A 70979-nucleotide genomic window follows, 5' to 3' on the forward strand; every position below is an offset into this window, starting at 1 on the left:
TAAAAGCTTCAATCAGACTTAGAACTTTGCAACTAATATTGACAGATTTACTATAAATCATTCTTCCTGTTACTACACAGGTTATTAAGAATTTATATTAGCGTTAGGGACCCCTGAATTGTGGTCGGCCGTGCAGTTGGCTCAGGGGCTTACAACAATTTTGGCCAAAAATGTTAAACTAAAAGACCATTTTACGCGATATTTATACATATATATTCAGGCACTGTACCGTGTATGAGTTTCACTGGATGTGCTAAAAACTGAGCTCTGTCTGTGTTTTATGTTCTGTCTCTGATTTTAAATTGTGTTATGATTGTCACATTTATTACTGCTGTGAAGTGCTATGTACATTAATGGCGCTATATGAATAAAGACATACATACATAGCAGATAGCTGTAATATCTAGTTTGAAAATGGTTTGTCATGACTGTATAAACACTAAATATCAGGTAATAGGGTTGCCAGGTGTCCAATACTCAACTGAACTGGCCTGTATTTGAAAACTGCCCAGTCTCAAATAAATTAGAGGTAATACTGGACATGTGCCCAGTATTACCAATCTGGACTTAGTGACCTGACCAGGGTGGGGGTGGGGGGGGGATTTCCCTGAGCAGGTCTGTTGCTAGGGGTCTGGGAAGCTTCCTCCATCCAGGAGGCGGTGTCAGGAGTCTGGGGGTCAAGAAGAGGGGGGTCAAGAAGAAAAGGGCCAAGGAGAGGAGGAAGCAGCATGGAGCGGAGAGGTGAGAGTGTGTATGTGTGTGTCTCGAGCACGTCGCACCTTTCACCATTGTGTCCAGTATTTTCGGAGAAGCCTCCTGGCAACACTAGGTACATACAATCCTTTGGGTTATGCTTGGTCTTTCTTGCTGATTGAAACTCCTGCTCCCCCTTCACCATTATAACTAAACACACTCGATAGATATGCAGCTTGCACAAAGTTGCACTAGTAACATTATTTGTGATGAACTAGGACAGGGGGAGTTCAACTCAAGTCCTCAAGCCCCCCAACAGGTCAAGTTTTCAGTATATCCCAGCTTCAGCACAGGTGGCTCAATCAGAGGCTCAGTCAAAGACTGAGCCTCTGATTGAGCCACCTGTGCTGAAGCAGATATCCTGAAAAACTGACCTGTTTGGGGGCTTGAGGACTGGAGCTGAGCACCCCTGCACTAGAACACGCTGAAAACCATTTAACGTGCTATTAGTATCAAATTTGCCAGATTACCATCTTTTCTGCCAACTCTAACATGGTGATTTATTTAGTCAACGGAAAACCCAGATTATTATGCAGATCCCTTGATAAATTGTTGTACCGACACGGTGATGCATTGTAGACTCATTGCAGGTTGTGACTCCTAAAGATAACCAACAAGGGAGTCCTTCACGGGTGATATACTGTATGGAGCTTTCGAAACCTCGTAGTTCTCTTCTTTGATATTAAGGTTCCTTCTCCCTTAAAAAAGAACCTAGGGAAAGAAGATGAGTAACAGTTTCATGTGTATGTTTGTTGAGAGCGATGCCAGAGAGACACACGGGGAATATGAACATAGAATAATATAGATTTAGTCTCAAACAAGTAAACAGGACTCAGGTTTTGTAAGTATCCAGAGAGACAAAGGAATGCAAAGTACTCTAATACAATATTCAGCTCGATTTGTTTTATCATTTCCCCTTAGAACAAACACAAATCACAAACACTATTTCCCCTGGAGGACACATTATAACGATGTATATTACTATAGACTGTAGCATTGTAATAAAGAACTTCAAAATCACTGTATTAAATTGCAACATGATTGATCTGTGGCGTGCTTTTGTTAAAAAACCGTAAACCGAAATCCCGAATTATAACAATTGTTTTCCCTCCATGTTTGCGCCAACACATTCTACAGTATATTGATGCGAACCTTGAGACAGGTTACATCTGTGTAACGCCTCTCAGAGGTGTTTCATGCATGTTATTTAACGTCAATGTGAAGGTGACGGCTATGTAATATGGGCACTGCAAAGTCTTACCTAATTTCTCAGCAGCCTCTACACACACACTTGGGTACATGCCTTCCCGGTAAGTGGCGAGCAGGATATATCTCTGTGTTTTAACTAATACAACTCCCTCCTCGCCCTGGGTAAAAGAAACAGTACCAGATTAAGAGATCCTCCAGCAGTGCACACCGTATAACATCTTCTCAAACTCTCTGAGCCAAGTGTCCAAGTTATTGGTACTATTTGGGCCAGCTAAACCCAGGCAACCTGAACTCCAGCACTCATTTCATTCTGTACTAGGAAATTATACGGACCAAAAGGAAAGCACTTAAAGGTTCAACCCTAGACTAAAGAAAACCAATGGCAGGGATTTGTTTGAGAGGTTCAAATTATGGGTGGTTGAGGTCCCATTAAAAAAAACAACAAGTATATCAATGTATTTGTAAATATTCGTTAAAATTAGTTTGTAAACATGGTAAGCTGAAATGTGGATATATCCAAAAGAGCCCCTCATGAGTTCATCTGCATGTCTTCCACTGACCTTACAAACCCGCTTCATTCATCACACTGCCACATATCATATAGTGAGTGAGGACAAGGATTGTGGCTAGTGACATGGAACTTTTAGCTTCCCATCAATTTTTACATGGATTCCCTGGAGCTCCTGATTATCTCTTCTAGCTTTTCTCTGTGGTAGGATGTCACTGCGCGTTGAGTAAGACCTTGCACGGATATGGTGCCCGGACCCCACTTCACGTTCTCCTGATTGATCCTCTCACTGAAGTCCACAAAACACTCGCTATGATATGACTGCCTCCCCAATTCAGAGTCCCCACTGAAAAGAAAACACTTCCATTTCCAAAGAAGAATAGCTGCTTGAAGGCTGATTACATTTGCTTGCGAAAGTCAAAATATATTGTGAGCTTGTTTACAAATAGTTTTCTTAGTGAGCTTAGTGGTGTCGTTCCATTGCACAGCTTCATCTCTGGGCTTGTCCCTTTCAAGGAGTTTATCATCTTGGCGTACATGTGAGCTCTATGGTTTGCACTGTGTTGGTGCAGATGGGCCAAATAATATTACTGTAAGTCTCAGACCACGTGAAAATGCTGATGTCACGTAAAGTAATCCTAAGGCACATACAGAAGGTGAGAACGAAGAAAGACTAGCGCAGAAACTAGAAAACCAGCCCAATACAAAGTCTCATGTTCTTTTCATTCCCAGCCTTGATCCGTGAAATCAAGTCCAGAAAATCTCACTCAACCAAGTCTTGACACTTGACAGCCCTGAGTAACTGCTCTCTGGCACACAGTGTCTCTCAAGCACACAAGTGCCAGAACGGCTGTTGACTGGATGAATGGATAGCCACCAGGGCAGCAGAGGAAGTGGGATAATGTAGGGCTTGGAAAGCGTGACTGGATGCATTAGACTGCAGCACAACCTTGGCATTAGCCCAAAGAGAGTGATGCGTTGCCTCAGAGGGGCAGGAAAGAGCGAGGGCATGCAAACCCTGAGGCAAACGGGAAGCCAAAGGTACAACACAAGGGAGAACATAAGAACATCTGCATTTGACACCCAATCTATGCAGATGTGCAGAAATGACATCACAGGCAAAATAAGACCTGTAATACATAAGCTACCCTACTGTCCAACACAGGCGTGTTTCCATTTATCCTCTCGCTGCTGAAAGATCTTACTATGAGCTCCACCTTTCCACAGCAAGGGTTAATAAAACGGTACCACCCGAGGCTGGAAATAGGGTTATAGGAAATACTGGCAACTTACACATTTAGCATAAATGGAGTTTTCATCAGCACGGACGCATTTGTAATTCTTTCCCCGGAAATGGAGTCCATCTCTTCTTATTACAGGTGTATTCTCAAAGGCATCTATTATAACCTCAGGTAGCGGAAGCTGCATCTGCAGAGTGTACAGGACATTGCTGTAATAAAACTAATCAATAGAAAACCCAGTGTGTTGTAAATATTCAGTCACGTAACCGATTTGCTGCGTGAGTAGCCTGCAACCCACCGCGGGACTTGGTGTGGCATCGTTTTTTTAATACAGTTTATAAAAATACAAGTCTGAAAATAGAAAATCCTGTTACGATTTACTTTGTAACTTTTGTAGCATACAAGAATATGGGCCATATTTAGTTCCATAACCCCCCAAACTCTACCTATTTAGCAGGTACTGTACACAACTTGTTTTTGGATCATGTAAGAACAGCTGCACCTATTAAAACAGACATTGCTTTGTATGATAAGCTGCATACAGTAGGTTAGGGCAGGAGTGCTCAACTCCATTACTCAAGCCTCTCCTCCCCCCCTGCCAACAGGTCAGGTTTTCAGGATATCCCTGCTTCAGCATAGTTGGATCAATCAGAGGCTCAGTCAAAGATGGAGCCTCTGATTGAGCCACCTGTGCTGAAGCAGGGACTTATTGAGCCACCTGTGCTGAAGCTGGTAGATCTTGGAAACCTGACCTGTTGGGTCTTGAGGACTGGAGTTGAGCCCCCCTGCCTTAACAGACCAAGGCATCTAACTGCTGTATGACAGATGCCTTTGCAGAGACCCGCCATGACCCCTGTGTGCTCCTTACGTGAAAGCGTGGAGGCGATGTGAACACAATGCCCTGCTTGATTTTGATGAGAGATGCACTCTCCACGTGTTGTGTCCTTATCAGGCAATCGTACAGAAACGTCTGTATCTGGTTCATCGCTCCTCAGTCCTGCTGAATAAAAAGGAAAGGCGCAGGTTTTAGTAGGACATAACATATTTAACTAGGCTACATGCATTTATTGTTAAATTCTGAAATAGGCAAGCAGGTCATTTGAAAATTGTACCAAATACAGAAGAATGTACAATGCATCTGACCTCAGACACGCTATTAGAGAGGGTTGGGGTTCCTTACAATGCATCTGATCACAGATGCGCTATTAGAGAGGGTTGGGGTTCCTTACAATGCATCTGATCACAGATGCGCTATTAGAGAGGGTTGGGGTTCCTTACAATGCATCTGATCACAGATGCGCTATTAGAGAGGGTTGGGGTTCCTTACAATGCATCTGATCTCAGACGCGCTATTAGAGAGGGTTGGGGTTCCTTACAATGCATCTGATCTCAGACGCGCTATTAGAGAGGGTTGGGGTTCCTTACAATGCATCTGATCACAGATGCGCTATTAGAGAGGGTTGGGGTTCCTTACAATACATCTGACCTCAGACACGCTATTAGAGAGGGTTGGGGTTCCTTACAATGCATCTGATCACAGACGCGCTATTAGAGAGGGTTGGGGTTCCTTACAATACATCTGATCTCAGACGCGCTATTAGAGAGGGTTGGGGTTCCTTACAATGCATCTGATCTCAGATGCGCTATTAGAGAGGGTTGGGGTTCCTTACAATGCATCTGATCTCAGACACGCTATTAGAGAGGGTTGGGGTTCCTTACAATGCATCTGATCTCAGACGCGCTATTAGAGAGGGTTGGGGTTCCTTACAATGCATCTGATTTCAGACGCGCTATTAGAGAGGGTTGGGGTTCCTTACAATGCATCTGATTTCAGACGCGCTATTAGAGAGGGTTGGGGTTACCTTACAATGCATCTGATCTCAGACGCGCTATTAGAGAGGGTTGGGGTTACCTTACAATGCATCTGATCTCAGACGCGCTATTAGAGGGGGTTGGGATTCCGCAGAATTTTACAATATAATTATAGGATTTCTTTAAAAAAAAAAAAAAAAAAAGGTTAAAAAACACTGACCTACAGTATAAGGCAAGAACAAGCACAAACACTATACTTATAATTAGAGAATACTGATGGTGATGCAAGCCTGCTAAAATAAAAAGTTCTCAGCTACTATACAAAATATATATATGACATGTTTTACATATAGTTATCCCAATGTATGAATAATGATATGTAGGGATGTGGTAGGAACCTCTTATGTGCGCTCGGTGGGAGTGTGGCAGGTTCCGCGGCGGCACGTTAGTACAGGGCGCCGCCATGTTGTTGCGCAACCTTGCAGAGGGCACTGAGAGTGGGAAGGTCGCGCATGCGCAGATGGAAGCGCGCGAACGACGGGCCTGTAAGAGAAAGGCTCCGTTGAGGAATTACAACTCCCATGAGCTCTAGAGTGGTCACATGATGTGATGAGCCAATGAGAAGGCCAGGATTACGAGAGGAGGAAAGGAAAGCGTGGGGGAGAGACCACGCTAGTCAGAGGGGATCCGGAAGGTAAAGGGGGAGGGTGTATGAGTGCAGGGGTTCCGTGACCTGCCTGCATAGGCTAGCTTTACCCCGCAGGCCTTTAGGAGAACCCCTGAGTTACAGTAGGTTGCTGTGCTGCGGGGACGCCCTCAGTGGTAGCGATCAGTCACCTTACTGTGTAGACAGTTAGGGACAAGCGTGCGGAGCAGGTTTGCTGGTGAGCTGCTTGGGACCAGACAGCTGCACTGCAGACATCAAAGACAAGCAAGGATTCGTCTGACCCTTTGCGAAGTTGTTACCGGTCACCGCCGTGTGCACCAACACCGGTCAACAGGCGCTGATCCTGCCTTAGGCGTAACTCTTTGGGGACACTAGTGAGTGGCCAAAGGCCCAATACACGGAGCACTCCTTTCTATTAGTGTAAGGACACGGTGTGTGGGGCACGCGGTGACGGGACAAGGACATACTCATTAAGAGCGTAGCTGAGCCACTACTGTACAGGACAATACTCATTAAGAGCGTGGCCGAGCCACTCACGTTATAAGGACATTATCATTTAACTGAGTTAAGGTTATTGCGTTATAGGTTATGTGTTGGGTTATATGCTGGGTGTGAGTTAATATGATAAAGTGTTAAGGTACTGTTGCGTTACAGTAAAGTTGGTTGCATCACATGTGTGTGTATATGTTTCTTGCCCAGGGGAATCTCACATCATGGGGATCCTGGGTAAGTGGAGGCGCTGCGCTAATAAGTGTTACCCCAGGCTCCCAGCTAGCGGAGGCTCAGACCTCCTGGAGCCGCAGGTGCGTACAGTTACCCGTAGTCTCTTTAGAGTGTCAGAAAAAGGGCTACAGAGATATAGATATATATATATAGCGCACGTAGCACTTTCCAAAACTACAAAATACGGTAAATGCCTTAAAAACAATTGGAATAAGGCAAAAGGAGAGCTTGCCCCAAAGAGGTTTTGGTATGTGGTATGTTGGGAGTCTTACAGAGTTGGAGTAAATGTGCATTATTTAAAGAGCACTCAGCGAGGCCAATCAAATCCAGTCCTCAAGACTCCCCAACAGGTCAGGTTTTTAGGATATCCCAGCTTCAGCACAGGTGGCTCAATCAGTGGCTGAGTCAAAGACTGAGCCGCTGATTGAACAAACTGTGCTGAACTAGGGATATCCTTAAACCTGATCTGTTGAGGGGTCTTGAGGACTGGAGTTGAGCATCACTATGTAATGTGCTCTGTAGATTGTTACATCAATATTCATACAAACAGACAATTAGTACATACATATGTAACGGGTTTTCTGGCCTGGCCTGACCCACCCAATCTCATATTGGCCCCTGTGGTCTAACCAGCCCCCATTACTGTGTAGTGTCTGGTGGTGCACCTGTTGGCAACAGGACTCCTGAGTCTCCCGCATGATGGTGTGTGGGGATTGCCAACCCAGACAGGCAGCTGAGGTAGTGTGCATGAGTCCTACCTATATCCAGTGCAGCGCCTCCACCTCATCAGGATCCCAGCGTCCGCTTGTGGATGGTCCTGGTGAGGAACTCCTCTGTGGTGCACTCCTCTGTGTTATCACTCCACACTTACACACGAGGGTATGGTTTAACAGGATCATCTTTATTGACTTGCGGCGGGCCAGCTGCCCCTCACAGTGGGTGTACTTAGCCTCTCATGTTCACCGCACTTCCCTTTGAAAGGTGTCCTTTCCCCAAATTGGTGGATTCCCTATCTCCCCTTAGGGAGATAGTCCCTGTGCCAGGTCCCTGGTCACAGTCTTATAAGCTGTCTCCTCCCAAGCCTGCACTCAGACTTGCTCCTTGTCTCATAACCTCTTACATAACCTTCCAACAGCTTAGCAACAACTAACTTTTGAGCAGTGCTGTGCCTTATGTATCCTCTGGGGGCTGGCACAACTCTGACATCACTAATCATGGATTCAGAGCATGTGACCACTCCCATCCATACATAGGGCACCTCACCAGGGTGTGAGGGCAAACCTCCATAATTACTGCTGGCATGCCCATAACTTACCAGGCCTTACTGTCAGCAGGAGAGATGACTGTAGCCATTTTACAGCATGGTTACATTCTCCCCCTGGTGAATCCCACCGTCCCCGGCTGGGACCTAAATTAGAAGTACCTTTCTTCAGGAAGCACTGTAAAATGAATGACACACATAATTAGCCACAACATTGACAGATTTCACAATATTTTGCGCCAAGCAAGCCCTGACCAGCAGCCACTAGCTTACGCAACAGCAATCCTGTTCCCCCCTAATAATAGTGGCGAGGATCAGGTTTCTTGACTTCCCTACCCCCCATGTCCAGGACGGTTACACTATAATCGCGTGGCAACCCCCTTTCAGGTCGATACACCACTTTGTGTTTATAGACATTCCTGCCTATACTCCACACCCGCATAAGGTGCGCTATCCTCTCCTCAGCTCTGCTGCCCTTAATGGCACCTCCCTTATTGACCATATATTCCTCTATGGTCTCTCGCAACCATCTGTCCCTATTGTCCTCAATCTCCTGCATGAGGGGTTCTGGAACGTAGGGATATTCCAAGCCATGGGAATATTTGTATTTGGCGGTAATAGCCCTCTCAGCCCGGCTACACCTTGTTAAGTTTGCATTCCCTGCCTTCCCTGGCAACACCCATGATAGGGGCTCGTCTGGGTCTACGGGGTCTGTCAGTATACTGGGACCCTTGGGCTTGATACTGCCATAGCAGATTTGGAACCACCGCTCCTGCATCTCCTTTTGGTGTTTCTCCGGTGTAAATTCCCCTTTAGCCCACCAGTAGTCTACTACATCCTCCCTTTGTAGAAGGAACCGGGTGCGGTCCATCCACCCCACATAACCCTCGAATAATGGGGCCCACCACCGGGTCTCCCTAACCTTCTCGGGCTCTGATTCTAAGGAATCTCCCTCCTCCGTGTCCCCTCAGGAAGACACTCCTGATGTCCCAGTAGATCGGGACTTAGGCCACCCCACTCGCCTGGGCCTTTCCTCTAACTTTACTATAGCCACCCTAGGGCTCCAACTGGACGTAGATGCCTCCCCCGAGTAGCCTCCTCCCACCGACCCATCGTCGGACGTATAACTCGCCAGTCTCTCCCCAATCCGTTCCTCACAGGTTCCCTGGGACCCTCCCGACATCCCCAAGCTGGACGTGGACCCACGGGAAAAGATGAACGGGACAGGGGCTTTATCTAGGGCATGGGTTTGGGCATAAGGACGGGCAAATGGTATCCGCGGGGTTCCGACCTGCTCTCTACCCTTGGATTGTCCCGGATCACTGCGAGGACTCTCCGCTGGCTGAGCCTCACTCTTCTCGGCTCTCCTCGCAGCCTGCCAGCTCTTTGTTGTCACAGGTGATCGGGAAGCACTGCCCGATCGCCGAGGCGTTGTGGTCCTCTCTCCGGTCATTCCGCTACCTCCGCCGGAAGTGACGTCATCACCGGAACCGGATACTCCGCCATCTTGCGATGGATCCCCATGCGGGATCTCTTCCTCCACGACAACGTCCGGAAGTTCCGCTGCCTTCCCCAGCGCTGCCTGGGCCTGACACCGCCTCTCCTCCACGGATGCCGTCACCGGATCCTGGTAAGTACAAGGGCTGCTCTTACCGCTCCGCAGGGTGGGCGTGGATCGCCCGTCACCGCTGGACCCGCCGGTCCCAGGAATGGAAGGGCTTCGTCTCTCTGTTTTCCGCTCCACTGGCGACACCCGACTCTTCTCACCGACACTCCCGGTAAGTGGCAACCTCCTCCCGTTTTCTCCACAGGATACTGCCACAGGCCGGATCACTGCACTGGACGGCACTCTGGGTTCCTCATCGGAGGAATCCGCCTCCATTCTGCTCGGGGTCACCATTCGTGGCGACCGCCTTTTTGCCTCTCGGTCGGTACGCTGACCGATCACTCCTTTCTCCTCGGGCTCGGCCTTAACAACCGGCCCCGATCCCCATTCTCCGGGCTCTGCACCTTCTTTCCACAGTGCACCGGGGGACCCGGCAGACAGCCTAGCCGTATCCCCCGCGGGTTCGATAGTCGGAATGGGCACAAATGTAGGCATAGGCCACAGGTACTGGGTGCCACATTGCGGACAGCGCGCCGCCGTACCCACGGTACCACCGGGTAGCCTGCATTGTAGGCAGAGGCCCACCACAGTCTCGGTGCCCGCCACCCTAATCACCAGTACGCCTCCTGGTATTGAATAGGGTTGAGTGGATACCATGGCAGTCGCTTCTTGTGGACAGGCCATTGTCTTTGTAGGAGTCACTTGCAGCAACGGTCTGTCCTGTAAGCTGGCTCCGCGCGACTGACAAGCAGGGGTTGAGTTGCCGGCCACTCCCTTGACCAGCTCCACCCTCATCTGACACAGCTGGAAACCACCCCCACTAGTAGCAATTATGGGCGGGTCCCACAGCTCGATAGAATGTCCTTTAATTGAGGCCGCACCTTTCACAATCCTGGAGGGCGCGGCTACAGCTTTCGCGCCCTTATCCCCAACAGGGTGGGGTTCTTTCTTTGGCGCCAATCCCGGCCAACTGTCTGCAACTTTTGCAACTGCAGAATTCTCTGCAGCTAGCCCACGCGGTCTCCCTGGGAAGCGGGAGCCGCCATCTTGGTTTGCATGTCCAATCACTTCAGCTACCGAGGTAGCTCTTTGTATAGCGCTCACCGGCTGGCAAGCAGATCCTTCTTTTTCACCACACATTACAACAATGTCTTCAACACTGTCCTCCAGGGTAGAACCCTGCGGTCCTAGGCAGGACCAAAACGGTGCGGCTACAGCCTTAGCACCACTCCACAGCAGGCTCGTGAAAGTCATTTCCTTAGCATGCTCTTCACCCGCACACACATCATGTGCGCTCTCTTTTTTATCCTCCGTCCGCCATCTTGGACCTTCCGCACCGCGCGGATCCTCCATTCTTGCGGTCGCCATTCTTTCACTGTACTTAGAATTATTGTACATGGAGCTCCTCTCTGCGGGGCAGCTACCACACCAGTACAATAAATATTACCTTGATGCACCACCTTGTGTACCTAATGTAGGCTGGACTCGTGTTTGCACTACCTCAGGCTAGACTCACTCTATCTGTGTCTGCTGTATCTCCTTCCTCCCAGTCTGTGCTCCCTTCGGTAAGTGGTCTGGAATGGGCTAGAGTACTCTGGCTCTTCCATGCAGTACTTGGGCGTCTACCTACTGTTGGCTAGCCTAGCGCAGACCCTCTCCAGAATTCCTTACCACGTTAACAGGCTATCCCTTTAGGCATCCTACCAACTAGCACTGCCTCAAGGTGACTAGGACAGCTATAGCACGGCTCCAAACCCCCAACTCTTTTCAGGCCCCTAGGTCGTCCCTGCGAACTGACAAACTCCATCAGCCCCCTGACTACCCCTAAGTCCGTCCCAACGCAGCACAAAGTGGCAGCAGACACTCTCCCTGTTTCCAAGTGAACTAGCAAAAGCCTGTCCTGTTGACAGGTTTATCTCAGCAGCGCCTCCAAATGTAACGGGTTTTCTGGCCTGGCCTGACCCACCCAATCTCATATTGGCCCCTGTGGTTTAACCAGCCCCCATTACTGTGTAGTGTCTGGTGGTGCACCTGTTGGCAACAGGACTCCTGAGTCTCCCGCATGATGGTGTGTGGGGATTGCCAACCCAGACAGGCAGCTGAGGTAGTGTGCATGAGTCCTACCTATATCCAGTGCAGCGCCTCCACCTCATCAGGATCCCAGCGTCCGCTTGTGGATGGTCCTGGTGAGGAACTCCTCTGTGGTGCACTCCTCTGTGTAATCACTCCACACTTACACACGAGGGTATGGTTTAACAGGATCATCTTTATTGACTTGCGGCGGGCCAGCTGCCCCTCACAGTGGGTGTACTTAGCCTCTCATGTTTACCGCACTTCCCTTTGAAAGGTGTCCTTTCCCCAAATTGGTGGATTCCCTATCTCCCCTTAGGGAGATAGTCCCTGTGCCAGGTCCCTGGTCACAGTCTTATAAGCTGTCTCCTCCCAAGCCTGCACTCAGACTTGCTCCTTGTCTCATAACCTCTTACATAACCTTCCAACAGCTTAGCAACAACTAACTTTTGAGCAGTGCTGTGCCTTATGTATCCTCTGGGGGCTGGCACAACTCTGACATCACTAATCATGGATTCAGAGCATGTGACCACTCCCATCCATACATAGGGCACCTCACCAGGGTGTGAGGGCAAACCTCCATAATTACTGCTGGCATGCCCATAACTTACCAGGCCTTACTGTCAGCAGGAGAGATGACTGTAGCCATTTTACAGCATGGTTACACACACACACACACACATATATATATATATATATATATATATATATATATATATATATACACACACATTCCCCCCCCCCCCCATCACAGATAGGGACCATGTGGGGAAATCTACATATGTTACCAGGTGTGGTGCAATACCGGATAGGCTCACAGGAGGCCTGAACCTCCGCCACTGGAAGCCTGGGGTGTATTCTGGAATGTACTGCTTACAGCGCCTCCACCTGTGCAGGGATTCGTGTGTAGAATAACCCCTTACACAGGAACCACATACAGTAAGTACTTACACCAGAGTATGGATAAAACAGTTTACTATATGCACAATAACCTTATAACAATAACCATATAACATTAATAGCATCACAATATGTCACCCTGTAACCGGCCTCACGGGGCCTCAACCCAACCACCATCCACCCAAGTGTCTCAAAAGTCCCACAACCCCACCCAAGTGGGGAACAGCGCTGCCCACTAATAGTGTGTCCTTGGCTGATGGATCCGAAAGCGTGATCCACGATGCTTCCGCTCTTAATGCGTAGGGTGGCGTCCCGCCAGAGAATCCCTCCAGGAAGATAGTCTCTATCTTGAGTGATGTCTGCGTCCAGACACAATTGTCATGGGCTCGCAGCACTGCAGCTGTGTCCCTGAACTTAACAAATAACTAAAGGGGCAGAGCACCTACGTAGGGTCTGTCCCTGTCGCAACCACAATCTATGGTATGGCTCAAGGCCTGTCTGGGGCCTAGGGGGGTAACCTGGCCTAGTATGCAGGGGCTACTGCTCCCTACACACACCCTTCTTCAACCTGCTCCCAGCTCTCACTGATTCTTCCTGTCTGCACACAACAATGTATCCAATTCCCTGCTGCAGAGAATCTGTAAGTCTTAGGCCGAGTCCATAGAAGGACAGGCCGTGCTGAGGCGTGCGGACGCTCCGCGCTGAGCCCCTGCATCCTCAATGAGGATGCCTTGAGAGGGGGCTCACGCGAGTGTCCGCAGGCGTGCTGACGAGATGGAGGTTTCAGCCGAGCGCCAAGCTGTTTTTCAGCGCGCTGTCGGCTGAAAACCTCCAATCACAGCACAGCAGTGTCGACGTCACGGCGCCGTGACGTCGACGTCAGTGCGTCGCGGGCGATTGGCCCAGCGACGTCACTGCCCCGCCTCCAACCACCTCCCCCCGGCTCCGATCACGCCTGCTGGCTCGCCTGTATGGGCATGAAATCGCCCAGATTTCAGCAGGCGAGCCTCAGCGTGGTTCGGATCGCCTCACCCCTCTATGGCCCGGGCCTTAGGCCTCGTTCAGGGTGCCGGAGGGAGGGCGTTCGGGAGGGAGGGAGGCAGGCAGTCTGCTGGGCGATGTGTGTTCATCCCCAGCAGACGTTTTCAGGAGTTGAGGAGGCGGGGAGGGGGCGGGGCTACAGACGGCAGCTTAGGGATCCAAGTTGCAGTCATGAAATCATTCTCAAGAATGATTTCATTGGCTGCCGAGGTCCCAGTGACGCTGCTGCAGCTTCAAAAAACGATTTTTTCGTTTATTGAAACTGTAGCCAGCGTCAACTCCTGGCTTCGGAGACAGTGCAGCTGCTACCCTGACAACCAGTATTCAATATGAATACTTTGTGTCCCACGGCAGCTCGCACGTCAGCACGCCCTCCCTCCGAAGCCTGCACCCTGAACGAGGCCTTAGTGGCTGGAATGCAGCATGTGATCTGGGTGAAAGTGCAGTCCCCAGAGGCTGCTGGGAATTGTAGTCCACCCAGGACCTCTTTAACATTGGGGCCGCGTGCTCTATCTGCGCCTGTGTGAACCTGTAATGGCCGTCGCTCTCTATGGCACTCATGCGCAAAGCCCTTTCTTGGCTGCCTGCCTTCTGCGCATGCACACCTTAAAATGGCGGCCCCCGCTAACCGGATGCGCCGCGGAGCCTCCCGAACATCGGAGCGCTCTCTGCTCTGGCCCCCACCATTGCGGACAGCCAGCGGGTCTGTCGCTGACTTCGGCGGCACCCGCGACCAAGGCAAGGAGGGGGGGTCTCTGGGAGCCCAAGGGGACCGGGGCTACATATAGATATATATCATTTGTTGATATATATATATATATATATATATATATATATATATATATATATATATGTGTAGCCCCGAGGTATATTTTCACTTTCTGGCCCCCCTCCGCGAGTGCCGTGCGGTAGCGGGTGCCGCCGGAGGCTGCGACGGACCCGCCGGCACTTCGCGAGGGTGGGGGCCAGAGCAGGGAGCAGCGCGGGGCATGGCGGTGCGGGCTGGTTGCCGGGGACGCGATCGGGCTGTCGCTGGGGCCGCGGTCGCGTTGCCACCGGCTGGGCGGCTTGCAGAGAGTGCGCCGCCATTGCGCGTTAGCTCGCGCATGCGCAGTAGGGCGGAAGCGCGCGATAGGACTCCAGGGATAGGGAGAGGTCGCGCGAGAGTAGGGAAGTGTGGAGGGAGAGTGAGGCGGCCATTAGGGGTTCGCGCATGCGCAAGGGAAGCGCGCACGCGGCCCCAATGCATTAGGCAGCCCCTGGGAACTACAATTCCCAGGAGGCTTAGGGAGGCAGAGGTCAGGTGCTCCCTAGTGGCCAATAGGGCTGAAGGAAGCTCAGCCCGGGAAAAGAGATACATTTCCCGGGCTTTGCAACAGACAGTCAGGCAGAGCAGAGGAAGGAGTAGGAAGGGTGCAGGGAGCGCGTGGCTCCTGCATCAGGTAAGGGTTCTCCCTAGATCCCCAGGCAGGCCCCAATTCCCGGGAAGGGCAGGGGGTAACTGAAGAGGGACGGCCATAGCTAGGGAGGTGACCCTTACGTGTGGAAGGTGCAGTTTGGCAGTGCCACAGTGGATAGTGCTGTGGGCACTGTCAAAGAGGCACAGTGTGCTAGCAGTGGGATTGCTGCGGGATCCAGGTGGCTGTGTGTGATTGCAGCTGTCTGGGTGTGTGTCGCTGCATGTGCTGTGCGCAGTGCGTGCAGCGTGCGTGCACGGTGTGAATCCCTGCAGGCTGACAGTGTAAGCTGAATGTTGGCTGCAGGTGTGTTAGGCTGCTAGGATTAGCAGTTACAGTTGAGACTGGGTAGCTAGGGGAAGGGGGGGCGGTTATTGTCCACAGGCCCTAGGAGTTTTCCCCAAGCCATCCCAGGTTGCGGGTTCTTCAGGGACAGGCCCTAGGTTAGGGTTGCTGTCACTCTAGTTGTAGGTATTGATAGGAAGGCGGTTGCTGTTCCCACGCGGTTGGTGTTGCCGTGATCCGGTTGCAGTTCCCGTGGAGCGGTGGGACCCTCGTTGGGGTCCCCCGGCAGAGTACCTGGAATAAGGATCAGACGGACGTCTGACCCTTTGAGAAGTGGTTGCGGTCCCGAGCATCGGAGTGCTCGGAAGGTATCTCTGAAGTAATATATGTGCACCAACTGGGCCCTAGCTTAATATAGTGACTGCGCAGTCACCCACGACCTCCGTAGGAGTTACGAGACATTGGGTGTGGGGTGATCACAGGACACTGGGTGGGGAACACCAGACCTTGGGTTGAGGAGATGCGGGTAGAGCATCTGGTATGTTATGTTATGTAATGTGTGATATGTGTTCTTAAGTAAAGTGTTAGTATTGTTTTATCTACGTGTGTTATGGTATTTCTTACTCAGGGCTATCTTTCCTAACGGGGGATCCTGGGTAAGTGGAGGCGCTGCACCAAGTAAGGGTAAGGGTTTTTCCCCAGGCTCCCAGCTAGCGGAGGCTCAGATCTCCTGGAGCCACACAGGTTATGCAGTACCAGTAGTCCCTTAGAGCAGGTGTGTCGCAGGGGAAGGGACCGGTTAGACCACGAGGGGCCAATGTGAGATTGGGTGGGTCGGCCGGTTCACAAAAAGGGCTACATTTGGAGGCGCTGCTGAGATCTATCAGACCTGGGGTGCCCTGTACATGTTTTTCTAAATTTGTGTCCTATTTTTGTTCCGCCATGGGGAAGCCCTCAAGGCGGAGGAAGCCACGTGCTAAGGTCCCGGCCGCGCGGGAAAATGTTGCCAACAGTCATCCAGGACTGGCGGGAAAACCCGAGCCCCGCCCCCACACTGTGAGTGACTCAGTACAGAGCTCGCACCACTCCCTGAAAGAGAGTACTGGACACAGAGAAAATTGCTCGCCGTCGTATGGATCCTGGCAGACCAGGGCTGGGAGCGTATCCTTTTTGTTGTGTCCATGTACGATACAATTCTTGAGCATCTGGGGTAGTATGGACCTTAAAACTTTGGCGTACATGGTAAAAATGCGATTGGAAGACGTGAACGAGGAGGGGTACCTAGACTGTTTTTGTAACCAAGGTGACTGCTCGTCTTGTAAGTTGGCTTGGGGGCGTATATGTGGCTACTGCAGGGTACCAACCCTGCAACCCAAACTGCCGCAGCCTACCGAACGGCCAGTGGGAGGGGACACTGTTGTAGAAATGGAGTGTCCTTCCCCTGAGGAAGAAATAGACTGCCAGGGGTTACACCGCAATGTGTATGTGTCCTGGCGAGCGCCAGGAATAGATGAAGTTGTGCTAGCGTGTCCCTGCCTGCAAAAAGCCTGTGCCTCGGGAGCAGCCCTGTCGCAGTTACCGCTCGACTTCAAGAACATCGAGTTGGATGGAGAACTGAGCATCCAGTGTTTTATGACAAATTGTGACTGTCCTAGGGAGGCACTGGAGTGGGGGCCTCCATGTGATTGTTGCGGGGCAGGGTTCCTACAGCCTATCCTGCCCCAGGCGGCGGAACCAGCCGATGAAGAAGAGGAGGAGCCGGACCTCGCTCCTGAAGTAATTGATACTTGTCCTCAGTTTGTTTTGATTCCAGAGGCCTCCGGGGACCCGTGTGTCCAGACCACTGTTGCAGACCCTCTCAAAGAGGACGTGCCAATGGAAGAGCCAGAACCTCTGATGGCGGAACCTGCGGAGAAAGCGGCGCCTGATGGTGCTACCGAGGTGGGTGAAGCCGCTACTGATTTGTCCACTTCAGCGATGGAGGTGGTGGAGGGGCCGTGTGCCCCAATGGACTTTCTAGATGCTGAGCCGGAGCCGCTGAAGGCGGAGCTCCAGATGTCGGAACCCCAGATGTCGGTTCCAGACCCGGTTCCCGAGCAGGAACCACCGAGACCAGAACCACAGATTCCGGAAGGCCAGGGTAAGGTGTTTATACCCCCGCCCTTGTGTGATGAGTCCAGCGACCAACCGAGCGTGGTGATGCGCCTGCCGGCGGACCACTCCAGTGAGGTCACCGAGGCAACCACCTCCACTGATCCAGACCATGATGTGGGCCCGTGTGCCCTGCAACTGCCAGTCCGGCCTACCACCGAGGTACCAGCAGTCCCAGGCGTGGGATCAGTACCTGCCAATATCGACCGGGGTAAGTTGACTGCCCCAGGGGTGTCGGGTGTGAGCTCCCCGGTGATCGTGGAGCCTGGTGACTCCAGAGGTAGAGTCACCCGGGCGATGGGCTCACCCCGTCATCGCGTCCTGGTGGAGGTGTCTCCCCCAGAAGATCTCTGCAGATCGTGGAATGAACTCGACCTCATCAAGGTATCCGGTGTAGCGGACCGGAGCGACACATACTCCTGTGAGAGGAGTCTCCAAACGGGCCTACCCGAAGAAGTGGTGCCGTCCGCGGACGAAGTCACCGTTAAAGGGATTGTTGGAGCGGACAAAGACTCTGTTGAGACCGCTCTGGTAGTTGTGGCCTCTCCCAGGTGCGCGATGGAGCGCTATGTTCGCCATGTGGTGGATCGAGGCAAGAGACTGAGCCTCTCTGTCTCCCGTGAGACGAGACCGGAGGGTCCGGAAAGGGTCAACACCCAGGACCCCGTACATTTATTTCTACGAGAGGGAGAAGGTGGGTTTTTGCAAGGGGCAGGTCTAGAGTTCCAAAAGACTCACAGGAGTCAAGGAGGGATACCCTCACCCAATCTGTAAGGGGCACTCCACTCTGAGACTCAGCTGGCCTCGGGTATCCATATGAGTATTGATGATGAAATGCATGCTACATGTGATGTGAATTATGCCATGTATTTTTCATTATATAAATCTCTGTGTGGTTGCTACCCAAGCGAGGGCGTTGGGATTCTGCGACGGGGAGAATGTAGCCCCGAGGTATATTTTCACTTTCTGGCCCCCCTCCGCGAGTGCCGTGCGGTAGCGGGTGCCGCCGGAGGCTGCGACGGACCCGCCGGCACTTCGCGAGGGTGGGGGCCAGAGCAGGGAGCAGCGCGGGGCATGGCGGTGCGGGCTGGTTGCCGGGGACGCGATCGGGCTGTCGCTGGGGCCGCGGTCGCGTTGCCACCGGCTGGGCGGCTTGCAGAGAGTGCGCCGCCATTGCGCGTTAGCTCGCGCATGCGCAGTAGGGCGGAAGCGCGCGATAGGACTCCAGGGATAGGGAGAGGTCGCGCGAGAGTAGGGAAGTGTGGAGGGAGAGTGAGGCGGCCATTAGGGGTTCGCGCATGCGCAAGGGAAGCGCGCACGCGGCCCCAATGCATTAGGCAGCCCCTGGGAACTACAATTCCCAGGAGGCTTAGGGAGGCAGAGGTCAGGTGCTCCCTAGTGGCCAATAGGGCTGAAGGAAGCTCAGCCCGGGAAAAGAGATACATTTCCCGGGCTTTGCAACAGACAGTCAGGCAGAGCAGAGGAAGGAGTAGGAAGGGTGCAGGGAGCGCGTGGCTCCTGCATCAGGTAAGGGTTCTCCCTAGATCCCCAGGCAGGCCCCAATTCCCGGGAAGGGCAGGGGGTAACTGAAGAGGGACGGCCATAGCTAGGGAGGTGACCCTTACGTGTGGAAGGTGCAGTTTGGCAGTGCCACAGTGGATAGTGCTGTGGGCACTGTCAAAGAGGCACAGTGTGCTAGCAGTGGGATTGCTGCGGGATCCAGGTGGCTGTGTGTGATTGCAGCTGTCTGGGTGTGTGTCGCTGCATGTGCTGTGCGCAGTGCGTGCAGCGTGCGTGCACGGTGTGAATCCCTGCAGGCTGACAGTGTAAGCTGAATGTTGGCTGCAGGTGTGTTAGGCTGCTAGGATTAGCAGTTACAGTTGAGACTGGGTAGCTAGGGGAAGGGGGGGCGGTTATTGTCCACAGGCCCTAGGAGTTTTCCCCAAGCCATCCCAGGTTGCGGGTTCTTCAGGGACAGGCCCTAGGTTAGGGTTGCTGTCACTCTAGTAGTAGGTATTGATAGGAAGGCGGTTGCTGTTCCCACGCGGTTGGTGTTGCCGTGATCCGGTTGCAGTTCCCGTGGAGCGGTGGGACCCTCGTTGGGGTCCCCCGGCAGAGTACCTGGAATAAGGATCAGACGGACGTCTGACCCTTTGAGAAGTGGTTGCGGTCCCGAGCATCGGAGTGCTCGGAAGGTATCTCTGAAGTAATATATGTGCACCAACTGGGCCCTAGCTTAATATAGTGACTGCGCAGTCACCCACGACCTCCGTAGGAGTTACGAGACATTGGGTGTGGGGTGATCACAGGACACTGGGTGGGGAACACCAGACCTTGGGTTGAGGAGATGCGGGTAGAGCATCTGGTATGTTATGTTATGTAATGTGTGATATGTGTTCTTAAGTAAAGTGTTAGTATTGTTTTATCTACGTGTGTTATGGTATTTCTTACTCAGGGCTATCTTTCCTAACGGGGGATCCTGGGTAAGTGGAGGCGCTGCACCAAGTAAGGGTAAGGGTTTTTCCCCAGGCTCCCAGCTAGCGGAGGCTCAGATCTCCTGGAGCCACACAGGTTATGCAGTACCAGTAGTCCCTTAGAGCAGGTGTGTCGCAGGGGAAGGGACCGGTTAGACCACGAGGGGCCAATGTGAGATTGGGTGGGTCGGCCGGTTCACAAAAAGGGCTACATTTGGAGGCGCTGCTGAGATCTATCAGACCTGGGGTGCCCTGTACATGTTTTTCTAAATTTGTGTCCTATTTTTGTTCCGCCATGGGGAAGCCCTCAAGGCGGAGGAAGCCACGTGCTAAGGTCCCGGCCGCGCGGGAAAATGTTGCCAACAGTCATCCAGGACTGGCGGGAAAACCCGAGCCCCGCCCCCACACTGTGAGTGACTCAGTACAGAGCTCGCACCACTCCCTGAAAGAGAGTACTGGACACAGAGAAAATTGCTCGCCGTCGTATGGATCCTGGCAGACCAGGGCTGGGAGCGTATCCTTTTTGTTGTGTCCATGTACGATACAATTCTTGAGCATCTGGGGTAGTATGGACCTTAAAACTTTGGCGTACATGGTAAAAATGCGATTGGAAGACGTGAACGAGGAGGGGTACCTAGACTGTTTTTGTAACCAAGGTGACTGCTCGTCTTGTAAGTTGGCTTGGGGGCGTATATGTGGCTACTGCAGGGTACCAACCCTGCAACCCAAACTGCCGCAGCCTACCGAACGGCCAGTGGGAGGGGACACTGTTGTAGAAATGGAGTGTCCTTCCCCTGAGGAAGAAATAGACTGCCAGGGGTTACACCGCAATGTGTATGTGTCCTGGCGAGCGCCAGGAATAGATGAAGTTGTGCTAGCGTGTCCCTGCCTGCAAAAAGCCTGTGCCTCGGGAGCAGCCCTGTCGCAGTTACCGCTCGACTTCAAGAACATCGAGTTGGATGGAGAACTGAGCATCCAGTGTTTTATGACAAATTGTGACTGTCCTAGGGAGGCACTGGAGTGGGGGCCTCCATGTGATTGTTGCGGGGCAGGGTTCCTACAGCCTATCCTGCCCCAGGCGGCGGAACCAGCCGATGAAGAAGAGGAGGAGCCGGACCTCGCTCCTGAAGTAATTGATACTTGTCCTCAGTTTGTTTTGATTCCAGAGGCCTCCGGGGACCCGTGTGTCCAGACCACTGTTGCAGACCCTCTCAAAGAGGACGTGCCAATGGAAGAGCCAGAACCTCTGATGGCGGAACCTGCGGAGAAAGCGGCGCCTGATGGTGCTACCGAGGTGGGTGAAGCCGCTACTGATTTGTCCACTTCAGCGATGGAGGTGGTGGAGGGGCCGTGTGCCCCAATGGACTTTCTAGATGCTGAGCCGGAGCCGCTGAAGGCGGAGCTCCAGATGTCGGAACCCCAGATGTCGGTTCCAGACCCGGTTCCCGAGCAGGAACCACCGAGACCAGAACCACAGATTCCGGAAGGCCAGGGTAAGGTGTTTATACCCCCGCCCTTGTGTGATGAGTCCAGCGACCAACCGAGCGTGGTGATGCGCCTGCCGGCGGACCACTCCAGTGAGGTCACCGAGGCAACCACCTCCACTGATCCAGACCATGATGTGGGCCCGTGTGCCCTGCAACTGCCAGTCCGGCCTACCACCGAGGTACCAGCGGTCCCAGGCGTGGGATCAGTACCTGCCAATATCGACCGGGGTAAGTTGACTGCCCCAGGGGTGTCGGGTGTGAGCTCCCCGGTGATCGTGGAGCCTGGTGACTCCAGAGGTAGAGTCACCCGGGCGATGGGCTCACCCCGTCATCGCGTCCTGGTGGAGGTGTCTCCCCCAGAAGATCTCTGCAGATCGTGGAATGAACTCGACCTCATCAAGGTATCCGGTGTAGCGGACCGGAGCGACACATACTCCTGTGAGAGGAGTCTCCAAACGGGCCTACCCGAAGAAGTGGTGCCGTCCGCGGACGAAGTCACCGTTAAAGGGATTGTTGGAGCGGACAAAGACTCTGTTGAGACCGCTCTGGTAGTTGTGGCCTCTCCCAGGTGCGCGATGGAGCGCTATGTTCGCCATGTGGTGGATCGAGGCAAGAGACTGAGCCTCTCTGTCTCCCGTGAGACGAGACCGGAGGGTCCGGAAAGGGTCAACACCCAGGACCCCGTACATTTATTTCTACGAGAGGGAGAAGGTGGGTTTTTGCAAGGGGCAGGTCTAGAGTTCCAAAAGACTCACAGGAGTCAAGGAGGGATACCCTCACCCAATCTGTTAGGGGCACTCCACTCTGAGACTCAGCTGGCCTCGGGTATCCATATGAGTATTGATGATGAAATGCATGCTACATGTGATGTGAATTATGCCATGTATTTTTCATTATATAAATCTCTGTGTGGTTGCTACCCAAGCGAGGGCGTTGGGATTCTGCGACGGGGAGAATGTAGCCCCGAGGTATATTTTCACTTTCTGGCCCCCCTCCGCGAGTGCCGTGCGGTAGCGGGTGCCGCCGGAGGCTGCGACGGACCCGCCGGCACTTCGCGAGGGTGGGGGCCAGAGCAGGGAGCAGCGCGGGGCATGGCGGTGCGGGCTGGTTGCCGGGGACGCGATCGGGCTGTCGCTGGGGCCGCGGTCGCGTTGCCACCGGCTGGGCGGCTTGCAGAGAGTGCGCCGCCATTGCGCGTTAGCTCGCGCATGCGCAGTAGGGCGGAAGCGCGCGATAGGACTCCAGGGATAGGGAGAGGTCGCGCGAGAGTAGGGAAGTGTGGAGGGAGAGTGAGGCGGCCATTAGGGGTTCGCGCATGCGCAAGGGAAGCGCGCACGCGGCCCCAATGCATTAGGCAGCCCCTGGGAACTACAATTCCCAGGAGGCTTAGGGAGGCAGAGGTCAGGTGCTCCCTAGTGGCCAATAGGGCTGAAGGAAGCTCAGCCCGGGAAAAGAGATACATTTCCCGGGCTTTGCAACAGACAGTCAGGCAGAGCAGAGGAAGGAGTAGGAAGGGTGCAGGGAGCGCGTGGCTCCTGCATCAGGTAAGGGTTCTCCCTAGATCCCCAGGCAGGCCCCAATTCCCGGGAAGGGCAGGGGGTAACTGAAGAGGGACGGCCATAGCTAGGGAGGTGACCCTTACGTGTGGAAGGTGCAGTTTGGCAGTGCCACAGTGGATAGTGCTGTGGGCACTGTCAAAGAGGCACAGTGTGCTAGCAGTGGGATTGCTGCGGGATCCAGGTGGCTGTGTGTGATTGCAGCTGTCTGGGTGTGTGTCGCTGCATGTGCTGTGCGCAGTGCGTGCAGCGTGCGTGCACGGTGTGAATCCCTGCAGGCTGACAGTGTAAGCTGAATGTTGGCTGCAGGTGTGTTAGGCTGCTAGGATTAGCAGTTACAGTTGAGACTGGGTAGCTAGGGGAAGGGGGGGCGGTTATTGTCCACAGGCCCTAGGAGTTTTCCCCAAGCCATCCCAGGTTGCGGGTTCTTCAGGGACAGGCCCTAGGTTAGGGTTGCTGTCACTCTAGTAGTAGGTATTGATAGGAAGGCGGTTGCTGTTCCCACGCGGTTGGTGTTGCCGTGATCCGGTTGCAGTTCCCGTGGAGCGGTGGGACCCTCGTTGGGGTCCCCCGGCAGAGTACCTGGAATAAGGATCAGACGGACGTCTGACCCTTTGAGAAGTGGTTGCGGTCCCGAGCATCGGAGTGCTCGGAAGGTATCTCTGAAGTAATATATGTGCACCAACTGGGCCCTAGCTTAATATAGTGACTGCGCAGTCACCCACGACCTCCGTAGGAGTTACGAGACATTGGGTGTGGGGTGATCACAGGACACTGGGTGGGGAACACCAGACCTTGGGTTGAGGAGATGCGGGTAGAGCATCTGGTATGTTATGTTATGTAATGTGTGATATGTGTTCTTAAGTAAAGTGTTAGTATTGTTTTATCTACGTGTGTTATGGTATTTCTTACTCAGGGCTATCTTTCCTAACGGGGGATCCTGGGTAAGTGGAGGCGCTGCACCAAGTAAGGGTAAGGGTTTTTCCCCAGGCTCCCAGCTAGCGGAGGCTCAGATCTCCTGGAGCCACACAGGTTATGCAGTACCAGTAGTCCCTTAGAGCAGGTGTGTCGCAGGGGAAGGGACCGGTTAGACCACGAGGGGCCAATGTGAGATTGGGTGGGTCGGCCGGTTCACAAAAAGGGCTACATTTGGAGGCGCTGCTGAGATCTATCAGACCTGGGGTGCCCTGTACATGTTTTTCTAAATTTGTGTCCTATTTTTGTTCCGCCATGGGGAAGCCCTCAAGGCGGAGGAAGCCACGTGCTAAGGTCCCGGCCGCGCGGGAAAATGTTGCCAACAGTCATCCAGGACTGGCGGGAAAACCCGAGCCCCGCCCCCACACTGTGAGTGACTCAGTACAGAGCTCGCACCACTCCCTGAAAGAGAGTACTGGACACAGAGAAAATTGCTCGCCGTCGTATGGATCCTGGCAGACCAGGGCTGGGAGCGTATCCTTTTTGTTGTGTCCATGTACGATACAATTCTTGAGCATCTGGGGTAGTATGGACCTTAAAACTTTGGCGTGCATGGTAAAAATGCGATTGGAAGACGTGAACGAGGAGGGGTACCTAGACTGTTTTTGTAACCAAGGTGACTGCTCGTCTTGTAAGTTGGCTTGGGGGCGTATATGTGGCTACTGCAGGGTACCAACCCTGCAACCCAAACTGCCGCAGCCTACCGAACGGCCAGTGGGAGGGGACACTGTTGTAGAAATGGAGTGTCCTTCCCCTGAGGAAGAAATAGACTGCCAGGGGTTACACCGCAATGTGTATGTGTCCTGGCGAGCGCCAGGAATAGATGAAGTTGTGCTAGCGTGTCCCTGCCTGCAAAAAGCCTGTGCCTCGGGAGCAGCCCTGTCGCAGTTACCGCTCGACTTCAAGAACATCGAGTTGGATGGAGAACTGAGCATCCAGTGTTTTATGACAAATTGTGACTGTCCTAGGGAGGCACTGGAGTGGGGGCCTCCATGTGATTGTTGCGGGGCAGGGTTCCTACAGCCTATCCTGCCCCAGGCGGCGGAACCAGCCGATGAAGAAGAGGAGGAGCCGGACCTCGCTCCTGAAGTAATTGATACTTGTCCTCAGTTTGTTTTGATTCCAGAGGCCTCCGGGGACCCGTGTGTCCAGACCACTGTTGCAGACCCTCTCAAAGAGGACGTGCCAATGGAAGAGCCAGAACCTCTGATGGCGGAACCTGCGGAGAAAGCGGCGCCTGATGGTGCTACCGAGGTGGGTGAAGCCGCTACTGATTTGTCCACTTCAGCGATGGAGGTGGTGGAGGGGCCGTGTGCCCCAATGGACTTTCTAGATGCTGAGCCGGAGCCGCTGAAGGCGGAGCTCCAGATGTCGGAACCCCAGATGTCGGTTCCAGACCCGGTTCCCGAGCAGGAACCACCGAGACCAGAACCACAGATTCCGGAAGGCCAGGGTAAGGTGTTTATACCCCCGCCCTTGTGTGATGAGTCCAGCGACCAACCGAGCGTGGTGATGCGCCTGCCGGCGGACCACTCCAGTGAGGTCACCGAGGCAACCACCTCCACTGATCCAGACCATGATGTGGGCCCGTGTGCCCTGCAACTGCCAGTCCGGCCTACCACCGAGGTACCAGCGGTCCCAGGCGTGGGATCAGTACCTGCCAATATCGACCGGGGTAAGTTGACTGCCCCAGGGGTGTCGGGTGTGAGCTCCCCGGTGATCGTGGAGCCTGGTGACTCCAGAGGTAGAGTCACCCGGGCGATGGGCTCACCCCGTCATCGCGTCCTGGTGGAGGTGTCTCCCCCAGAAGATCTCTGCAGATCGTGGAATGAACTCGACCTCATCAAGGTATCCGGTGTAGCGGACCGGAGCGACACATACTCCTGTGAGAGGAGTCTCCAAACGGGCCTACCCGAAGAAGTGGTGCCGTCCGCGGACGAAGTCACCGTTAAAGGGATTGTTGGAGCGGACAAAGACTCTGTTGAGACCGCTCTGGTAGTTGTGGCCTCTCCCAGGTGCGCGATGGAGCGCTATGTTCGCCATGTGGTGGATCGAGGCAAGAGACTGAGCCTCTCTGTCTCCCGTGAGACGAGACCGGAGGGTCCGGAAAGGGTCAACACCCAGGACCCCGTACATTTATTTCTACGAGAGGGAGAAGGTGGGTTTTTGCAAGGGGCAGGTCTAGAGTTCCAAAAGACTCACAGGAGTCAAGGAGGGATACCCTCACCCAATCTGTTAGGGGCACTCCACTCTGAGACTCAGCTGGCCTCGGGTATCCATATGAGTATTGATGATGAAATGCATGCTACATGTGATGTGAATTATGCCATGTATTTTTCATTATATAAATCTCTGTGTGGTTGCTACCCAAGCGAGGGCGTTGGGATTCTGCGACGGGGAGAATGTAGCCCCGAGGTATATTTTCACTTTCTGGCCCCCCTCCGCGAGTGCCGTGCGGTAGCGGGTGCCGCCGGAGGCTGCGACGGACCCGCCGGCACTTCGCGAGGGTGGGGGCCAGAGCAGGGAGCAGCGCGGGGCATGGCGGTGCGGGCTGGTTGCCGGGGACGCGATCGGGCTGTCGCTGGGGCCGCGGTCGCGTTGCCACCGGCTGGGCGGCTTGCAGAGAGTGCGCCGCCATTGCGCGTTAGCTCGCGCATGCGCAGTAGGGCGGAAGCGCGCGATAGGACTCCAGGGATAGGGAGAGGTCGCGCGAGAGTAGGGAAGTGTGGAGGGAGAGTGAGGCGGCCATTAGGGGTTCGCGCATGCGCAAGGGAAGCGCGCACGCGGCCCCAATGCATTAGGCAGCCCCTGGGAACTACAATTCCCAGGAGGCTTAGGGAGGCAGAGGTCAGGTGCTCCCTAGTGGCCAATAGGGCTGAAGGAAGCTCAGCCCGGGAAAAGAGATACATTTCCCGGGCTTTGCAACAGACAGTCAGGCAGAGCAGAGGAAGGAGTAGGAAGGGTGCAGGGAGCGCGTGGCTCCTGCATCAGGTAAGGGTTCTCCCTAGATCCCCAGGCAGGCCCCAATTCCCGGGAAGGGCAGGGGGTAACTGAAGAGGGACGGCCATAGCTAGGGAGGTGACCCTTACGTGTGGAAGGTGCAGTTTGGCAGTGCCACAGTGGATAGTGCTGTGGGCACTGTCAAAGAGGCACAGTGTGCTAGCAGTGGGATTGCTGCGGGATCCAGGTGGCTGTGTGTGATTGCAGCTGTCTGGGTGTGTGTCGCTGCATGTGCTGTGCGCAGTGCGTGCAGCGTGCGTGCACGGTGTGAATCCCTGCAGGCTGACAGTGTAAGCTGAATGTTGGCTGCAGGTGTGTTAGGCTGCTAGGATTAGCAGTTACAGTTGAGACTGGGTAGCTAGGGGAAGGGGGGGCGGTTATTGTCCACAGGCCCTAGGAGTTTTCCCCAAGCCATCCCAGGTTGCGGGTTCTTCAGGGACAGGCCCTAGGTTAGGGTTGCTGTCACTCTAGTAGTAGGTATTGATAGGAAGGCGGTTGCTGTTCCCACGCGGTTGGTGTTGCCGTGATCCGGTTGCAGTTCCCGTGGAGCGGTGGGACCCTCGTTGGGGTCCCCCGGCAGAGTACCTGGAATAAGGATCAGACGGACGTCTGACCCTTTGAGAAGTGGTTGCGGTCCCGAGCATCGGAGTGCTCGGAAGGTATCTCTGAAGTAATATATGTGCACCAACTGGGCCCTAGCTTAATATAGTGACTGCGCAGTCACCCACGACCTCCGTAGGAGTTACGAGACATTGGGTGTGGGGTGATCACAGGACACTGGGTGGGGAACACCAGACCTTGGGTTGAGGAGATGCGGGTAGAGCATCTGGTATGTTATGTTATGTAATGTGTGATATGTGTTCTTAAGTAAAGTGTTAGTATTGTTTTATCTACGTGTGTTATGGTATTTCTTACTCAGGGCTATCTTTCCTAACGGGGGATCCTGGGTAAGTGGAGGCGCTGCACCAAGTAAGGGTAAGGGTTTTTCCCCAGGCTCCCAGCTAGCGGAGGCTCAGATCTCCTGGAGCCACACAGGTTATGCAGTACCAGTAGTCCCTTAGAGCAGGTGTGTCGCAGGGGAAGGGACCGGTTAGACCACGAGGGGCCAATGTGAGATTGGGTGGGTCGGCCGGTTCACAAAAAGGGCTACATTTGGAGGCGCTGCTGAGATCTATCAGACCTGGGGTGCCCTGTACATGTTTTTCTAAATTTGTGTCCTATTTTTGTTCCGCCATGGGGAAGCCCTCAAGGCGGAGGAAGCCACGTGCTAAGGTCCCGGCCGCGCGGGAAAATGTTGCCAACAGTCATCCAGGACTGGCGGGAAAACCCGAGCCCCGCCCCCACACTGTGAGTGACTCAGTACAGAGCTCGCACCACTCCCTGAAAGAGAGTACTGGACACAGAGAAAATTGCTCGCCGTCGTATGGATCCTGGCAGACCAGGGCTGGGAGCGTATCCTTTTTGTTGTGTCCATGTACGATACAATTCTTGAGCATCTGGGGTAGTATGGACCTTAAAACTTTGGCGTGCATGGTAAAAATGCGATTGGAAGACGTGAACGAGGAGGGGTACCTAGACTGTTTTTGTAACCAAGGTGACTGCTCGTCTTGTAAGTTGGCTTGGGGGCGTATATGTGGCTACTGCAGGGTACCAACCCTGCAACCCAAACTGCCGCAGCCTACCGAACGGCCAGTGGGAGGGGACACTGTTGTAGAAATGGAGTGTCCTTCCCCTGAGGAAGAAATAGACTGCCAGGGGTTACACCGCAATGTGTATGTGTCCTGGCGAGCGCCAGGAATAGATGAAGTTGTGCTAGCGTGTCCCTGCCTGCAAAAAGCCTGTGCCTCGGGAGCAGCCCTGTCGCAGTTACCGCTCGACTTCAAGAACATCGAGTTGGATGGAGAACTGAGCATCCAGTGTTTTATGACAAATTGTGACTGTCCTAGGGAGGCACTGGAGTGGGGGCCTCCATGTGATTGTTGCGGGGCAGGGTTCCTACAGCCTATCCTGCCCCAGGCGGCGGAACCAGCCGATGAAGAAGAGGAGGAGCCGGACCTCGCTCCTGAAGTAATTGATACTTGTCCTCAGTTTGTTTTGATTCCAGAGGCCTCCGGGGACCCGTGTGTCCAGACCACTGTTGCAGACCCTCTCAAAGAGGACGTGCCAATGGAAGAGCCAGAACCTCTGATGGCGGAACCTGCGGAGAAAGCGGCGCCTGATGGTGCTACCGAGGTGGGTGAAGCCGCTACTGATTTGTCCACTTCAGCGATGGAGGTGGTGGAGGGGCCGTGTGCCCCAATGGACTTTCTAGATGCTGAGCCGGAGCCGCTGAAGGCGGAGCTCCAGATGTCGGAACCCCAGATGTCGGTTCCAGACCCGGTTCCCGAGCAGGAACCACCGAGACCAGAACCACAGATTCCGGAAGGCCAGGGTAAGGTGTTTATACCCCCGCCCTTGTGTGATGAGTCCAGCGACCAACCGAGCGTGGTGATGCGCCTGCCGGCGGACCACTCCAGTGAGGTCACCGAGGCAACCACCTCCACTGATCCAGACCATGATGTGGGCCCGTGTGCCCTGCAACTGCCAGTCCGGCCTACCACCGAGGTACCAGCAGTCCCAGGCGTGGGATCAGTACCTGCCAATATCGACCGGGGTAAGTTGACTGCCCCAGGGGTGTCGGGTGTGAGCTCCCCGGTGATCGTGGAGCCTGGTGACTCCAGAGGTAGAGTCACCCGGGCGATGGGCTCACCCCGTCATCGCGTCCTGGTGGAGGTGTCTCCCCCAGAAGATCTCTGCAGATCGTGGAATGAACTCGACCTCATCAAGGTATCCGGTGTAGCGGACCGGAGCGACACATACTCCTGTGAGAGGAGTCTCCAAACGGGCCTACCCGAAGAAGTGGTGCCGTCCGCGGACGAAGTCACCGTTAAAGGGATTGTTGGAGCGGACAAAGACTCTGTTGAGACCGCTCTGGTAGTTGTGGCCTCTCCCAGGTGCGCGATGGAGCGCTATGTTCGCCATGTGGTGGATCGAGGCAAGAGACTGAGCCTCTCTGTCTCCCGTGAGACGAGACCGGAGGGTCCGGAAAGGGTCAACACCCAGGACCCCGTACATTTATTTCTACGAGAGGGAGAAGGTGGGTTTTTGCAAGGGGCAGGTCTAGAGTTCCAAAAGACTCACAGGAGTCAAGGAGGGATACCCTCACCCAATCTGTTAGGGGCACTCCACTCTGAGACTCAGCTGGCCTCGGGTATCCATATGAGTATTGATGATGAAATGCATGCTACATGTGATGTGAATTATGCCATGTATTTTTCATTATATAAATCTCTGTGTGGTTGCTACCCAAGCGAGGGCGTTGGGATTCTGCGACGGGGAGAATGTAGCCCCGAGGTATATTTTCACTTTCTGGCCCCCCTCCGCGAGTGCCGTGCGGTAGCGGGTGCCGCCGGAGGCTGCGACGGACCCGCCGGCACTTCGCGAGGGTGGGGGCCAGAGCAGGGAGCAGCGCGGGGCATGGCGGTGCGGGCTGGTTGCCGGGGACGCGATCGGGCTGTCGCTGGGGCCGCGGTCGCGTTGCCACCGGCTGGGCGGCTTGCAGAGAGTGCGCCGCCATTGCGCGTTAGCTCGCGCATGCGCAGTAGGGCGGAAGCGCGCGATAGGACTCCAGGGATAGGGAGAGGTCGCGCGAGAGTAGGGAAGTGTGGAGGGAGAGTGAGGCGGCCATTAGGGGTTCGCGCATGCGCAAGGGAAGCGCGCACGCGGCCCCAATGCATTAGGCAGCCCCTGGGAACTACAATTCCCAGGAGGCTTAGGGAGGCAGAGGTCAGGTGCTCCCTAGTGGCCAATAGGGCTGAAGGAAGCTCAGCCCGGGAAAAGAGATACATTTCCCGGGCTTTGCAACAGACAGTCAGGCAGAGCAGAGGAAGGAGTAGGAAGGGTGCAGGGAGCGCGTGGCTCCTGCATCAGGTAAGGGTTCTCCCTAGATCCCCAGGCAGGCCCCAATTCCCGGGAAGGGCAGGGGGTAACTGAAGAGGGACGGCCATAGCTAGGGAGGTGACCCTTACGTGTGGAAGGTGCAGTTTGGCAGTGCCACAGTGGATAGTGCTGTGGGCACTGTCAAAGAGGCACAGTGTGCTAGCAGTGGGATTGCTGCGGGATCCAGGTGGCTGTGTGTGATTGCAGCTGTCTGGGTGTGTGTCGCTGCATGTGCTGTGCGCAGTGCGTGCAGCGTGCGTGCACGGTGTGAATCCCTGCAGGCTGACAGTGTAAGCTGAATGTTGGCTGCAGGTGTGTTAGGCTGCTAGGATTAGCAGTTACAGTTGAGACTGGGTAGCTAGGGGAAGGGGGGGCGGTTATTGTCCACAGGCCCTAGGAGTTTTCCCCAAGCCATCCCAGGTTGCGGGTTCTTCAGGGACAGGCCCTAGGTTAGGGTTGCTGTCACTCTAGTAGTAGGTATTGATAGGAAGGCGGTTGCTGTTCCCACGCGGTTGGTGTTGCCGTGATCCGGTTGCAGTTCCCGTGGAGCGGTGGGACCCTCGTTGGGGTCCCCCGGCAGAGTACCTGGAATAAGGATCAGACGGACGTCTGACCCTTTGAGAAGTGGTTGCGGTCCCGAGCATCGGAGTGCTCGGAAGGTATCTCTGAAGTAATATATGTGCACCAACTGGGCCCTAGCTTAATATAGTGACTGCGCAGTCACCCACGACCTCCGTAGGAGTTACGAGACATTGGGTGTGGGGTGATCACAGGACACTGGGTGGGGAACACCAGACCTTGGGTTGAGGAGATGCGGGTAGAGCATCTGGTATGTTATGTTATGTAATGTGTGATATGTGTTCTTAAGTAAAGTGTTAGTATTGTTTTATCTACGTGTGTTATGGTATTTCTTACTCAGGGCTATCTTTCCTAACGGGGGATCCTGGGTAAGTGGAGGCGCTGCACCAAGTAAGGGTAAGGGTTTTTCCCCAGGCTCCCAGCTAGCGGAGGCTCAGATCTCCTGGAGCCACACAGGTTATGCAGTACCAGTAGTCCCTTAGAGCAGGTGTGTCGCAGGGGAAGGGACCGGTTAGACCACGAGGGGCCAATGTGAGATTGGGTGGGTCGGCCGGTTCACAAAAAGGGCTACATATGCATAAGGGCATTATTTGACAGCACTAAAGGGATCAGCCAGGAATTTGTTAAACAATACAAGGGTTTGTGCTATGGACAAGTGGAATTTCTTTGCTCCACTTTTGCACGAGAGAGAGAGACAGACAGAGAGACAGACAGAGACAGACAGAGAGAGACAGAGAGAGACAGAGAGAGACAGAGAGAGACAGACAGAGACAGACAGAGACAGACAGAGACAGACAGACAGAGACACAGACAGAGACACAGACAGAGAGAGAGATCATATACTTACACACCAATCTGCATGACTATTTTTAAATATAGTGTGAGCTATTATTGAGTGATGCTTAAATGCCTCCCAGCTGCAAAAACTGGAACACAGTATTTATCAAAGAAATAACGATCATATTGCTTCCAGTTGGGAGTATTTAATTAGCTGTGATGGAATTGACTTTTTTTCCCCCAGAACAGATGGGTTTTTTTACAACAATATTAACAAAGGTAATTTACATTCTAATCACCAACCCAATGTTACATGTAGAAATGTATCAAGTGATAGTTGCATGATGTTGAACAGCTAACAAACCTTTTGCATTGGTTCATATATACAGCAGGTGAACGTTAGAGGATCACAGTTATAGCCTCACCTCTCCTTCCCCTGCTCTGTGCATCAATGGCCCATACAGCCACATGCACAGTGGTGAGCAGCAGGGAAGGGGCGGGGCTATTCCATTTCATCATCCTATTGGCTGTCCAGCCTCCCTGATCCAAGCCCCCTTCCTGATTTCTGCGCGTTTGATTGGTTAGCTGCCGCCGTCCGTCAACCAGCCTCCACTACGGCAGCATGTCAACACTAAACAATGCATTGCCGTGGTAACAACATGTCGCTTCACCTAGGGCGGCGGAGGGATACGCAGGGATACTCCCCCACTGATTAATAATGAGCTTGTCAAGCAGCAGCAGCAGCAGTTAGTGATCTCCCAGTGATGTGAGGCACCCAGGGAGTTGGGTTGTTATATTAATATCTTCCTGAGGGGGTCATGTAGCGCCTCAAGATTATATTACCTGATGGTAACCCAACTCCTGAGGGCTTACTGTATAAGAAGCTATTGTAGCTGTTATGTATAGATCATAATCACACCCATCACAGCACTGTGACCCCATTTACCTTTGGGATACAACCAGAAAACCATCATAAGTCCTGTTTATATGAGCTGGTGCTATTATATATATGACACCAATGCATGCTGGTGGAAAGGTAACCCAACCCCTACAGGTGCATTGCAACTTTCTTTTGTGCGGTTGCTTGCAACCGTGCAGCAAACAGAATAGGGAATCAAGGGATCAATGCGATGGTCACCCAGCTCCTGCAGTGCCGTGTTTGTCTAATACTACAGTATCACGGGGAAGGCTAAAGGGTTGTAAAAGGTCGGGGGGGCTTATAGTATGTAAGATGGCGAGCCTGATGAATGCAGTGGGGCAACTGATGTTTGATAAAGAGTTATATTCTGGCTTTTACTAAGAGTAAGGCCAAGCTTATAGTGACGTCACCCGTCGCCGCTAGCAAAAGTTGTAATTTGCTTTCCGGCGACCAGGTCTTTGATTGATTGGTTCAGAGGCTGTCACATGTGGTGACAGCCCCTGAAAAATCAAATTTGACCGGCTTCAAAAATTCGTGCCGCTCCTACTATAAGTGCTTGCGACGGCGACAATGCATTTGTTTTCGAGCGACGTCGCTTCAAAACAAATGTATTGACGCCGTCGCCTGCGCTTATAGTAGGAGCGGCGTGACGGAGCGATGAATTGGCAGCGATCGCTGGAAGTCACTTCAATTTGATTTTTCCAGCGACCGTAGCCTGACGTCAGCGTCGCTGTCGCCGGCACTATAACCGCAGCCTAACGTGGGTGTGCTCTGCAATGCGTTACTGTCCCCTCTGGCAGCGATAGGGTTAAGCAGGTGCTTGTTGGCTTTGTAAGAGGTCCAATCCTTTTAATTCAATGGAGGGGGGGGGGGAATAATCTTTGCAGGACGTGCGAGTGACCCCATGGAGATCTATGCGGGCATTTGATTAGATTATAATTTTACGACAATGGAAAGTAACCCCCCGCTCGGGAGGTAGAGTTGGGGGTGTCCTGCACTTCTTCCACATGGGACATGTAACAGAGTGTATTCTCTGGATCAGACTCGGCAGGAAAAGGGAGTTAAAGCTGCCGTTTAAAAAATATATATATTTCCCATTCACTATGTGCATCAATACAATCTGCACACTGACAGGTGATTAGCTGAGCTGCAGATCGATCCGTTCTCCTGTAATCGATCGCTGAGTAGGGGGTTATTTAATTCAGTTCTTGCACAGCATTCTGGGCAATGAAGCCCTGGAATATGAGTGACTGGGCAGTTACTCGATACAGTTGGTGCACTGCTAGAGAGAGGCCGGGGCTCAAGAGCCAGAGCCTATCAGAAGGGGAGGGGGGCTGTCACTTTGGAAATGCTTCCTACATTAGAAACATTAAAAATGTCTTTAAAACATTCTTTCTTTTTTTTTTTTATGCTACAAGTATTTCTCATAGTACAGAACTGATCTATTAAACATAACACACACACTGAGGATATTGCTTGAACTGCTGCTTTAATAAGTCATAGGGGCAGCAGGAGAGAGCAGCACAACCGGCGGAAGGACACACAGACAGGGTGCTGCTGCATTCAGAAAAGGGAGTGATGAGACTGACAGGAACTATTTTTTTTTTCTCTCTCTCCCTGCTGTAGGGAGGAGGCAGAAAACCTGCTGTCTGCAAAGGTATGCAAGTATAATTTTATTTATATATATATTGGTATATAGCATCAACAATGTACGCAGCGCTTTACCACAAAGTAAATGCATTGCAAACAATGGGGATAAGTGCAACAGCTAAATGACAAGATAAAGAGAACCGGCCCCCAAGAGCTTACACTCTAAGTATGATTCAAAAGAAGAGAACAGGGACATATGTAAAGAGATAAAGATATTATTTTCACTCACTCAGCAGCAGGAGCCCATGAGAATAATGGGATTTATTCTGACACTGTTTTCTTTGCAGGGAGTCAGTAGGATCAGCTGTAAGGTTTCTATTTGAATCCATATTCATGAATGTATAAGAGGAGCGGTTTTAAATAGTAGAGTAGTGAGTGGACTTGAGAATGTACTAAAATCGTTAACTTTTGTGGGTGCGTCAATTTCGACGTTAAAATGTAATACAAACATTCATAAAGTGTGTGTGTGTATCTTTACAAAAGATACAGTACAAGGAATTATAATACAATAAGTGCAATAAAGCAAATATCTGCCCCATAGAGCTTACAATCTATGTTCGCTATGTGACTTTCATAGATATAACACATTTTTGTTGCTTGAAATAACGCATTGCGTCATGTTCAATACCTGATTGATACCCTATTCTGATTTAATTTAAATTGTATTTTTTTTTATTTATATCTAGTATTAGTAAATATCAGTTATCGGTGTAATATGTATAATAGCCTTGCTGTGAAAATAACACATTTTGTATTGTATTGTATTGTATGTCTTTATTTATATAGCGCCATTAATGTACATAGCGCTTCACAGCAGTAATACATGTGGTAATCCAATAAATAACAGATAATATAAATAACAGATCGTGGGAATAAGTGCTTTAGACATTAAGGAAGAGGAGTCCCTGCTCCGAGGAGCTTACAGTCTAATTGGTAGGTAGGGAGAACGTACAGAGACAGTAGGAGGGAGTTCTGGTAAGTGCATCTGCAGGGGGCCAAGCTTTATGTGCCATGTGTTCAGAATAGCCACAGTCCTATTCATATGCTTCTTTAAGCAAGTGTGTCTTAAGGTGGGTCTTAAAGGTGGATAGAGAGGGTGCTAGTCGGGTACTGAGGGGAAGGGCATTCCAGAGGTGAGGGGCAGTCAATGAAAAAGGTTTAAGGCGGGAGAGGGCTTTAGATACAAAGGGGGTAGAAAGAAGACATCCTTGAGAAGAACGCAAGAGTCTGGATGGTGCATAACGAGAAATTAGGGCTGAGATGTAAGGAGGGGCAGAAGAGTGTAAAGCTTTAAAAGTGAGGAGAAGAATGGAGTGTGAGATGCGGGATTTGATCGGAAGCCAGGAGAGGGATTTCATGAGGGGAGATGCTGAGACAGATCTAGGAAAGAGTAGAGTGATTCTGGCAGCAGCGTTAAGGATAGATTGTAGGGGAGACAGGTGAGAGGCAGGAAGGCCGGACAGCAGGAGGTTACAGTAATCAAGACGGGAGAGAATGAGGGCCTGAGTCAGAGTTTTAGCAGTCGAGCAACAGAGGAAAGGGCGTATCTTTGTTATATTGCGGAGGAAAAAGCGACAGGTTTTAGAAATGTTTTGAATGTGAGGGGCAAATGTGAGAGAGGAGTCGAGTGTGACCCCAAGGCAGCGTGCTTGGGCTACTGGGTGAATGATCGTAGTTCCAACAGTAATGTGGAAGGAGGTAGTAGGGCCAGATTTGGGAGGAAGTATGAGGAGCTCTGTTTTAGCCATGTTGAGTTTAAGGCGGCGGAGGGCCATCCAGGATGATATAGCAGAGAGACATTCAGAAACTTTGGTTTGTACAGTAGGTGTAAGGTCGGGTGTTGAGAAATATATTTGTGTGTCGTCAGCATAGAGGTGATAATTAAACCCAAAAGATGTTATTAGGTCACCTAGAGAGAGTGTATACAGAGAAAAGAGAAGAGGTCCCAGGACAGAGCCCTGGGGTACCCCCACAGAGAGATCAATAGAGGAGGAGGAGGTATTAGCAGAAGAGACACTGAAAGTACGATGGGAGAGGTAGGATGAGATCCAGGATAGAGCTTTGTTCCGAATGCCAAGAGTATGGAGAATGTGAAGGAGAAGAGGGTGGTCCACGGTGTCAAATGCTGCAGAGAGGTCGAGTAATATGAGCAGAGTGTAATGACCTCTGTCTTTGGCAGCATGGAGGTCGTCAGTTATTTTAGTGAGGGCTGTTTCCGTGGAGTGAGCAGTACGGAAGCCAGATTGTAGAGGGTCTAGGAGAGAATAGGTGTTGAGAAAATGGAGCAAGCGAGCGAATACAAGACGTTCAAGGAGTTTAGAGGCAAAAGGCAGGAGGGAGACAGGCCGATAGTTAGAAAGACAGGTAGGGTCAAGCTTGCTGTTTTTGAGTAATGGTATGACTGTTGCATGTTTGAAGGAGGATGGAAAGGTTCCAGAGCAGAGGGAGGAGTTAAAAATGTGCGTGAGCGTAGGGATTATAGTAGGAGCAAGAGGTTTTAGGAGATGGGAGGGAATGGGGTCAAGAGGGCAAGTGGTAGAGGGAGAAGAGGCGATCAACAGCGACACATCCTCCTCTGAGACAGTGGAAAAAGAGTCAAGGAAGGCAGGAGGAGAGTTAGGAAGAGGTGTAGGATGGGAGGAAGAAACAGAGGGGATGTTCTGACGTATGGATTCCACCTTTTCCTTAAAATAGTCAGCAAAGTCCTGAGCGGAGATGGAGGAAGGAGAGGCAGCGGAGGGTGGTTTGAGTAGAGTATCAAAGACAGAGAACAGTCGGCGTGGGTTAGACTTGTGCATGTTGATTAGTGAAGAAAAGTAGGCTTGTTTAGCTTGCGAGAGGGCAGAGTTGAAACAGGATAGCATAAATTTGTAGTGAAGGAAGTCTGCGAGAGTATGAGATTTCCTCCAGAGGCGTTCAGAGGAACGAGTGGAGGAACGCAGCATGCGCGTGTGGGAATTTAACCAGGGTCTAGGGTTAAAAGGGCGAGTGCGGCAGAGAGAAAGCGGGGCATGTAGATCAAGAGAGGAGGACAAGGCAGAGTTGTAGTTCCTGACCAGTTTGTCAGGGTCTGTAGCAGATCTGAGAGAGGAGAGGGAGGAGTGTAACGTGGACTCAAAGTCAGGTAAGTGAATAGAGCGCAGGTTTCTGCAGAACCGGGGTGTAGATGGAGGTGGAGAAGTTGAGAAGCGAGATAGAGAGAATGAGATGAGGTGATGGTCAGAGAGAGGAAAAGGGGAAATGGAGAAATCAGAGAGAGAGAAATTTTTAGTGAAAACCAGGTCTAAGTAGTGGCCATCCTTGTGGGTGCTGGCTGCAGTCCACTGTTGAAGGCCAAAAGAAGAGGTTAGAGAAAGAAAGCGGGAAGCCCAAGGGAGAGAGGGGTCATCAATGTGGCAATTGAAGTCCCCAAGGAGAAGAACAGGGGAGTCTGAGGAGAGGAAGAAAGAGAGCCAGGATTCAAAGTGAGAGAGAAAGGCAGAAGGGGGATGAGTAGAGGTAGGTGGGCGATACATGACCGCCACATGAACAGGGAGAGGAGAGAAGATCTGGACAGTGTGAACCTCAAAGGAGGGAAAGGCAAGAGAGGGGGGAATAGGAATAGTTCGGTAACGGCAGAGAGAGGAGAGCAGGAGCCCCACACCTCCACCCCTGCCATCAAGGCGCGGAGTGTGGGAGAAGGAAAGGCCACCATAAGAGAGGGCAGCTTCCAGAGCAGAGTCAGACTGAGTGAGCCAGGTCTCAGTTATAGCAAAGAGAAGCAGGGAGTGAGAGAGAAAGAAGTCATGCACAGAGAGGAACTTGTTAGAGAGGGAGCGAGCATTCCAAAGGGCACAGGAGAAAGGGAGAGAGGAGGGAGGGTGGCATGGGATGGGTATGAGGTTGGAGGGGTTAACACCAGAAGGAGTAGAAGTTGTATGTGGGAGGCGAGGACGAGAGCAAGTAGAAATAAGGCAGGGACCAGGATTGGGAGAGATATCCCCAGAAGCAAGGAGGAGAAGCATGGATAGAAAGAGGATGTGTGAGGATGATTTGTAGGGGTGTGTTTTAGTGCAGGAGGTATAGCTGTGTGGTGACAGAGGACGCAGGTAAGAAAGGAGTTCATGTGAACTGAGAAGTGGGGAAGAAAGGAGAGATGGAGATATATGAATAGAGTTAGAGACATAAGGAGACTGGTGGAAGGAAGTGCATAATTTGAAAATAAGTGCGGTTGCAGCAAATATAAAAAATAAAGGCGGCATCACAGCAATAGTTAAGTGTTGAGATGTGCAGTCTGGGATAGATGATATCCTCTTTTCCAACGTAGATCAAAAGCAGGAATCAGAAGCAGTAGGTGATGTCCACTTTTCCACTTCTTTTTGAACTTCCTTTTTAAACTTCATAAATACTTGAAACATATATACTTAAAAGCATATCTGCTTAAAAGCATGGCTGCTAGCCATGCTTTTAAGCAGATATGCTTTTAATCAGATATGCTTATAAGCTTTTAATCAGATATGCTTTTAAGCAGATATGCTTATAATTAAGTATATATTTTGTTAACTTATATAATGAAATATCTGTTCTGCAATACATGTCTGGTTGATACATAGCAACTGAATTCTGTGCTAACATTAGTGACAGACGTTTTAGATTTTATGCCAAGTTGAACTTGGCGGGCGATTTTAGCGCACTGTCTCCTTTTTTGTGGCGCAAAGAATTTTTTTTTACATACCGTTAATACAGTATCTGTCTATTTCTGCATGGCAAAGCAAAATGAAACTCACTTTGACACTGCGTCAAAACCGCTGTTTTGCGAAGCTTAGTACAAAGGCGCGCGTGTGTGTGTGTGTTAGGGAGATCCTAACTAGTCTGAAAACCCCAGTCATGTGGCGTCACTTCATGTAATGTAACAGACCTGTGGTTTCCAACCTCTTTTTGGTTAAGGAACCCGATAATTATATTGTGAACCCTCTCTAATAGCGCGTCTGAGATCAGATGCATTGTAAGGAACCCCGACCCTCTCTAATAGCGCGTCTGAGATCAGATGCATTGTAAGGAACCCCAACCCTCTCTAATAGCGCGTCTGAGATCAGATGCATTGTAAGGAACCCCAACCCTCTCTAATAGCGCGTCTGAGATCAGATGCATTGTAAGGAACCCCAACCCTCTCTAATAGCGCGTCTGAGATCAGATGCATTGTAAGGAACCCCAACCCTCTCTAATTGCGCGTCTGAGATCAGATGCATTGTAAGGAACCCCAACCCTCTCTAATAGCGCGTCTGAGATCTGATGCATTGTAAGGAACCCCAACCCTCTCTAATAGCGCGTCTGAGATCAGATGCATTGTAAGGCACCCCAACCCTCTCTAATAGCGCGTCTGTGATCAGATGCATTGTAAGGAACCCCAACCCTCTCTAATAGCGCGTCTGTGATCAGATGCATTGTAAGGAACCCCAACCCTCTCTAATAGCGCGTCTGAGATCAGATGCATTGTAAGGAACCCCAACCCTCTCTAATAACAAGTTTGTGTGTGTGTGTGTGTGTGTGTGTGTGTGTGTGTGTGTGTGTGTGTGTGTGTGTGTGTGTGTGTGTGTGTGTGTGTGTGTGTGTGTGTGTGTTCTTAACTAGTCTGAAAGCATCTCGAAGAGCTTGAGAAAAGACCTTGTGGTCAGAAACGTACGTCGCTCTGCTAGAGTTTCTGTGATTGCCTAATGTATATCGTGGATTAAACAACTTTTCATTTTGAGTGTGCTGCGGATTCTATCTTTTTGTATGTATACATACATACACACGAAAGAAACCCCCCGACTTTACCAGAGTTTGCCCAATGGTATGGGTTCCCTCACCCCACGTTGATTTTAATGTAAATAATTTAATATTTAATATTAGGTGGATTTAACTATTATAACCATTATTTACCTGCTAGGCTGTTGTACATTCTAATTCTTGTTGCAGTAACAGCCCATTCTAAGATGAGGAACGGGACCATCACAGTGCTGACAAAGCAGCTTCCCAAAGACCTGCTGCCCGACCCAGAACCCACCAAGGCAAGTGGGTCAAAAATGCATTTCTCTGCGTTGTGCCTGAGGTGTTTCTTGTTTCTTTCCTGTTGGCTTCTGGTGTTTAGAAAAAAAATACCGCCCCATATTTTTGCAGTTCTAATGAGTATATATGCATTGTAGTTGTGAACTGCTGACTTGATTGGCATGCACGTGTTTGGTGATTAATGGAAGACATCCGCAGTTATCACTAGAGCAATTTCCTTCAACACCCAAACTCTGTATCCAAATAGCATACTTTTATACCACAGGGTATTAGGGTATTAGTGTATTTGTTAGCAGTAAATGGATATACCACCTTTGATGTGATAAGGGCCATCATTGCATTGCCGGTTTATGAGGCACCAAAAGGGTTAATATAGAACACGCCCCAAATAAAACACCAACCATAAACATAACTAAACAAACTGATTAAAATTATAATAATATTTTAGCATATTAATATTGTAGTGACAAGCTTGGCATGGTAAGCCCATGGTTAGCTGGCCTCTAAAGTTTACTATGTACTTAATATACACCCTGGTCTAACATCCTTAAAGCTACAGACCAAGCAATATCCAACGTGTGTGTGTGTGTATGTTTAAAAAAAAAAATCAGTTCTGTACTATGAGAAAATACTTGTAGCATTTTTTGTTTTAAAAAAACAACTGAGTTACATTTTTTATGTAACAAGCATTTTTTGTTTCTATAGCAACCATTTACAATGCCACATCCCCTTCCTCTTCTGAGACAGGCTCTGGCATACCCCTTTTTGAGCACTGACATCTCTCAAGCAGTGCACCAATTGTATCTAGTGACTGCCTGGTAACATGATCTTCCCCACAGAACTTTGCCTCTTTGGTCCTCTTTTGCTGCACTGACGGCCATTTAGTGAACCGCCGAGCCGAATCTTTGCTGATCGATCACAGGAGAACGGATCGATCTGCAACTTTGCTCATTAGTTATTGTGTGGATTGTATTGATGCTCATACTAAAGGGTGGGAAAAAAAACAAACCAAAAAAACAAACCAGCAGCTTGGACTGCTGCTTGAATATGACCCCTCTATTAGGGACACGTTAACACACCTATCAAAAGAAATCAACATTTGCTCCTTTTGCTATCACCGTCAATTTTTTTTTCTATGCCTCAAAAATAACTTGGGTTTGAACTGGCAGAAGCTGCCTGACCAATAAAACTTCAGACGTCTAAAACTAAACCAAGCTTGTCACACAATGGTAAATCACTTGAAAATGGCAAGTGTACTTATTTTCTAGTTGTCTTAACTTCTGTTTTTCAACCTGATCTCCTCCTTTATTGCAAATCCACCCCGTTAGTTTTCTGCTTTCAGGAAATCTTTCTGTAATCATTTCAGGGGTTATTAAAATGGCGCCTATTGGGAACTATCCAAGATGGGACTCACTGCTCAGCCTCGATTATGACTTTGAATTGCAAGTGTGTTGTAGGTTCTGAGATACAAGACAGTTCTTCATAGATGTAATAATGTGTACAAACCTGTCAAAAGCTCACAGGTCTCTTCACATGAAGACGCAGCCTGTGAGTTTTCAAATGCTTGTCATAGAAAATGTACGACGGGCATCTCTATCTAAAAAAAAAAAAAAGTTTCTTGTTTGTATTTTTGTTTAACCAGGACTTATTCCCCTAAACGTATCACTGCCCAAAATACCCTCTGGTCCTTAGCAGCATTGCAAGTTTGAGACTCAAAAGATGTAACCTGCACGTTGGTGTAATGTGCCAAGACTGTTTCAACAGGTTATTTTACCCTGCAATCATGAGAGAGGTTTCTCTTTCTTCTCAGGTGCGTGTCTTTGAAACGAGAAGCCGAGGTGACAAATTGTAGATGGCTCTGGTTTCTTAGACTAAACACAGCGTCATGTCTGGACATGCCTTCTCCCAGAGGAGTACGTGTGAAAGGGATTGTGGGGGAGGGGGGGAGAGAATAGTCTTTCTTTTAAGGGTATATAGAATGAATTATCTTGGTGAAAAGGCCAAGGTCGAGTGAAGGTCATATATATTAATATTATTGTCCTTTACTTGTAAGGCCCAGATCAGACAGGGTGCTACGCGACGTGCGCGCGGACGTTCGTCACTCTTTGAGGCTAGCGGATGACAGTTGTCACAATAGAAACTGCCTGTGGCGGCAAACTACAGCGTTGACGCTGCAACATGTTGCTGCCACAACCCAAATTGAAATTTGGGGCTGCAGTTGCGTCACGTGAGCTGGTTCAGCCAATAAAGGCGAATCAGCTCCGTGACGTGTTCGTCACGCCCCCACCACGTCCAAAATATGCTGTGACTCAGCTCCTGCAGTGTGAGCACAGATCGTTGGACTGCAGGAGCGCGCGGCGGAGGCACGTATGCAAGCGCGCGGCGGAGGCACGTATGCAAGCGCGCGGCGGAGGCACGTATGCAAGCGCGCGGCGGAGGCACGTATGCAAGCGCGCGGCGGAGGCACGTATGCAAGCGCACGGCCGTAGCAGCCAGTCTGAGCTCGGCCTTAAGCACCAAACATATTTCGCAGCATAAACAGAATGACATACCAAATAAGGAGAAACAAGCGCAAACACATACAGAAGGTAAGTAGGATACAGGCGGCTACCAAGATGCAGCATAATGCAACGTGGTGTCTTGCTGAGCCACTGATTGAGCCACCTGTGCTGAAGCTGGGATATCCTGAAAACCTGACCTGTTGGTGACCCTTGAGGACTGGAGTTGAGAACCCCATGCTTAAGAAATTCTTAACATGTGCAGATGAAGGCTTCGCGCATCCTAGAACTAAGTTGAGAAAGCCCTTGAGCATTTGACCTTTCCTTTTTCATTATGATTGATAAAGTATTTTATTTTCTAGGAGGTAACATTCAGGAAGTCTGCCCAGGACCGTGATTGCTTATTCCTGCCTCAGAAGACAACAAGATCAAGTTCTACGTACAGAAGCCCCTCTACCACATCCCTTAGAAAGACTGATAACTGGCTGGCACATAAACCTTATGTCCAGGTAACTAGCGTTCCACCCGCCCCCAGCACAAAACACCGCCCCAGATCACTGGGACCAAAGGGAACTCATTCCAGTGACATTTTAAGGGCTCTCTTCTGGGTAATTGATATTTTTTTGTTACCCAAATATGACCCCTATATGTTTCTTTTATTTTTTGAAGTGTGACTTAGGGGGGGTTTGATTCCCTCTGGCTGCTTCCTGTGTGTGATCGGCAAATGCTTTTACAGCCAGAGTCTCCTCCCCACTCTCCTTAAGGCCGCGCGTATAGTGCCCGCGACCGGCAGCGGGACGGGTGATGTCACCCGTTGCCGCTAGCGAAAGTTATATTTCGCTTTGCGGCGGCGGCGCGGGTGTACTGGCATTTGATTTGTTCAGGGGCTGTCACATGAGGCGACAGCACTTGAAAAATCAAATATTCCCGGCTTCCAAAGTTCGCAACGCGACGTCGCATTGCCACCGGCGCTCTTACTGCAAGTGCACGCGGCGGCTGCGGCAATATATTTGTTTTTGGGTGACGTCGCCCGTCGCAGGCACTATACGCACGGCCTAATTCCATTGGTTCTCTGATAAAAACCTAAAGATCTATGAATAGCACTGTGGATATTCTGAACACATGATACATAAAGCTTGGCCCCCTGCAGACGCACTTACTAGAACTCCCTCCTACTGTCTCTGTACGTTCTTCCTACCTACCAATTAGACTGTAAGCTCCTTGGAGCAGGGACTCCTCTTCCTTATGTCTGAAGCACTTATTCCCATGACCTGTTATTTATATTATCTGTTATTTATTTGTTTACCCCGTGTATTACTACTGTGAAGCGCTATGTACATTAATGGCGCTATATAAATAAAGACATACAATACAATACAAAGGTCAGGGTGGGATAAGGGTAAAGAAAACACTTGATTGACAAGTATTTCCCATTCAGAGGCCACCAAGAAATTGAACTGGCCAACTGCAGTACTGCAGTATGTGGGATTGCAGCTTTAAATAACCTGCAGTAACCCTTAAAGAGGCAGTCCCCACGGCACTTTAAAAAAATACGTTCTAATAAGCTGCCGATCGATTTAGTTCTCCGGTGATTGATCAGCAACGATCCTGCTTCAAAGGGTTCACTAAATGGCTGCCTTTCAGTTTCAATCAGTCCTTCAGGCAGTGTAACTCAGCAGCTACAATGTATCCTTATATAAGTAAGGTAACATTATCTGTTGTTACAATTTGCAGCTCAATCTGCTGGGAACATTTGCAACAAATGATCACAAACAGGAAAGTGTTACAAAGATCATGCAAGCTGGGGAGGGGGAGGGGGGGGGCTAAAGCCTGCTATAGAAATCAAAGGATGCTCAGTGTGTTAAAACTCATTAAAATGGCATTAAGAGTTGCGTAAAAAAAAAAATGTAGTAAGTATTCTTTAATACTGTACTACAGAACTGATTTATTTTAAAATACACAGATGTAGGAAATTGCATGAATTGCTCCTTTAAAACATGCTGAGATGCATGTGGCTCAGTGATTAAAGGCAATGACAGAGTTTGAAGCAGGGGTACCTGGGGACCTAGCCTTGTGACCTTGGCCAAGTCACTTTATCTTCCTGTGCCTCAGACACCCGAACCAGAGTGTGAGCTCTACGGGGCAGCGACTGTCTGTAGAATTCCTATGTACTGTGCACTATACTGTAATTGTGAAGCGCTTTGGGAGAGAGGCGCTATATGAAAGTTATTATTATATTTGATGATTAATGTGTGTATGTCCCCAATAAGTTTTCCGTTACTATTGTCCTGAACCTATCCCCTCCATGTTGCTCTGTCAAATGTAATTGATTTTATTCCTGTATTTCATGTATTTATCCCCTTGATCTCTTGACCATGTCGTTGAATCCAGAGGAGTACTTTCTCTGGTGAACTAAGGTAGTTTTGTTCCTGTGCTTTATCTGCACCATTATCGCCTGATTGAGAAGGCCTAGTGATAATGAGCTGGGAGTAGACAGCTCCTGGAGAGCACTTGATTGTGACTATTGTATCTGCCCTCACTCCTGAAGGTTCTAGCTTTGTATTGGGGAAATGTTCCAGGTCCCTGCAATAATGACACTAATTTTTATACAGCATTGTGCACATTGAAGGGCATTTAAAAAAAAAAACCCCAGTGGAGCCTATAACTGATGAGAAAGGCTTTCCTTATTCTTATGAACACATCTACGTATTACAGGCGTGTCGGTTTCAACTCATGTTTCTCCGTTTTTGTTTCAAGCTGTTGGTTGATAATGAAAGTCAAGACATGGATGCAAAAATGCAGTCTGTGCTGTGCACCGAACATCACTACAGCCAGGTAAGCACATCGGGCTCTTGTACTTGGGCCGCCCGCACCCTGGTACAAAGGTCCCGGAGAAGAAAAAAGGAATGTACTCCATTGTAAATGAATAAAAACTTTAGGAACCCCCCAAAACATGAATTATTTTGTACCTGTTTTGCTGCATGTGCTCCTTTTCATGGTAGATAAGAGCCATTTGACACATCGAGTCTGACCGTTTTCCTACACGATCATTGGCCTATTACACTGCTCAGGGCAGATTTGAGACTCTGTTTACTTACCTGATTTATATCCTATTCTATTGTTTTATTTTTCTTAATATGAGTGAGATATATCTCCCCAGGGGTGGATTGGAGATATGTCTTCTCTCGCGGCGTGCTCTGATGCATGTGACATCATGCTGTCATGGCGACACATCGCCGTGTGACATCACGTTGTCGTGGCAATGCGTCGGCATGACTGCGACGCTGCAGGAAATCCGGTAAGAGACACTTAGTTACGGAAGACCCGTGCTCTCCCCCGGCAATCTGTTTAATTGTTGTGGGGAACAGCGCAGGGCCTCTGTAACCGCCATCAAGCCCCCCAAGGCGTCTCCAGCCCATGGACCCACCGGCCGTTTGTCCTGTTTCCTGGTGGCCCAATCCTCCCCTGTATATATCTATATATCTTAGTAACTTGTTTTACGCATGCTTGATATTAGGCGCCATTTTGAGAGAAATGTGCATTCAAATCTTCAACCAAGGCTAATCTGGAGAATCTTTTACGACGGACCCAGGGTTTCTGTAATGCATTCATTTTATTTACCTCATACAAAGAAAAAGATTGAGCAAACAAATAAGAAGTATCTACTGTTTAAAAAAATAAATTAAAAAAACACCACAAAACACCCTCTTTACCCCCAATTCACATTTAAAAATGTTGTTAAAAAACACCCCAGAAGCAGATTTAATATACTTGATCTATAAAACACTTTGGGGCTTTACAGTTCTATTTTGGAAGATCGTTGCAGATCACAAAGCCTGAATGTACATTAGGTGGCTTAGGCTACAACCCCCGTGGTCACTGCTGAACGCGCGTCTGTCGGCGTGCACGGGTGAAAGCTGCGATCTATTGTGGACCGATGGGACGCACGGGGGTCGTGGCCATGACAGGGGGGGTGCGGCCATGATGGTCTACAATACCTGCAATCCTATTGGTCCACACGATCTGCTCTGCCATTGGCTGCCCGCACACCACGTGATCGCGTCGCAGCAAGGAAAGACAACATTCTTGTTTTCCCTGCCAGCGGACGCATCATCGCTTTTTGCGCGACCACACACACGGCGACAGGGGGCCTGCCCCATAGAGGGCTGTGCTGCGGTGTGTGGCGTGCGTCGCAGCGGCCACTGGGGACCTAGCCTAAGGCTGGATGAGAACTTACACGCTTGTGTGTTCAAGATCATCCAAACCTCACCCCAATGTCCTTCACATTTCCTTTCGGTATTGGGAAGGAACGCACGTGTGTTTGCGGGGGACATCACCATGACATTTCAGAGATTTCGTTTTTGTGACATCCCAGTACTTAGCTTTGTTCACTCTTTTCAAATCAGAGCCTTGATGAGTATCTAAGGCAGACAGAAACCGTGGAGCTACGGAGGAAAGAGATGCAACACAAGCAGTGGACTGAACACGTGTCAGAACCGTTACAGAAAACTATAGCGAACTACGTTGACGGGCAATCCAGTGAAGACATAGAGAAGAGGCGCCGGCTTCTCCTCGCACAGTATTTGAAATACTGTAATAGAAAGGTACCCGTCATTTGTTCGTCGACAGCGATGTTACTTCTGCCCGCTGTTTCGTCCTAAAATTGTCATGGCTTACCGGATTTAATATTTCCAAAACGGAGGAAAGACAAGAAGGCTGAGACCAGGAACGATCCCCATCAGTTAAGGTGTATTGTTGGGTTTAAAAGGGCAGTCCCTTGTAGAATGTATTATAAAAAGAAAAAAAAGTTACTAGTGTAATTGTCTTCAATGGCCTTGAAAGGTGTGTTTCTGGGTCAGTAAATAGAAACTATAGTCTATCCCTGGCAGTGATCAGCCCTAAAAGTTAGTGTGTTGATTTTGAGATCTTCATGGAAAAGGTTAGAGTAGATCTTGTAGAGTAATTGGCTTTTCCGTACTATATGTTTAGTACAAAACTGCACCATTACACACGGCACTGTATTGCTATGTACAGTATGCCCCTTCTGGCACCGAAAGGGTTTCCCTAAAGGCCTCTCCTCTGCATGTTTGTGTTGCGTTGATCAGTATTGTGCGTCTCATGATTATTTTTATTTCCTCCAGGGCAGGGCATTTCTAAGAGATTATGATGTCTCCGAGTACAACCCCTTTATTCTGCAGCTCGGCAAGCAATATCTGCAGGTGAGAAGTCACTCTGACCAGTATGCAAAAGAAAAACCAACTAGATAGGTTATCGTGTAACATGGACGTTGGGTGACGGCCTTTACCGCTAAGGGTCCCGCGGCGCATTGCGGGCCTCTGGGAGTCAAGGGTTTAACAAGTACTTACAGATACAATGCAGCATAAAGGCTGCTAGATATATAGAACAGGACTGGTTTTCAGGATATCCCTGCTTCAGTGCAGGTGGCTCAGTCAGGGATATCCTGAAAACATGGTTACATAAATAAGGTTGAAAAATGCGTCCATCAAGTACAACCTATGCTAAATTTAGACAACAGATACTTTATCCTATATATATATACTTACTTATTGATCCAGAGGAAGGCAAACAAAACCCCCCCAGTGTCATATCATCCAATAATATCTCATAAGGGGAAAAATAAATTCCTTCTTGACTCCCAGAATTGGCAATCGGATTACTCCCTGGATCAACATCCTTCCCATGTATACTTATTTGATATATCCCTGTATACCTTTCCTATCTAAAAAGATGTCCAACCTTTGTTTGAACAAATCTATTATATCTGCCATCACAGTCTCCATGGGTAATGAATTCCACATTTTAACTGCCCTCACTGTAAAGAACCCTTTCCTTTGTTGCTGGTGAAATTTCCTTTCCTTCAACCTTAAGGGATGGCCCCGAGTCCTTTGTACTGCCCGTGGGATGAATAGTTCTTTTGAAAGCTCCTTGTACTGTCCCCGAATATATTTGTATATAGTTATCATATCCCCTCTTCGACGCCTCTTTTCTAATGTAAATGCATCTAATTTAGCTTGCCTCTCCTCATAAGTTAGATTGTCCACCCTGACCTGATGGTGGCCCTTCAGGGCTGGCGTTGGCCACCCCTGCTTTAGAATATTGTTCTAGGGAAATGATCGATATTACTGTAAAACTCTATAAAAAGAACAAAGTAAGCAAGTAATGTTCTAATATAGATTGCCATTTATTTGTTTTAATGAGAAATAAAAAACAGTTAAGAATCCATGTCCAGGTGTAGCAGGTGTTGTTGCACCTACTGTATTAATGAAAAGTATTGTGTTAACATTATTTACCAGCAGTGCTATTGAAAAGAATGGTTAAGGAGATAACACGTGTTACTTTGTGCGTTTGGGGTAATAATGTCTTCTACATATGTACGCCATCCAATAAAAGCATGCGTTACTTATTTATAACATGTACACTGGCGACACACTTTATTCGAGCTCGGCTAGTCCCACGAATTCGGGTATACCCGGGTGTATTGAGGTTTGTGACTGTTTTCTGCCCGAGTGCATTGGGTTATTTTCCAGGCAGGGATTGAAGCATTTTATTCCCGCTGGCTGCAATACTGCACAGTATATATATATATATATACTGCATTACAATTCATGAATTTATGCCATCTGGTAGACACGCGAAGCATTGCAGCCTATTAAATCCTAATCATTATCATTTAACAAATCAGCCGCCCATCAGCCAGGCATGAACCCAGGCTGGGAAGGCAAACGCAACGGGGCTTGTCAGAGGTGAGGAGCGGCGCATTCCAGGTATCTGCCAGGTACATACTGGGTATTTGCTCGAATAAAGTGTGTCGGTGCAGTATCCAGGGCGCAGTACAATAGCGGGGTTATATACGGAACATCTCATGTGATAGGCATAGTCATTGTTAAGATGTCTTTGTGGTTGGCCGGGGTGGGAACATTATGGTCGGGCTATGTGTTGGGTGCATTGAGAGCTTGGTTGGTTGGTGGGCAGGGGTTGGGGTCAGGTCTCTGGATTTAGTCTTGTCGGTGGCATGGTGATTGGTCTGACAGTGGAGGCGATTGGATCCGTGAGGTGGGTGCCTTTGGATGGTTTTGTAAGGTGATGGTAGGGTTTGTTCCGGTCAGGCACAGCATGCAGTGTGTAAACTAAACTGTAGATGTAGGGGGATATGTATCAAGTGACACAAACAGGAGCATTGCCCCAAAAACTTGCATTGTGTCATTTTAACTTTGCGGGACTGTTTTGAGGGCCGTTGCTCCATTTTTGTTCCTATTGCACCATGTGTTTTGGGGAGTGACTATAGGACCGGTTAGGGGAGGACAGAGACAGCCGGATACATCACAGTTCGGTAATCTAAAAATTTGCTATGATCAGGGTTACCACCTTTTATTGAAGGCTAACCCGGAGACTTTTTGCAATAAATGTTTTAGAGTTCTTTATTTTATATTTATTTCTCTTACCGGTGGCATCTCCCCCTGAAAGGTCCAGTCAGCATGGCTCTGCGATGTCAAATAGCGTGCGTTGCCATGACAACGTGATGTCACGACATTAAGATGCCATGACAATGGGACGGATGCCATATGGGTTAATGGTCATGAATGTTGGGTCTTGATATAACATTGAGGGTCGGCATTTGTGATGACATTGCATTGTTTTATTTATTTATAAAATGTTTTACCAGGAAGTAATACATTGAGAGTTACCTCTCGTTTCCAAGTATGTCTTGGACATAGATTTAAAATGACAAATAATACATGGTTACATATACAGTTACATAAGTGAACAGTATATACATTACTGTATATGCAAGACATTGCATGCACAGTTAGAGATAATATATATTATGGGCGTATGAAACAGTTACAGACCAGATTAAAATGTGAGACAGCTTTGGTTTTGAAAGAACTTAAACTGGTGGTGGATGTGAGAGTCTCCGGTAGGTTGTTCCAGTTTTGGGGTACTTATATTTCATAATTTCTTTTGAACAATCTCTTTTTTTGGAATAGGTCTCAACTCCACCTCTTCTTGATCCTCTTCTACGGCAGATACAGGAGAGGTTTGAAGAGGAGAGACTATCGTTGCAGTGTGAGACAGGTACCTCTGCATCTGTCGGTGGTTTCCAAACATGACACGTCCGCCATGATATATTAGGACATTGCTGTTGAAAATATGCAGTATGTTGTGAGGCCACCACCCCCAGTGCCATATGTCCCAACCTGTACATAGATATCTCATGAAAGGCCTCGGGCATGGTCAGCGCTTAGGCGCGCTGCTGCTCGGCACTGAGCCCCTGCAGCCGCAATGAGAGCGGCTTTAACAGGGGCTCGCGCACGCTTCCGCACGCCTGCGGTAGCGTGTGTCTTAAGAAATCTTTAGGTTTTGAGCTCGCCGGAGCGCAGGGCCTGTCACGTGAGCGGTTCGCCCAATGAGGGAGAACCAGCTCCGTGACGTCACTGGCCCGCCCCCCAGACACGCCCACGGACGGCGCGTGCTCTAAGGCGCTCTCCGCGCGCCTCCGCGCGGCTTCAGTCTCTATGGACTCAGCCTTACTCGTCAAATAAAGCTAGGACAGGCATCCAGAACGCTATTCACTAAAGTCCAAAATGAAATGTCTTCATGCGCCTGGCTGAAGGCCCTGTGTATCACTACCTTAAGGTCTGGTGGAATCCCAGAGCGAGATGACCGGTCGCATTTTATAGATTTACTTTTTTGGGATAGAAAATAATGTCTGCTATGTCTGTAATGCGACATTTGGTCGCTCCCATTGCGCCGTGACCAAGTCTCCACCGGTGTTGGGCCGCTGACAGACCCTCAGCCAAGATAAGTTCATTTAAGGGTTAATTTAACAGTGGGGGTAAGGAGTTAGGGTTTTTATGGTGGGGAATTAGGGTAATGGGTTAGGTTTTTATAGGTGGGGGATTAGGGTAAGGGGTTAAGGTTTTTAGGGTATGGGGTAGCGTTAGTATTAGGGGCTAACATTGTTTTTTTTGGGTAAGGATAGGAGCTTACCTTGGCGGCGAAGCGATGTCCCTGCAGCAGGGTGACTGGCAGCTAAGCGCAGACCGGCATTTGATTGCGGCAAAACGGCTGCGACCAAATGTCCTAGACCGGGCTATTTCTTCTATGTTAAGTAATGCTTCTGCCTATGAGTCAAGAACAACATAAAACAAACTATTTTGTACTGATAATTCACTATTTTGAGTACATTGCCTCCTGCATCCCTATTATTATTATTATTATTATTATTATTTAGGAATGCCACATGTAAGTGTGCGGTCACATACAGGACTGAAATGATCTGAGAGCGATAATATTCTTAAGGGGCCACATTATGGGGATCGATTCCTTTATAAAATGAGCACAAGTAGTTTAATATAGTTTTTGAAAACTGTCTTGTTAATAGTATAAATAAGTTTGTATTGTATCTTCTGCCTTTTATGTACTTTAGGGCATATGTACGGTACAGCAGGGCCACACTAATATGGCGGGTTCTCTTCCAGGCCCCCGCCGAAAAGCGGAAATCGCCGAAAAGCGGGGCCCTAGCGATTCATGCAAAAATGATGTGCATTGCTTACCTTAATACATATTTTAACATCGGCCGCCATCACGCTACGTTATCCGGTTCTACGGTGGCCGAAGGGAAGGGAAAGACCAATTGTGCGCCGACAAATGACAGGGACAATACTGATGCACACGCATGAAAAAGGTTGCTTCTGCTTCAATGATAAACGGCAGGGAGAATGCATTACTGTACGGATGCGTGCGAGAAAGGTTGCTTAGTGAGAGCCTGGTGCTGAAAAGCGCCGTAAAAACGGAAGTGGCGCCGAATGTAATGGGCATAGGTATACATTGTGAAGTGCCGGAAAGCGGAGCGCCGAAAAGCGGGGCCTTCCTGTTCCTAAGAAGCAATAGTTGGTCTTCTTATAGAGGGAATATCCCTCTCCATTGGAATGCTCATTACAAATCGACACATTTAAAGCATCAATTCGCCAGGACTTATTTTGTTCCCAAGTTGTGCTTGTTCTCTGGAGCTGAAAGGTGTTATTTTCAGCTCCAGCGTCTCCCTGGTTCCCGAAATATCTGTGTGTAGTTACCAGTGTTAAATGTCCCTCCAGGGAAAACAAAATGGCCGTCGAATCCCGTGGGCCAATAGGAAGCCACAACGTCACAGGTTGCAATTTCCTATTGGATGTCTGTTCAAATCTACAGCTAGAAAACGAGCACGTGTCCATGATACACCATGGGGTGACTGTAAAGTTTAGGTGGAAGTGGAATATTGTATTCATGGAGGTGCTTCATTAAGATATGAATTGCTTGCACCTCTCCTCTTTCCAAAGGTAGACTGTATTCTGCCAAGGAAATCCGTGAACTCCATCTACAAAAATTGCCACCTGTTCCATTGGGTCGTCGAACTATGAATTGGAATAAGTGGGTGACGGCTCCTTTTGGATACATAGAAAGTGAGATCAGACAAAAGACCAGGTAAGAGTCGGTGGCACAGTCTCTCGCTATATTGTTTTACTCAGGCTGTGCTTCTTATCCCTTTAGTATATATATATCTGTGACACACTGTATGCTGGTGGGGTGTAAGAATAAAACAAACAAATAATTTTGGATGTTGGTGTAGAAAGTAGGATTCACACTCAACACATCATTATTAGCCAACTAGAAAAAAGTTTAATATATTTTACGTACCTCTGTTTTGTAATAGAAATCTTCCGTTTGCATCTAGGAAAGGTGCAAACCTAAAGTAGAATATTCTATAATGGATAACAGAGCATATTTTAAGATGTAAGAACTGCTGATATTTGGGAAATGAGTATGACTGCACTTACTGTATTGTATTACAATGCCCTCCTTTTCTATGGTTTAGTTTGAAATATATACTAATACTTCCAGGATAAACTTAGTTTAAATCGAACTGGTATGATGGGAGACTTACAGAGACAGCAGGTAAGGGAATAAGTGAGTAGATGGCAGTGCTTGGTCACAGTAGGAGTGACAGTAGCCATGAGTCTAGGCTATTGAAATGCTTCATTTAAATTGTACTGATTGGTCCAAAATCTCAAACACGTGACTGTATCATTAACTAGCAATGAGGTGATGGCTATTAATAAATAACTACCTTTCAAGTGACTTGTTAACGGTCATTAATTGTTATTGCCCCAACACCTATGCCCTATTGCTGACTAGCACTGTGTCTATGTGAGTGTATAAAACAAGTGAACCATTTTGTTCTGTTATAGGCAAAGAATGAGAGGAACATTTAACCAAGGAACAATGGATTTCAAAATCTGGGCAGCGGACAAATATCCACCAGAGCTTTTCGGCACAGAGATGCAGGTCCACCAGAGACGGAGACTTCCAAGAAGAACGTCCTACCTTCCAACAACTTCAAAGCACTGGACCTCTGGCCAGCCAACCAAACGCATTACAATATAGTTTACCTGCATCATATCAGGTTTAATCTGCGTTGGCAGTGAAGGGGAACTTCATTTTTCTTTTATGCAACAGTTTTTGGTAACTAGACCAATGTGCAATATGAAATTGGATACACAGTGTCATTGTACTAAAACAGGGGTGGCCAACTCCAGTTCTCAATGGCAACCAACAGGTCAGGTTTTCAGGATATCCCTGCTTCAGCACAGGCGGCTCAATCCAGCCTTTGTCTGAGCCACCTGTGCTGAAGCAGGGATATTCTGAAAATCTGGCCTATTGGTAGCGGTTGAGGACTAGAGTTTGCCACCGCTGTATTAAAAGAACACATTTTATAAGAAGGAGCTTTACACCTGTTGTGCAAGACGTGTGTGTGTGTGTACACACACACTTTAACTTACCACATGGTGCTCTTAATATATGCAAAATGGTATGTATATGCAGTAGCTTAATATACAGACTCAATCTGATTTTGGGGATATAAAAAACGAAGCTTTGTTTCGCACAAAACAAATTTTCAGTCTCAGACGGGGTCTTCAGACCATGTGTATGTTTTGCGTTGCAATACAATGTGGTAATTGGCTTCCACAGCACCGAAGGGGTTAATTGGCTGGTTTGAAGCCCAAGTGCACTTTTCTCAGTCTTGTCTGGATAAACAATCTCAGAAATAATAATTTAGTGCCACTTTATCACAAGATATCAGTGTACTGTAGGCTGATAAACATGAAAATAGCCACACACTCACTACACACTATAATATAGTAAAGGATCAGGTAAAGAACAAAATAAAGTGGAAATATGTAAAGCTTTAGTAAAATGAAGATCTACCACGGGAAAATGGACAGCAAAGGGAGTTATCTGACAATGGCAGAGAGCAATCAGAGCGAGATACGAGGAATCGCCCATGATCAGACAGTAACTGCCATTGATTTTGAATGGCCGTTACCGCCAGTTCTAGCACGGTACCCAGTATCGTGATTTGATTACTCACGGCCAGACTGAGGCAGGTTGTTAAAGCTGCAGTTCAAGCAATAGCCTACATGTATTTTTTGTTGTTGATTTTTTAAATAAATCAGTTCCGTACTATGAGAACTTGTAGCATTTAAAATAATAATAATACTTTTTAAAGACGTTTTTAATGTTTCTAATGTAGCAAGCATTTTTGTTTTTATAGCAACCATTTACAAAGTCACATCCCCTTCCTCTTCTGAGAGAGGCTCTTGCGCCCTGCCCACTCTCTACCAGTGCACCAATTGTATCTAGTGACTGCCTGGTCACATGATCTTCCACACAGAACTTTGCATCTTGGGTAATCTTCTGCAGCCCTAACAGTGATATAAAGAATCCCCGAGCCGAATCTTCAGCGATCAATTATAGGAGAATGGATCGATCGGCAACTTAGCTAATCACTTGTCAGTGTGCAGATTGTATTGATGCACATATTGAATGGGGAAAAAATAAAAACGGCAGCTTGAACTGCAGCTTTAAGGCTAATTGTCTTCTAAGCATTGTGTCACTTTTTGTTTATAATAACCTTTTTATCCATTTGAGCTATTAAGTGTAAAAATCCTTTTTTTTTTCTATTTTTGTTTTGTTCATTTTTTTTAAATTACTCAGCATAATTTACCTTTTGTGTATGACAGAAATCCATTTATTATATTAAAATGTATGAATGAGAACTTGTATCAAGACAATTGTATTGAGTATATGATGTAGGATTTTTAATTTGTATGTAACAAAGGGAACTGGATCCAAAGTGAGGTCTGATGGATAGCAGATGTTGGGGTGTTGGCTTAGTCAAGGCCAGGTAAGAAATCTGACCCTCAAGCAGTTTAGAGAAATTCCTTTGTCCGAAAGCACCACAAGGTAGAAAGGTGGCAGAGTTAGTGATCTATAACTACCAGTTGCATCAGCAAGTCTTTCTCTTTCCCCTGGACTGTCTTCAAGGACACACTCGCTGCAAGTACCATCTAAGCAGCCTGTGCGTGAATAACGAGTCCTTTGTTCTATGAACTAACATCAGAAGCACATGTATCATGTTTGCCATCAACTTTCATTTGTAAGTAACTTTGTAGGAATAAATGGATTTTGTCTACTGGAAAATCATCTTCTGAAGTTTCGGCATCTTTCTGAACAAGAAATAAGTATTATTATTATTATTTAACAGTGTATTCCTTCTGATTGAATGGTAAAATGTGTAAATTTATATAAACAAGGCAAAACATTTTTCAGGGCCCCATTAATACTAACTGCAATTTGTTTTATCCCTCCTCCTTACCATCCCCAGCTCTCTCATTCATCATTTCTCCCCCTCCTCCTCACCATCACCATCACCAGCTCACTCCCTCATCATTTCTCCCCCTCCTCACCAGCTCTCTCTCTCTCCCAAACCATCTCTCCCTCTCCCCTAGCTCTCTCATTTGATCGCTAAATGCAGACCTCCAGCACTGCAAAGGTTCAGGAATAAATTTGCAACTCCATAATTTTCTCAGCATGGCGGCATCATGCCACAGCATGGATAAGCCTGCGTATTTGAAGAACACACATGTACACTGACACATTTAGAAAAAGATGTCAAAGAAACAAACAACCCTGTTTCTCTCTTTATGTGCACATTGGCGCATTGACAAAATGGAAGATGCAGGTCAGGCACGTGAGACCGCAAATTAACAGATTGTAAGACAACTGTTGGCGATATCTGCAGAAGTAAAGAGGTCGGGGGTTAATCAGTTAGGAAGAGGAACACCAGGAAGAAGCAGGAGAATTATCTGGGCGTGACGTTTCCCGCAGAGAGAAAAGGACTACAGGTTTCCATCTTTGAGAACACATGTAACAACTTGATTTGTATACCTATATCTGTGAAATACTCAGGAGAATAAACTTTTTTTTATGTGCCCAACTCGAAAGCTGAAATTTTATATCTGGGAAGAAGATATGATGGACATATGATTTTTTTTTTTAGACTGACATCAGGATGCAAATTCAATTCCTTCAGTGCTGGTGGGTCCTGCTGCACATTGCTATGTAAGCTCCTCGCAGAGTAGGAGCTGCTTAGGGCTGTGCTTATAGTGACGGCGACGCAACGTCGCGTCAAAACAAATGCATTGCCACCGACGCGTGCTTATAGTAAGCGCGACGGCTTGGTCGCGATCGCTGGATGTAATCTCAATTTGATTTTTCCAGCGACCGCAGCCTGACGTCACCGGCACTATAAGCGCAGCCTAAGGCCACAAACGGTATAAAGTAGCAATCTATTACTTTGTATGTATGTATCTCTTGCGTCTCTCGTGACCGTGCATCTCTCCCAGCTGGAGACACAAGCATCTGATTGGAAATAGGTTTGTATAAAGGTGACTTCCTCTTTCCTGTTCCTTCAGCTGAATGTCTACCCAATTTGTAGTGTATAAAGACTTAGGCCTCGGTCCCGCTGCGCTCGTTGGCACGGGCGGCCACACGCGAGTTCCCCACCAGCAGGGGAATCCTCTCGAGCCGGTCCCGGTCCCCCCTGGCGGCACAGCTCACTACACGCTGTGGCACGTCAGCCGCTATGGGACACAAGAAAATGGTGATCCATAGCGTTGACGCGTCACGTGGTGTGGCTGTGAGCCAATGGGGAGGGGAGGCTTCGGGAGGAGAGGCTTCGGGGAGCGGGGAGGCGTGTGGAGTGAAAGCAGCGTGCCTGTCTGTGTGTGTGTCTGAGTGCGTGTGTGCCTGTCTGTGTATGTGTGTGCCTGAGTGCGTGAGTGCCTGCCTCTGTCTGTGTGTGTGTGTGTATGAGTGCGTGAGTGCCTGCCTCTGTCTGTGTGTGTGTGTGTATATATGAGTGCCTGTGTGTGTGTGTGTGTATATGAGTGCCTGTGTGTGTGTGTTGCTTACCATCAGCAGCTCCAGCCCGAGTCCGTGGAGGGAGGGGGGGGAGAGTAGCGGATCCCTCCGCTCAAGCCACGCCCCCCCTCCCTGTCAAACCTCCCACTCCCGCCCACCTCCCGCTCCGGCTCCCTACAGACCGCATATCGCGGTCTGTGTAGGTCAGCGCACCGCCTGTCTGCAGTGCGGGCGCGCTGACTCTGGGAGCGTGGCCTTAGCCTTAGGAGGGAGAGGGAGAAAAAACAATAGATAGGGGGAAAAAAAAAAAGAAATGAAGACCCACTTTGTGTTTATAACCAAAGATGCACGGTCAGTGAGGGACTGATCATTTGTTTTAATCTTAAATAAAAAATGTCAATGTTTGACAGTATTGGAACAGAGGATCCTCCAGAGCTTAATCGTATTATTATTTTTTTGTTTTAGCTCCGGTTACCCTTCTGTTCCCAAGATATTTACCGCCAACATTAGCTGTTGCGGCTTCTTATTGGATGAACGGAAGTGTCGGATGGAGGCACACAAGTACTGTTGCAAAAGATGGCTGGGATTTACTGCATAGTATCAGCAGAGCTTCACTTACATGTCACGGCCCCGAAGGGCAACTGTAGCTCTGCTAATACTATGCAGTAAAACCCAGCCATTTTTGCAGCAGTACTTGTGTGCCTCCACCCTAGTTTTTTGTTCCTACTATTACAAGCCCCCTGTTTGGAACACGGGGAGAGGAATGGGCTAGCCCGCACCAAGATTTATCCTCTTTTTATGTTTTTGTTCTCCATCTGGCATTTGGAGTGCCCATGTACATCTTAACACTATTGGCTTCTTATTGGATGGCGGTTTAAATACCCAGCGAGAACACAGTAACTAAACCAGTCAGTATCTATTCTAGGGGACATGGGAGGACCCCGGAACTAAAAATGCACTAAACTCCAGAGAACACTTAATAATCCAATCATGATTGATTGATTTTTGAATTGATTGTTTTTAAAGAAGCCTTTTAAGGACTATTATTTCTTCTCCTTTTATACATTAATACTTCAACTCTACTTGTTATACGGGAATATAAAAATCGGTGACTGTTTCAAAACAGGAAGAAATGGTTCTGCTGCTAACGGTTTACAGACGCAATTCATTGTACTATTATTAAAAGTGTATTTTGTGGTTTTTAAAGTGAATCACGAAAGAATCCCTTCCATTAAAGCTACAGATGGTACTGGTTTATCTGAAACAGTCCTGGTTAGCACAGGATGGTGGAGGAGCACAAATAGACGAATAGATTAGCAATATCTGTAGGCAGCTATCTATACTATAATTCAGACAGTTTGTTTGTTCGTCCAGCTATATCAATATGTTTGGCCTATAGGTTTGTATGTAGGTATGTATGTATAGCGCTTAGGTATGTTCCTGTACAAAGGTTCAGCTGTACAAAATGTCTGCAACTCATCATGATGTCACTAGTATGATGTCATGTGTCAGATTTATAGCCTGCAATGACTTGCAGAAACTGTGGATGGCGGATAGGAGGCGGTGGAGGAGACAGGTATCCCAGGGCAGCATGGAAAGAGAGGGTGGTTGTTATTGGGAGGGTGGGGGTGAGGGAGGCCAAGAGCAGGGTCTATTCAAGATATAAGAATATTGGGTGCTCCAATAGTTCCGGAATATGATGTAAATCCTTTTCAATGAATGAATCATAAAAGGTACAACTCTAATGTTGAGTGGGTATAGGGCCCTACTAAGTCAGTGACACAAGCATAATACTTCTCAATTCTCCCGAAGGTGACAGTCAAAAAATTATATTATCACTTCGCTGCAACCTCATTGGAGATAATATAATAAGAGTCCAAAACTCACCAAGTTTGTAGTAAATCCTGAGTAGTAATAATTCCTTCAAAAGATCTTACCCACTCCTAGAGCCACCCAGATTCCTTGGTGGGGTGGCCGCTAGTAGCAACAACGCCAGGTGGTAGAAAAATATGAACATTTATTGTCTAAAAAAACATCATCACAAGGAGGTGAAAAGCCTCCTACGCGTTTCGCACGACAAAGTGCTTTATCGAGGAGTATGGTGTGTGTGTGTGTATCAGGGACCCTGGGCAGTGTGCTGCTTGTGCATTTTTTGTTGCTGCAAGGACAGGGTCTAGACAGGTTTGGGGGGTATGTAGGGGGTTACACATTTGTGTTAAACTTCAATGTAGGGTAGTTCCGCTAGTTGACTATAAAACAGTGTTTGTGGTTATAATAAAAAGTATCACGACTACATTTTTAAGGCAGTTTCCTACTCAATCCCAAACCCACTGTTCACTCACATTATGTAGTCCTGCCCCAGTTGAGCCATCTGATGCCTTTGTCCAAAGTTAAAGTGGACACCTTTCCTGTAAGTCTCATCGGTCCTAGGGAAGTGTAGATGTGTTGTAGGTTGTTATAGTCTATAGGGAACACCTAAAGACACCTGCACTGTGTTAAAAGCTCTGTAAACTAACTGTAGTTTTACATATGAGGTACACTTACATTGGTCCCCGAAAAGTTATTATAAATGCCAACAAAATCTATACTAAAATGTACAACACTTTCCACCCCTTTCTTTATAGCAGTCAAGAGATATCTGCTTCCGGAGTTAATGAAAAAGACACTGTTTCCTCCCACATGTTGATTAATTGTGTGAGTATTTTATTGCTAAAAAGCAACAGAGGAAAAAGTGGATAAATACTCACATACTAAGTGTAATAGCCATTATTACTCTTGAGCTGCCTTTCAACGGAATAGTTGTGGACCAGTGACCATGGATATAGCACTTTAGTGAATACACTACTTGGCTATATTTTATCAGCGCAATATTGAATTTCAGTCCGCACAAGCATACATATCGTTATCATTATACGGCACAGTATGCTCATTTTCCATATCACAGTTTAAATGAAACGTGAAGGTACTGTTCCAACGGGAAAAAAATATATATCATCAACTTTCACTGTCAAATATATATTATATCGGTACCGGTTTTTATTTATGAAGACTTCCAATGTGCCTGCTAACTATTTATTTTTCCTCTTATGAGTGTTTATCTTGTCAGCAGGTTGACTCCAGATCACACTGAGGCCCAAATTCACTAAAAGGTTCTAAGTCCCATTGAAATGAATAGAAGTTAAGGTGTGCTGAAGCTTAGCATGTATGTATGTGTAAGGATGTGCATATATAGATCTAAAGGTTCCGCGCTGTCAATCACAAAGGCAGCGCCATATTAGTCATTCTGTCAGTAAGGTCACTGTGTACAAGTTGGGCTGCGCATGCGCGAGAGAAGCGCGCGAAGGGTAACCAATCTGTGGAGACTTTGGGGGTTTGAACTCTGAACTCCGAACTGCGAGAGAGTCAGCTGAGGCTGAGAACCAATCGGGTGCGAGACTCTGTGTAGAGGAACCGGATGCGTGTGGGCGGTGGGTGAGAGCAGAGAGGGAGGTGAAGGAGGAGGTTGGCGGAACCTCGTGTGCGCGAGCGGAGGGTCAGTGACCCGTCCGCTTAGGTGAAAGGTATCCCCCCGGCCCGAGGAGTATTCCCCTGTCATCGTAGGGTGCTGTTTTATAAGGACGGCCTTAGTTGGTAGGGACATTTCCCATTAGTGTGATTTGGCTGCGGAGCTGCGGCCGCCATCTTGGATTGGATACAGACGGCGCTGCAGCAAGGAGTGACGGCGAAAGGCTGGAGCAACGCTAGGACCCTGCGTGGAGTGTGATGGTCATCGCAGTGACCGGAAGGTATCATTGTTTATAAGTGCACCTACACCGGTCACCAGGCGCTGATCCCGCCTCCCACTAACTAATTGGGCCCACTGTGCAAATCCTATGGTACCGTACCTATACTGGTTATAAGACATACTCCTAGGGAGAGTGGCAGAGCCACCTATGTACAGGACATTAACCCTAATAAGGTGTGGCCGAGCCACGGTGTGTGTGTGTAATGTTATATGTTTATTCTGTAGATCATTTGTTCTTTATGCATGATATATAAAAGGTTGCTGTTGCATAATGCTGTTGTGATGTTCTTGCTCAGGGTATAATCTCTATCATGGGGATCCTGGGCAAGTGGAGGCGCTGCACCGCGATTAATAAAGGTATGACCCCAGGCTCCCAAATAGCGGAGGCTCAGAGCTCCTGAGGACACAGGTACATGCACCACAGTACTGTAGTTCCTTATTGCAGGCGTTCACAAAAAGGGCTACATTTGGAGGCGCTGCTGAGAGCTTAGACCTGGGGTGCCCCCACATTTTTTTGTCTCTATTGTGCAACCAACCCACATCATGTCGGTGCCCTCGGCGCTCGAGGTGCGCAAGTGGGCCCAACGGCGCGGGATTCCCTTGAACCGTGTTTTCGCGCTGGGCCATGTCCCCGCCATGATCTCGTTAGGCACAGTGACCGAGCAGGTCCGAAAGCTCCCTCTCCTGGACAATGCCCAAGTACAAGACCATTTTTATGACCGCGACCAGACCTGGCGCCGGATCTTGTATGCCACTGAACAAGATATATGCCCCGAGGCTTTGCCCCGTATACTGCTGCTGCCCGAGGCCCCAGGGGTGCGCTGTCCCATAGTCCAGGCGGACACCCCTGTGCCCCTGGCCACTTCCACCCCCCGGAGGGAGTATACCCCCACCGTTGGCGCCGCGACGGGAGGCCCAGACCACTCCCCTGACCGTGGCCTGCACCCTCGCTGGCCCGCAGCCCTGAGCCTAGGCTCATCTACCCCGTCCGGCCTGCGGGCTGGCCTCAACCGACTTAGCCTATCAAGATTGGACGCTCACCCTGCCGTTGGGGATAGCTTACCGGGAGACACCTCTTTTCCCGCACTAGCCGCCGCTATCCACAATACCACCCAGTCGCTCCAGTACAGGAAGTTAAAGGCCTTCTCCGGTGAGAAACCCACGCCCCAAGGGGAAGTAGGGATAGAGGACTGGTTGGATCATACCGAACAGGTACTGCCTGAATGGACCTGCACGGACGCGGTCCGCCGACAGCGCATCGTCGAGTGCCTACGACCCCCCGCGTCCCACATGGTGCACTACTATCGTGATGACAACCCGGAAGCTGATGCAGCGGATCTCATCTACTGCCTAACCAAGGCGTATGGAGCTCCGGTGGATATGTACACTTTGATGTCAAAATTTCATGCGTTAGCCCAGAAGGAAGGGGAGATGGTATCCGATTTTCTCAGGCGACTACACCTGGATCTCTGGAATATGGTCAGGAAAGGCGTGTTGCCAAGGAAAGAAGCCAACGGACTACGTACCACTCAGTTGCTGAGGGGCCTCCTACCCCTACACCCCGTGTCGGTGCGGGTCAGTAGCTGCATAACGCCCGGACAAGCCCTGTCGTTTCACGACTTAATGGATCGGGTCCAAGCGCACGAGATGGTGTTGTTAGGGCGTGACTTAGCCACTGGAAAGAAGCCACCGCCCGGGGGTAAAGAAGCCAAGAAAGTGGACCCAAAGCCCGACGTGCCCGAACCTGGGGATCCCGATTCCGAGGATGTCCCTACCCCAGTGACACCCAGACCTCGTCCCCCGACTGGGCGAAGTCCCCCAACCAGGGGAGACGAAGCTTACCTCAGCCAAATGCAGTGTTACGCATGTGGAAAGATGGGACATTTACGGGCCCACTGCCCCACCTCGCGGAGGACGTCGTCCCGACCGGCGCAATCGATGCCGTGCCAACCCCTGGAGGATGAAAAGGTGTTGCCGCCCTCTCAGAGCTCCCGAATTGGCCCCGCTTCCATTGTTCGCGTAGTTATCGAAGGCATCTACACCGCCGCATTGTTGGATACGGGTTCTCAAGTAACCATCGTGTACCGGCCCTTCTACGACCAACATCTCCACCGACTGCCGTTGTTATCTGCGGATGCCCTGCGACTACGGGGATTGAGTCATGAAGATTACCCCATAGACGGAGTAGTAAAGGTGCAGTTAGATATTCTCCAGCTGAATACTGGTAAACATCACCCCATGGAAGTGGAGGCCTTAGTGTGCCCCGAACCTCAGGACCACCCCAGCGCCCCAATCATCTTGGGGACCAACGCTGACATTGTGCGCGCGGTGTTTCGCCAGTTTTTTCAAATTCAATTCCTTCAGTGCTGGTGGGTCCTGCTGCACATTGCTATGTAAGCTCCTCGCAGAGTAGGAGCTGCTTAGGGCTGCGCTTATAGTGACGGCGACGCAACGTCGCGTCAAAACAAATGCATTGCCACCGACGCGTGCTTATAGTAAGCACGACGGCTTGGTCGCGATCGCTGGATGTAATCTCAATTTGATTTTTCCAGCGACCGCAGCCTGACGTCACCGGCACTATAAGCGCAGCCTAGGGCCACAAACGGTATAAAGTAGCAATCTCTTACTTTGTATGTATGTATCTCTTGCGTCTCTCGTGACCGTGCATCTCTCCCAGCTGGAGGAAGGACACGAGCATCCGATTGGAAATAGGTTTGTATAAAGGTGACTTCCTCTTTCCTGTTCCTTCAGCTGAATGTCTACCCAACATGTAGTGTATAAGGACTTAGGAGGGAGAGGGAGAAAAAACAATAGGGAAAAAAAAAAGAAATTAAGACCCACTTTGTGTTTATAACCAAAGATGCACGGTCAGTGAGGATCATTTGTTTTAATCTTAAATAAAAAATGTCAATGTTTGACAGTATTGGAACAAAGGATCCTCCAGAGCTGAATCGTATTATTATTTTTTTGTTTTAGCTCCGGTTACCCTTCTGTTCCCAAGATATTTACCGCCAACATTAGCTGTTGCGGCTTCTTATTGGATGAACGGAAGTGTCGGATGGAGGCACACAAGTACTGTTGCAAAAGATGGCTGGGATTTACTGTATAGTATCAGCAGAGCTTCATTTACATGTCACGGCCCCGAAGGGCAACTGTAGCTCTGCTAATACTATGCAGTAAAACCCAGCCATTTTTGCAGCAGTACTTGTGTGCCTCCACCCTAGTTTTTTTGTTCATACTATTACAAGCCCCCTGTTTGGAACACGGGGAGAGGAATGGGCTAGCCCGCACCAAGATTTATCCTCTTTTTATGTTTTTGTTCTCTATCTGGCATTTGGAGTGCCCATGTACATCTTGACACTATTGGCTTCTTATTGGATGGCGGTTTAAATACCCAGCGAGAACACAGTAACTAAACCAGTCAGTATCTATTCTAGGGGACATGGGAGGACCCCGGAACTAAAAATGCACTAAGCTCCAGAGAACACTTAATAATCCAATCATGATTGATTGATTTTTGAATTGATTGTTTTTAAAGAAGCCTTTTAAGGACTATTATTTCTTCTCCTTTTATACATTAATACTCCAACTCTACTTGTTATATGGGAATATAAAAATCGGTGACTGTTTCAAAACAGGAAGAAATGGTTCTGCTGCTAACGGTTTACAGACGCAATTCATTGTACTATTATTAAAAGTGTATTTTGTTGTTTTTAAAGTGAATCACGAAAGAATCCCTTCCATTAAAGCTACAGATGGTACAGATGGTACTGGTTTATCTGAAACAGTCCTGGTTAGCACAGGATGGTGGAGGAGCACAAATAGACGAATAGATTAGCAATATCTGTAGGCAGCTATCTATACTATAATTCAGACAGTTTGTTTGTTCGTCCAGCTATATCAATATGTTTGGCCTATAGGTTTGTATGTAGGTATGTATGTATAGCGCTTAGGTATGTTCCTGTACAAAGGTTCAGCTGTACAAAATGTCTGCAACTCATCATGATGTCACTAGTATGATGTCATGTGTCAGATATATAGCCTGCAATGACTTGCAGAAACTGTGGATGGCGGATAGGAGGCGGTGGAGGAGACAGGTATCCCAGGGCAGTATGGAAAGAGAGGGTGGTTGTTATTGGGAGGGTGGGGGTGAGGGAGGCCAAGAGCAGGGTCCATTCAAGATATAAGAATATTGGGTGCTCCAATAGTTCCGGAATATGATGTAAATCCTTTTCAATGAATGAATCATAAAAGGTACAACTCTAATGTTGAGTGGGTATAGGGCCCTACTAAGTCAGTGACACAAGCATAATACTTCTCAATTCTCCCGAAGGTGACAGTCAAAAAATTATATTATCACTTCGCTGCAACCTCATTGGAGATAATATAATAAGAGTCCAAAACTCACCAAGTTTGTAGTAAATCCTGAGTAGTAATAATTCCTTCAAAAGATCTTACCCACTCCTAGAGCCACCCAGATTCCTTGGTGGGGTGGCCGCTAGTAGCAACAACGCCAGGTGGTAGAAAAATATGAACATTTATTGTCTAAAAAAACATCATCACAAGGAGGTGAAAAGCCTCCTATGCGTTTCGCACGACAAAGTGCTTTATCGAGGAGTATGGTGTGTGTGTGTGTATCAGGGACCCTGGGCAGTGCGCTGCTTGTGCATTTTTTGTTGCTGCAAGGGCAGGGTCTAGACAGGTTTGGGGGGTATGTAGGGGGTTACACATTTGTGTTAAACTTCAATGTAGGGTAGTTCCGCTAGTTGACTATAAAACAACAGTGTTTGTGGTTATAATAAAAAGTATCACGACTACATTTTTAAGGCAGTTTCCTACTCAATCCCAAACCCACTGTTCACTCACATTATGTAGTCCTGCCCCAGTTGAGCCGCCTGATGCCTTTGTCCAAAGTTAAAGTGGACACCTTTCCTGGAAGTCTCATCGGTCCTAGGGAAGTGTAGATGTGTTGTAGGTTGTGATAGTGTATAGGGAACACCTAAAGACACCTGCACTGTGTTAAAAGCTCTGTAACCCAACTGTAGTTTTACATATGAGGAACACTTACATTGGTCCCCGAAAAGTTATTACAAATGCCAACAAAATCTATACTAAAATGTACAACACTTTCCACCCCTTTCTTTATAGCAGTCAAGAGATATCTGCTTCCGGAGTTAATGAAAAAGACACTGTTTCCTCCCACATGTTGATTAATTGTGTGAATATTTTATTGCTAAAAAGCAACAGAGGAAAAAGTGGATAAATACTCACATACTAAGTGGAATAGCCATTATTACTCTTGAGCTGCCTTTCAACGGAAAAGTTGTGGACCAGTGACCATGGATATAGCACTTTAGTCAATACACTACTTGGCTATATTTTATCAGCGCAATATTGAATTTCAGTCCGCACAAGCATCCATATCGTTATCATTATACGGCACAGTATGTTCATTTTCCATATCACAGTTTAAATGAAACGTGAAGGTACTGTTCCAACGGGAAAAAAATATATATCATCAACTTTCACTGTCAAATATATATTATATCGGTACCTGTTTTTATTTATGAAGACTTCCAATGTGCCTGCTAACTATTTATTTTTCCTCTTATGAGTGTTTATCTTGTCAGCAGGTTGACTCCAGATCACACTGAGGCCCAAATTCACTAAAAGGTTCTAAGTCCCATTGAAATGAATAGAAGTTAAGGTGTGCTGAAGCTTAGCATGTATGTATGTATATATATCTACTACTGTATATAGTTTGGAAAATTGTTTGTCTGTTCAAAAATTTTGCATGATGGTTCCCGAGATCAAGGAGCAGGTTTTCGTCATTCACAAATGACATCGCTGATTACATCACAAGTGACATGTTACCATCACATCACCTTCGAGCTACAGTACCACTTCATCTTGGTCACTCTGAAAATCTATTTGCAACATTAGCAACAAAAAAAAAATACAGGCGCTGCCAAAGTTCTTCACGAGGGCGAGATCAGTGTTTGGGACGAGAGTACAATGTCCCGCACACACGAGGCTTGCGATGTAACACTTCAGGACCTCAGGCTACCAAACAGGTCAGGTTTTCAGGATATTCCTATTTCGGCATAGGTGGCTCAATCAACGACTGGGCCACCTGTGTTGAAGCAGGTATATCCTGCAAACCTGACCTGTTCGTGGCCCTTGAGGACTGGAGTTGGCCACCCCTGCCTGCTCTCCTTGGCGCCTCACTCCCCCTCCCCCCGTTGCCCTGGTAACATGATCCCACGGCGTCATTTGATGCCGGGTTACCATGACGACGCGTCGCTGGAAGGTTAGTGTATTATAGAGGCCTTGCGCGGTCCCCCAGCATCTAATTTAAATACAAAAAACAAAACTGTGCTCTACTACCTAACTACCTATAGTTAGTAGTAGTGAAGAAGTAGTTAATTCTACGAAACTAGTTGGATGTAACATTCTATTGCCTTATATCTGCTTACATTGGCCTTTGTCCTGTTTTTATTTCATCCTGTGTGCTGTTTTGGACACTTGTGAGAGACTTTGTAAGACTGTTCAAACTTCCCTATTGAATCCACCACTGCTGTGTAGACAGTGACGTCATTACACAGCGTCCCGCGACGGAGCGGCATCGTGGCACGCTGAGGGCACCCCAGCAAGCTGCGTTTTAACCTCTGTGCAGAGGATACACCTGCCGAGGTACAGGAGCAGCTTCATATCGGCCAGGAAGCAGGAGCGATTTCACCGAGCCCCAGTACCAGCTGCTGAACCTGGCTGCATGAAGGGAAATCCCCTTGGGAGTGAAAAGACTGACGTCCTGCCCCAGAATCAACTGAGCTGCAGCAGCAGAGGGAAGCAAGCACCTGAATCTACAGCTAACAGCTGCCGAGTGGTAAACAGTGTGATACACACTACATGCCTTTTACCAACTTTTTTCATGTACGCAGATATATTACCCCCTTTTTAATTCTATAATATATTGTTGAATTTGCTTCACTATTTGGCGTTGTGCGCTGTTTTCTTTTGTTTCCATTATCTAATTTAAATGCCTGGGGGGAGAGCGCGGGACCTCTATAACTGCCACGCACCCCACCCCAAAAAATCTAGCGCCCCCTTGCCTAAAGGCATAGCCGAGTCTAAACAAAACAAGCTACATACTATGAGTAATTAGGCAGTGTTCATTATGCTCTGGTCTAAAAGTATTCTGTATATTTAATGTGTACATGGCTTATCTCCACTTAAAGATCACTTTACTCAGCACATACGAATAAGGCAAAGTTTTCTTCAGAACAGAATAAAAAAAAAAAAAAAAAAACTTTTATGGTCAAAACAGCAGTTTATTAGCCCCTGTGCAACAGAGAAGCCGCCAGTGTATAGCAAAGTAACACATTCCCAGTCCTGTCCGCTAACAGCTCTTTAAAATCACTTTAAAGGAAAAAAAATTAAAAACCATGAGTGCATTTACTGCAACTGTCTCAGCAGAGCCCCTGCAACATGCTTCACCAAACCGAGGATTCTGGGTAGAGATAAGGAAATGAACTATTTTTACTTAGTTTGTAACCTATTTCACTTGAACTTTAGCCTGCGGCATTTCATAGCTGCTATAGTAAAGCCTGCATAAGGGAAATACAAACCCAGAAAAACTATGCATAAACAGCCACAGTACATTGTCTTTGTGACTTCATCACTCTGCGTTACTAAATGATGCATCGGGAAGCTGGCAGTGATCACAAACCCAAACATCGTAATGTTATGTTTTAGGAAACAATTGATCGAAATCTCCAAGTGCAGCAAAAAAACTAAAACAACAAAAAATAAGAAATTAGGACATTTGGGTGTCTTCCAAAAGGGTCACACAGTGATTAAACAAGGATTTGGGGTAAATTAAAAGTAAACATGGAACAGGACCGACTTTGTGCTTCCTGAACATTTTGAAGAATGGAGGTAGAGAAGCAGACGTCCTCATGCATTTCTGGTATTTGTTGCAAGACAAACAAAAGGCAAAATAATATGAAAAATAATCCCATAATTTGAATGGTTCACAGAGACTTCCAAAGAAAATGATTATGAGCTACTTCTATTTGTCACATGTTTTATTTTTAGAGCACCTATCAACAGGAGTTAACCCAATGCAACATATTACTATCAATAGTTCATTGTGTTCATAGGAAGGACGGAACCTTTTAAAGTCGATGGGTTTTCCAATGAGCAAACCCAAAGCACAGAACTGAAAACCCTGTATTTGTGATAATGTGCTGTGGTCATTACACATGGTGGAAAATGGGTCTTCTTACAGCTTTTTGCTGACATCAAATGTGATGAAGAAGCACAGA

General features: G+C 48.7%; 3 protein-coding genes across 9 annotated transcripts in view; 1 reads left to right on the top strand and 2 right to left on the bottom strand.

Annotated features, from left to right (window-relative positions):
* Nucleotides 1-1138: 1138 nt before the first annotated feature.
* Nucleotides 1139-33117, bottom strand: PFN4 (profilin family member 4). Of its 3 annotated transcripts, none has more exons than XM_075594852.1 (5): nucleotides 32936-33117; nucleotides 4580-4711; nucleotides 3764-3898; nucleotides 2015-2120; nucleotides 1139-1464 (listed from the first exon to the last, which is right to left on the bottom strand). In XM_075594852.1, the coding sequence occupies exons 2-5, from the start codon at nucleotides 4694-4696 to the stop codon at nucleotides 1436-1438; spliced, it is 387 nt and encodes a 128-aa protein (XP_075450967.1). In that variant the 5' UTR covers nucleotides 4697-4711; nucleotides 32936-33117; the 3' UTR covers nucleotides 1139-1435. The 3 variants fall into 3 exon arrangements, with proteins under 3 accessions (XP_075450967.1, XP_075450966.1, XP_075450965.1); XM_075594851.1 differs by having other exon boundaries at nucleotides 4580-4708; nucleotides 32875-33117; XM_075594850.1 differs by having other exon boundaries at nucleotides 32875-33117.
* A 1520-nt stretch (nucleotides 33118-34637) lies between these two features.
* Nucleotides 34638-55222, top strand: FAM228B (family with sequence similarity 228 member B). Its single transcript, XM_075598476.1, has 9 exons — nucleotides 34638-35086; nucleotides 41017-41108; nucleotides 43967-44113; nucleotides 46362-46439; nucleotides 48011-48208; nucleotides 48746-48823; nucleotides 51614-51701; nucleotides 53945-54089; nucleotides 54854-55222. Exons 2-9 carry the CDS (start codon nucleotides 41034-41036, stop codon nucleotides 55047-55049), a joined length of 1005 nt encoding a protein of 334 aa, XP_075454591.1. The 5' UTR covers nucleotides 34638-35086; nucleotides 41017-41033; the 3' UTR covers nucleotides 55050-55222.
* A 14741-nt stretch (nucleotides 55223-69963) lies between these two features.
* ITSN2 (intersectin 2) overlaps nucleotides 69964-70979 on the bottom strand; it is a 169393-nt gene continuing 168377 nt past the window's right edge. For all 5 annotated transcript variants that reach the window (XM_075598477.1, XM_075598478.1, XM_075598479.1 and 2 more), the window contains one exon: nucleotides 69964-70979. This exon is cut by the window's right edge and continues 3021 nt beyond it. The gene's annotated coding sequence lies outside the window, so the exon portion shown is untranslated.

The sequence above is a fragment of the Ascaphus truei genome, chromosome 4, assembly GCF_040206685.1.
Source record: "Ascaphus truei isolate aAscTru1 chromosome 4, aAscTru1.hap1, whole genome shotgun sequence".
Lineage (NCBI taxonomy): Eukaryota > Metazoa > Chordata > Amphibia > Anura > Ascaphidae > Ascaphus > Ascaphus truei.

What these genes read in the sequence shown, in the direction of transcription:
- PFN4 (XM_075594852.1), bottom strand. Translation starts at nt 4,696, where the DNA reads ATGAACCAGATACAGACGTTTCTGTACGATTGCCTGATAAGGACACAA. An exon ending in CATCGCCTCCACGCTTTCAC is followed by an intron (nt 3,899 to 4,579) that starts GTAAGGAGCACA and finishes TACACTCTGCAG; the next exon opens with ATGCAGCTTCCGCTACCTGA. An exon ending in AGAGGCTGCTGAGAAATTAG is followed by an intron (nt 1,465 to 2,014) that starts GTAAGACTTTGC and finishes TTCTTTCCCTAG; the next exon opens with GTTCTTTTTTAAGGGAGAAG.
- FAM228B (XM_075598476.1), top strand. Translation starts at nt 41,034, where the DNA reads ATGAGGAACGGGACCATCACAGTGCTGACAAAGCAGCTTCCCAAAGAC. An exon ending in CCGACCCAGAACCCACCAAG is followed by an intron (nt 41,109 to 43,966) that starts GCAAGTGGGTCA and finishes TTTATTTTCTAG; the next exon opens with GAGGTAACATTCAGGAAGTC. An exon ending in ATCGTTGCAGTGTGAGACAG is followed by an intron (nt 51,702 to 53,944) that starts GTACCTCTGCAT and finishes CTCTTTCCAAAG; the next exon opens with GTAGACTGTATTCTGCCAAG.